Below are 72,089 nucleotides of genomic sequence, written 5' to 3'. Positions count from 1 at the left end.
ATTTTGGAACCTCTTATTAAGTAAATTGCAGCTTGACATTTGAAACTATCTAAATTTTACACAGTATCATACAAATGTGAAAGAATGTTGTTGAGTGAAGATGTACAGGGTAGGTTATGGTGACAGGGTGTAATGTTAAAATCGTCAAACTGAGCAACACTGAATCCATGTTGTTGGTATATGATGAGCCAGTTTTGTAGCACGGGGGTACATCAGGGTGTATCTACACAGCCCACATCTGTAGATGGTACTTCAGCATGTTGTTTTTGGTCTTTTGTTCCAATAATATAGCAGCAAACAATTATTTTCTATGCAAAGATATAGTGGCTTAATGGTGTCCTGAGCAGAGAAGAAAGTCACACCCCATTATGTGCTGTAATGTGAGTTGCTCTGTTCCTTGTTTTGGTATCTGGTCTTGCAGTGTGTGTATGTTTGTACATGTACATTTGTGTGTTAGTGCATGTGAGTCCCTCCTGTTAAACCGTTAGTCCTCCCCATGTATATAAACACACAGGGGCCGCCCACACATGAGCTGGCACAGTGCAGTACGCAGCGTTCAGGTGAAAGGGACTAGAATTTATAGAATTTTCTCCACTGAAGAAACCATGTTTTAGTCTAAAAAGGCCTACAACAAAGACAGAGATATGACCAGAGCCCAGGCGAACTGGCCATGGGGACTACCAACTCAAAATTAATTTGGCTGGTGACACTCGAAACATCCATAAAGTTTTTTAAGTTTATACCAGCTTTGTCATTTGTGTGGATAGGTTCCAGCGGATAAGTCAAAGGCTGAATTTCTTTCCCAGTCCGACCATGAAGCCAATACTGGTCTGACTTTAACGAGATGGAGAACCCTATGAGCTTCTAAAGGGCCTTAGCTTAACTCCTCAATGTCTAAGTAACTAGATGGCTACATAATGCTACATGTCTGTTTTCATTAGTGACCGGCTATAGTAGTCATGATAATGTTAGCTAACTTGTTGTTACCCTTATTATGAATGTGTTTGGCAAATGTTGCTATCACTAGCTGGCTTAATGCTAGTATTGCTGTGGAGCATATCAAGACGATGCTGGCGTGGGCTAATGGTTGTGGCTAGATTGACTTTATTAAGTTGTGCTTCTGGTTGTGTGGTTATTGATGATTGTTTTGGTCTGAGATGCTGGTGGTCTGGTGCGACATCTAGTGGCAGTGATGATTGCCTATAGAGCCTTTAAATAATGCAAAAATATTCAGTACTAATAGTATTAAATGAGTTTAAGCTATGCTCACATGCATTTCTTACACAACCTATAGTAATTATGTTACCTAGGATTTACTGAGTCTGTCTATGGCCAAAAGAAAAAAACAATTGCAAAAAGAAAAGAAACCCAAGCAAACTAAGCAACAAAGACATAGATGTAATTGACTGAAACTAAGAATGAAGCCATATCTGTCCACAAGCCCAGTCTCATGTCTGTATCTGAATGTCACTTGTTAACACTTTGAACTAATGTGGCTCTTTCAACAACACCAAAAATCTCTTTGAAATCCTTCCAGCCATAATGTATCTCCAAGTTGCAAGTTTTACTGTCATGAAAAGCCAGCTGCTATGTCAGTTCTGAATGTTAACAAATGCTTCAGATTACAGGCAGAGAGGGTTTTGTCTCTTTTTAATATCAACCAGGAGTGGAGTAGGGTGGGGGTTCAGAAACAAATCATTGAAGTGCTGCTTATTACAAACAGTAAGGAAGGCAATTTTAACTCAGGTGGTGAGGAGAGATGGACTGAGGGACTTAAAAAAGATGTGGGGTAGAGAAGAGGGTCATGTGTTGAGGAAATTGGGAAGAAAATTGAAGAGCAAAAGCCGTGAGGTAGATTCAAAGAAATGTTGAGAGATGGTCTGATATACTCTGCTGACAGAAAAGTCTGCTTCCTAGAGAAGAGGGAAGCAGAGTGGCATTGTGGTGAGGGACATCAAGTTTTAACTGGAAGAGTTTGAATGTGAGAGTGAAGGTTTGGTTTAAACCCCATGACAACAAGTATCACTGACCAAAACACTGAAACCCAGCTAGCTCCAGGGTTGATGTTATTGTTGAGAAGAGGGAGAATTAATTTTTCCTTCAAGGGCTCAGCAGAGTATCACAAACAAAATTCCTGCTCGTTTTCCAATTTTCAGTAATTTCCTGTGTGGCAGAATGCTTGGTTAAAATAATGAAGGTATTCACATTGTGTTCGAGAAAAAGTTTCCTGTCCAAATAGTGTGCACAGATGTATAGCCAGCTGGCAGGGACTGTGTACAGAATCTACTGACGGTAGAAAAATCAAAGAGGAGTTGCAAAAAAACTTTTAGTAAAAAAAAAAACAAACTGTATATTATATTTCACAACAACCCCAGACCAACAGCAGTCACCCACACCTCAGTGACTCAACTAAAAAACATGCCTCACAATCTAGGGACAATACACCTCCATTAGCAGGTGTTTACTTTTAGAAGACCATATGTGACATTGCTCTCAGGTAGCTAAGCTTTCTTTGAGCAACAATCGCAAGAGGGCTAAAACATCTTAGTACGTGATATTTAACAGATTAAAAGCCAAAACAAATGTGACCGGTGGTATTAAGTTTAGAGGCGGAGAAGCTGCAGACCTTTCTTCACATTTTTCTTTTTGGTTATTACACTCATCTTATGTACTTCTCTTGATGAATCATACTGCTGCCACTTCTACAGCCAGACAACTTCAGAATGTGTTTTTTTTTTTTACAGATCACACTGTGATAATATACCTGGTCATGTTATTAGGTTTCTATAGAACAATGTTTTCTATGAGCTCCAGTCTGTGCTGTTGGTCCACTCTCAAGGATGCACATGATGTCACATTTCTAGCCATGCTAGCAGAGTGGCTCTAGGCATGACAGTGTCAGTGTGTTGGTGCGCCACTTCAGGTCATCCTCAAATATTTATGACTATTGAAATGGATTCCAATAAAATGTACAAACATTCATTTTCCTTTTTAATCTAGTGGCAGCATGAGATTGACATTTTTTGATTTTAGTGACGTATCTCAACAACTATGATGGACTGCCATGAAATACTGCACAGACATTCACGGAATGAATTGCACTTTGGGAATCTCATCGACCAACAGAAGAAATTGGAGGGACGTATTAATCAATTGACAAAAAGATATTTGCTCATTATGAGTCTATGAGACTCAAAGCTACTGTGGCCAGTGTGTCTGCAGGTCTAGGTCTGATGGTGTCAACTGAAACTCTAAAAACAGGATTAAGCAGTCATGTAGCTCAATCCACTGTCGTACTAGCCTCAATTGTAGTTTGTCTTCTGTCAGCGCACAGCAACATGCAGCATACTGCCGTGTCTTCAGAAGAAATATTTAAAATCTTTGTAAGTTAAATTGTAAGATGTTTTAAGACTGTTCAAGGCTTTTTTTCAGGAAACTGAATTCAGTGCTATTTAAGACTTTTCAAGACCTACAGATACCCTACATCTGCATGTTGGCATTGTAATTATGATCATGTTGCGATGCTGATGTGAGCATTTAACTGTGCAACACGGATGTGCCAAAGTACAGCCTCACAGAACTCCGAGCATGGCGGTAGTCAAGAGGACAAAAGGTTGAGATTTCCACTCTGCTTTGCCACTGGGCTGAAGGATAATACACGAGTCAAACGTCCTTGCAATCAGCTGTGGTCCACTAAGAAAGCTCTTGTTGTGACAAACTGATCAGGCTGCACTGCAGAAAAGCGCACTTTTTTGTTTTTAGCTTACTATGGAAAGGACATTAACACATTGTACCCTGTTGCATCATTCAGTGGCTAAAAGCTGACAGCTTTTGCAAAGCGTTTATCTTGTTAGTTTTGGCTTCAGCATGGTGGTGCTTTCAGGGAGATAGAGCAGTGTGAAATGCTTCATTTCAGGGTGGATGTCCGCTTTCTCTTCACAAGCCTAATTACCTCAAAATGAATAGCTACCCATTCCACAGGTCACTGTTGCCAGGGTGAGCTCAGTAAAACATTTTGTGCAACCCTCTGCCTCCTGGAATCCACTGTGTTTGACCATAAAAAAACCTTAACCTTTAGCTTTTAAAAAGATACTTTCTTGCTTGGATGAAAAATGACCCATGGGAAATGAGTGTGACAAGAATTAATGCGGCTAAAATGAACATATTTTTTTTAATCAGGATGTCAGTCTTTGCAAAAACACTGACTATATGTTAAGTAACAAAGATGATGCAAAGTTTATATTTGTTGTTAGCTCTTACCAGACAGCAGATGTAGGGTATTACAAGGATCATTCTATCCACCAGATGTTTTTTCCTAAGACAAATCCTTCATTATATGTTATAAAACCTACCACAGCCATTAGCACCATCCTCACCTCCATCCAAATACTGTTTACAGTGCTTTCAAAAAAACATTAATTCCTCAATTGATTTGCACTGATTTATCAAAATCTTATTTGAAAGGTATCTCATACATAACATACAGTATATGTTTTTAACACACAAAGGCAATAAAAGCCCTGCATAAGCACAAAATATTTGCATGTCTAAAACTATATTAATATTTGAAAAGAGTCTTGCTTCATGTGGAAAACCACAAGTCGATGGATTGTGCTGTATATCAGCAAACATCCAAACAAACATTTTTATAAGTCTGGGGTCTGACTCGGGTCTATATTTGCATAATGAAATTCTTTGTTTATTATAAACTTGCACATTCATTTCACAAAGGACCATTAAACTAGCACAAAGTAGTTAAAAAATGTGGAAGCTATGGCGTGGAATACAAAATTAAAATGCAAATGTGGCTCAATCCTGATCCTCCATGGACCGATATAACACCAGCCAAACAGGTAGTGTGTACTTGAGCTGTGGTGTTTCTCCACAGCGACAGTGAGGGAGCAGAGGACCCAGAGGAGCAGAGCCAAAACAAGATGCGGATGATGACACTTGATTTCCTTTCATGAACGAGACTCAGGTGGGCACTGAAGAGCGCGTTGAGGGAGGCATCGGAGAGGATGAGGAGGAAGGGGGCGGTATTAACATGTGGAAGATCAGATCAGCACTACTGTGTCATTACTAACTTCCTGCACAGATATTTTTGAACAGCTACTTGTTAACTTGTTGTGAACACAGACAAACAGGCAAAATTAAAGGTCACATCGCTGAGGATTTGCTTGTTCGCTCTGCATACATATTTATCAGATTGTGTGTGTTGTTGTGTGTGTGCCGCATGATTTAATGCACATACACAGACAAGGAATGTGTTCATTCTCACCATTTGCAATGCACCTGTCACCTCCCTGCTCTGCTCATTCATTGAGACCCAGAAGAATAATGTTATAAATCAGTGACTGTGTTTCCTATCAGAAGAGTCTTATAGAGTGTGATAAGCCTGAATTTGTGGGAGAATTATCTTTCCCCAGCTACATGGTGATGTACTGTTGTTTCTGGGCAAGTTGCCAAGACAACGTGACTGGAGTTGAAGTGTAAGGCAAGCTTACATAACCACAAATCTGCGTCTGAGCTGTGTCAATAACCCCAGAAGCAAGACTTGAGCCAAAATTGAACTACTGTCCCTTTTATCTTTTCCCTGCTGTGTTATTGAAGGCTCACTTCATATTGATGAGTTTTTTTGATGAGTTTGATAGAAGATGAAAATACTGTAAGTCAGACGGTGAACAGGTGAAGAAAATTTGACTGAGAAGTGAAGCTTGTAGGTGCCAAAAGTGACAATTAATAATTGGATTACATTTGTAATGATATGTCTATTATTGCAAAACTCCTTTCTTAAATAGTTTTGTCTAGTGTAGTGCATGTGCAGTTAGTTAGATAACTCATTTTGTTTCCAGACAGGCAGAAACAGTGATGTTAAAAGTGAAAAAACAATCAAATGTTCTTTGCTGAATGAATCTCAGAGGTATTTGCACTTTTTGGATGTAAATTGAAGAATTGAATGGATGTGGAGAACATTAATAAACTGTCATACTGACTTGATCTCAGCCCTCAAGAGTCATGAGTTGTCAACAATAACAAGTTGTGTGATTCATTAAAGTCACAAGAATAAACAGTTTAAATTGGTGTAAGTTTAGTTGAGAAGGGCAGACAGAATAAATTTGTGAGTAGCTGATAGCCTAAATGTGCTAGTGCTCTGTGAGGATGTACTTAGACACAGCATTGCTTTGAGCCACTGTAAATACTAATGTCAGAACATGCCAACATGCTCACCTGTTTAGGAGTTATAATGTTTGCCATGTTCAACAGCTCATGTTCACGTCGCACAGATGGTAGAGATGGGAAAGTTTAGTGTTAATGACTTGCTAGCATTCATGTCATCCAGACGATTGTCTGATTAGAGAGGAAGGTGAAGGTGAAGTTTAAAATACTAAGTATTTACGATATAACAGTATTCGTTACATTTGGGTTTAATTACATTGAACAACTTTTTTTTTTTAACATTTTGTTTTTTTTAAGTGCCAAGACATATAACAGAGCTGATTGGATAACTCTATTTTGATGGTTTTAGCTCCACTTCTGAAGTCTGAAGCTGCTACAGCTAACAGCCAGCCCCCTCTGTTGGACAAAACAAGCCCATTGCTAGATGTCTGTTTTTAATTACAAACGTTAAAACGGGGACCTTTCCGGGGTCAGCTCCAGCTGGAGACAGGCCACCAAAAACGGGGACTGTCCCCGCAAAATGGGGACATCTGGTCAACCTACTGTAATTACAACTTGCTGTGAACACTAGGAACACGGCATTAGTTTTGGGTGTTAGCGTGCTGACATTTGCTAATTAGCACTAAACACAAAGTACAGCTGAGGCTGATGGGAATGTCATTAGTTAGTACACTAAAAGGAGACAGGAATAAAAAAGGAAATCTTGACCTGCTGTTTGTGCTGGAAGAAAAGAAATGATCAAAGTCATATTGATTCATTGTCTCTGAACTGTGAATATGTTTATAAGGTTTCTTGCCTATTATCACAGGATAAGTGAAAGCTTTGATCTCCTGGTGGTGTTAGAGGAAAGGTCAGGGGATCACCACAGTCATCAGGATTCATTCTCTGGGCACAAAACTGTATGATAAGTCATCAAATTCTTGATCAGATCATTTCAGTCTTGGCGAAAGATCAATCAACATCACCATTCATTGAGTCAGGTGGCTAGCATGGCAACAAGAATGTAGGCTGTTGGTGCCTTGTGAATGTGACGTCAGCCTGACACTTCTGTTATAAAACCACCAATTCTCTGTCTAGAAGATGTAGATTTTGGTTGTCTGAGCTGTTTCTCATCCTGTAAGTGGGTGAACACTGCTAAGTCCTTGACCTGATGCGTTTTTGCACAGGGTTGTCTGGGTGAAGTGTTGTACACTCCTCACTGCACTCCATTGCATCTGTTGCTCTGTTGATGTTTAGGTATGTGGTCCTTTGGGTGAACTAAGTGTTGCCATAGTGCTTGCCAGGTTTGGAAAATACCAGTATGTTGTGGTTTGCACAAATCCTCTGATACTTTTCAAAGACAGTGGCCTCATATGGGATATTTGGGTTTTAACAGAGGCTCTCTACTCAGGGGAACTGCAGGCGCTCAAAGCATGTTGGAAGTGTTTCTCTTCCCTGGTGTTCACCTCAGTGTTTGTTATTTTCTATACTCAGTGGTGCAAGGGTCTGTCTCTGGTCCATTTATGCTCAAAGGGATGGGGAGAATCAAACACAAGGTTCCGGTCTGTGCAGATGGAGTTTTTTGTGAACCTCAGCTAACCCCCCCCTTTCATGGAGATGGTGCAGTCCATGAATGCCAATTTATTGTTATGCAAATCCACCTTTGTGAAACTGATGTTATCATTTGCTGTGTTGATGTGTTTTGTGAAAGGCACCAACTTGCAGATTTTGATTTTTTGCACCCAAGTGTCATCCACATAACTGAGCCAGTAGCTTGGAGCTTCTCGTACCTGTGCGTGTCCAAAGTCTTTCTTTTCACTTCTTATGTCCTGTGGGAAAAACTTGTGAGCCCATAGTGCAGCCAATACATCAGGCACTTTTGTATTTGTAGTATCTGGTGTTCAAATACAGTCCAGCATTTACCATGGTCATGCTATTTAGAGTTTGGTCCTACAGTAACTGTCACAACTTCTACTGCTTTGACCGCTTGTTGTTGTTGAAATACATATGAGGAGCAGTATGTAATTTTATGACACAGTGGTCTCATCAAGCGCTGAGGAAAAAATCCACAGAATTTTCTATGTTGTGCAAGCTAGAGTTTTTAGGACAATAGACTGATACTTAGCATAGCTATAGTGTATCAAATGAATACCACTGACAACTGGTTGGAGCAAAGACTTGTTTTTGTAGATTATTTGCAAGAAAAGTATTTTCTTTATGATTAAATGTTACACCTTAGTTTCTTTGGAGACTGTGAACAATCGATAATCTTACTCTGCAGTAACTGGTAGCAACTTTTTTTTTAAATTTTTTTTTTTAAAAATGTCATCATTAAGATGATCACTCACCCTATTGTGTTCATCTTGTATTTATCACCACTGTTGCTTTCTCCTTGTCCACAACCAGGATGGTTATTTCCAGGCCACTATCAAGTGCAACCAAAGCTGTCTTCTCCTGTGTTGTTAAGTTTGACAGGGGTGGTTTGAGGTTTATTATGTCTCCATTTTAGAGTTGTCACTTCTGTGTCAGAGATGTTTTCCTAAAAGTCTGATTCCTGCAGCTGTGATCAGTTCTCTTTCAGTAGTGTCGTACTAAAGCTGCTCATGCCACAGGGGGTATTCATTTTTAGACCTTCCACATTTATCCAGGACATTGAGACAAACCTTCATTTCCTCAGTTTGGTGAAGAAAGAGAAGGCATATTACTGACCTGTAACTGTGACAGGATACTCAGTCAAGGCCAAAGAGAAGGAGAAAATGAAAGAGTCTGTAAATAATTCCACTGCTTTGACATTTGGAGTCTGTGTTGCTCTGGACCGGACAACTCATCATCTTTTTAAATAAGAGCTGCTGCCGATAGTCTTATGCTGTACATATTTTGTATTTGGACAATATAAAACACACATCTTATGTCTGACTCTCCGCAGCAAGAATCATGTGTGGTAAAGCCAACAGATCAGAGAAGGAATTCAAATTTTATTTCCAAAGCGATTGCCACGGTGCAAATGCAACCCCCCCCCTCCACATTGTCATCTCCCCTCGAGCCCAACGAATCTGTTTCAAAATCCTCCCAAACATTGGACTCACAGTCCCCGGCACTGTTGCCATGGAGGCTACCTCAATATCAAGTTTCCCTCCTCCTAATATGGTTACAGGCCTTATGAACAGCACATTTCATTATGGCCCCCCAAACTAGATTAAAGCTGTTTTGCCCTGGAACAACTGCGGGCCTAAACCAGCTGTCATAGTTTATTAGAGGGCGGGGCTGGTACAAAAGCAGGCTTTGGATGTTCTGAGATGAGTCTTTATTGGACCATCATGTTTATCCAGCCTTTGTGAGCAGGGATACATATATTTTCATGTCTATGAAATTATACTTGCCGATATCCCTTCAGTGCTGAATATTAGCTCTTTATTTTTAGTTCTGCTCTGCTCCTGCTTTGTGTGAGCTGAAAACGTTGTTACTCATGTTTCTTTCATTAATAACAGCAGGTTCGTAAGCAGCAGCACTTACGGTTATAGGCTATTATCACCAGCGCAAACCATTACAAGCTGTCTATCGTGACTTTCCCCCGTCATGCTTACCATCCTCCTCTTGCTCACTTGTCTTGTTTCTGAGGAGCTTTTGCCTTAGCACACTAACACTAACAAACATAAAGCTCACAGAAACAAAAGCTTATCTGTCAAACACTGCCAAAATGAGCTCCCACACACTAAACAATGTCTCTGACTGTGTGTGCTGCACACTGCTATATGGCCAAATATGCTATACACGGGGCTGGCAATCCAGTAGGCGGGTAAAGTACAATATATTGTAGTAGGCGGCTCTTATGGAATTCAAATGTTTCATACCTCGAAGATTAAAGAGGGAGCTGATAATTCCAGTTTAGAGACAGAGGTTCAGATTAAGCCTCTCTCTCTTTCTCCCCGTGGCTCTGTGCTTTTTAGTGGGCAGCTGGAGCCTGCAGGAAAACACAGGGTGAAGAGAACTCAATTGCCACTAACAGGACTCATACTGCGTGTGAAAAAAAAAAAATTAATAACCGTTATTGTCTGAGTCTGAGACAGATCTCCCAATGGTTATAGAGCCTCTCATTTGATATTCCTTAGTCTGCAGAGACTTGCTAATCAATAAGCGTATCAAGCCTCTTATCTTTCAAGGTCACAGGCATCTCAAATAGACCATATTTGAAATCCTCCTCTTCCATTTTTCATCACCGTGATTTCAATGGCATTTCTTAAATCTTAAGGCGGTGAAGTTCACAGGACATAACGTGTAGATGTACATAATCTGTATTCCTATGGTACCCCTGAGTGCCAATGTAGATAGTTATCAAACATTTTCATACTTGCGGGTAAAACACTAAAACCCGGCCAATGAACCAGGGTCATTTATATTTTATTCAGATTTTAATGACTCGTGAGCTAGGGAATCCTCCTCTGAACGTTTTGATGAATATTCCATGTCAGCGGATACATCATTTCTCCCAGTAATGATTTCACCACAGCACCACATGAGAAAAAGAACATATATATCGTGCTGTTCTCCAAATTGTTGCTGAGTAATATCACCTGCTGCGGTAGCTTACACACCAGAGGAATTTTTTTTTTTTTTGTGAGAAAAACAGATTGATGTGAAAAAGGCGTGGAGTTAATGCAAAGTAAATGTAAAGCATCTCTGTTTTGATTTCTCTCTTTCATCCAGCAGCAGGGGGAGCTAGTAGGCCAGAAACAGAGTTGGAAAGTTGGTTCCTTGTGAACTCAGAGCAGGAGCCGAGGGTTTTCTCTTCAGATGTGGTGTATGAGCTCTTCAACAACACAAACACAGCTCCCGTTTTCTGCTGCTAAGTGCACACAGTGCACACAAAATACTCAAAAGCAGATTAAAAAAAGAGAAAAAAATCAATTCAACCGCATTCTCTTTCGCTTTGACAGAGAAAAGCGTGTGCTGGAGAGATTTGCCAGCGTGCCCACCTCTCTGTGCACTCACCAAATTTTGTGTCACAGTTTTAAATGCTGCTTGTTGTATATTGCATAAGGAATAAACCAAATAATAGGCTGCAATTCTGCCTTTGCTGTCACAAAACTGTGAATTCAGCAGCTGAACAATATAGCTGAACCGTCCATTTCAGAGTGATTTCAAAAATAAGTCACCGGCTGGAAGTATAAAGAACATTCTTCACTTTGCCAACAAAGATAAACACCTGACTCAAAAAAACAAGTGGCTTTGCATCTTCCATTGTTATGCTTGTCTTTCTAAAGGTTAGTGCAGTAGCTCTCACTACATGAAAGTGCTTCAGTACTAACGCACAGCTTACATTTAGTTTGATTCTCCACCTTTTTTCTGTATCTCCTTCTCTCTCTCTCTCATCACCTCACCCTATTCTCTAGATATCCGATGCAAAGAACTGTGTTCATGAAATAGTGATGTCTGTCACTGGATATACTCTACATTGTGCCATGCAAATTTAACAGTCTGAGTTTATCGTTCTTTCCTCTTTTCCGTCCTTGAGAACTTATCGACTATAAATTATGTGTAGCCTAATGTGTTTTTAATGTTTAGGGCAATCTGAGCCTTTTAAACATATTTTAAAGGAGTCTTTGGGGGAGCGTATGAATTCTGGTATCAAAAGTAGTTAAAATCTAGTGAGTTCAGTGAAAGGTTTTGGTTTACATAGTGCCACTTCTTAGGTTAATTGGTCCCTGCGAAGGTATCATTTTAAAGAAACATTAGATCTATGTAAAATAGTTGGGAAAAAAACAACTAATGCATTGTAAAATGAAAAATTACAAAATTATAAATATCAAAAAGTATTCAAATGTAACAGGCTGGGTTGTAAATTTAAACTATGCGGACCACTGATAACATGCCACTTTAAACCTGAAGCATAGTAACCTTTCACATGACAGAGGGGCTTCAAGGGTTACTCCAGGGATTTACTATTATACCTCCATAAAGTTGGGGGACACACAAGAGAACTTTAGTCTTTAATATGGGTCAAACTCCAGAAATTCTGTATCCTACATTGCCCATAATGCAACCGAGGTGCCAAGGCCTTTCGTTAGCCCCTTCCTGCTTCCTAAATGTCTCAAATAACCCTGATGACATCACTATGACTGGGATATTTTTCAAACTTTGTATGTAAATCAGTGACATGCTCCTTTCTTTCAAAACATTCTGTCTGTTGCAAATTAATAGTATATTAACATGTTTTCTAGGGGACAGTGTTGCGAACCCATTCTGGACTTCAGGTAAGTTGTTTAATGGACCTGCTATATGCCAGTACATGGTAGTGTCACAAAGGATTTGTGATATAAAGAGGCTTGTTAATCAGTCCAAAATATGGCCTGCTTTGACTAAAAAAGCTACAAACTGACTGTCATCACTTTGTTTTGGTGGTGATGTTTAAACTCACAGTGGGTGAATGCACTCTGGGCTTTGACCATCTGGATCTTAAGCACCAGCATGCTCCTTAGTGGCTTTGGATTCCATCGCTGAACTGTCCCTGAGCAGCTATTGACACCCGAGAATGGCAGCTTTATGAGCCAGGAAGTTTGTTCCTTTCTTCTCATTGGAGGTAAAGAGAAAAGAATAGATATCATTATGAGACGTGCCTCATTAAAAAGGGGGCTAATGGCTGCTCTTTAACGCCGAGCCTGGGTTGCCTCTGCAGACATCAGTGCTCTACACTGATTGCCACTGCAGCCTCAGCGTCACTTAACTTCACATTAAATCGGCCTGTGCTCTGTCTGCTTTGAACTCTGCACGAAGGAGAAGCCAGTCAGCAGATTAATGATGGCAAAACGACCTATTCTCTTTCCCTTTCGTTAGTGAGAAGCAATGAGAGACACTGACGCCTGGAGAATAGAGACTGAGCTCTTGGAGGCTTTTGTGGAGAGAATTGAGAAAGCAAAAGGGAAGGAATTACTTTCACCCAAGAACCTCATGACTTCATGATTTCTCCCATAGCGGCTTTTTCTCTTTAAACTATTACGGCTTTGTCGAACATTTCTTTATAAATCAGGAAGGATATGCCATTAAGTCAGGTTTCATATTGATATTTATGTGACGAATGCCTATTTTTCCCCATAGATAGTTCTAACAGCATGTGTGTCACTGTGTAAACTGCATACATAAACCTTCTTAAAACATCTATTTGGAGACAACAGGCTCACAAAATGCTAATATGCCCTGAATTTTAACTCAGGCTCAAATCAAACTTCTTAACTGAGGGCAACAAATGCAAAATGAGCCTCGGAATCAATTTAAAGACTCTGCAGTCAAAATGAAGTTAATGCATAACTTATTCTCTGAGAAGATGGTGATATTTATTCTGGGAAATGCTCCAGCGGTGCTCGGGCCGTTATTCAAGCACCGACAGAACAAAAGGAAAGAATACTGAGCCACTTTTCTTATCCACGATTATTTTCTCACTCACCTTGGGGTAGATTTGACAGGAATGGAGGAGCTCACACGATGATTGTAACGGAATCCTTCCAGACACTATTGTCTGTCTCAGTCAGGCAGATAGCCATGATCTCAATATTGCTTAGTGTAATAGCAATGTTTTTATCAAGACTGGTCTGCTCATTGTGTATGTTTTTTTCTGCATGTGGTGATGGTCTGTGTAAGATGCTGCTATTCCACTGTTTCTAGGTTTCACACATTATTCTGCTTTCGTCAAATAAAAATCTCTTAAGGACACGAGTATGTATATACCTGTGTACAAACAGACAAGTACAGAAATTCATGGCTGCAACCACAAAGAGTGAACAGATCTAAAGCTGTGCTTTCTCTCTGACATTTAATGTTTTGCTTACAGCAGACCCAGAGATCTTTCTGAATGCCCTTGAGCATGACGGCAGGCATTACAAACACCTCCATCACACAGCAGTGTTTGGTTCATGCCCAATGTAAAGGACAGAGGAGTTACTGTATTGCCGTGCACAACCCCTATATTGTCTTGTGACCTCCTACAGGGAGATGCTGAGGAGCCAGTGTTCATCTACTGCATATCAATGTTGAGGACGTCACTGAAACAAAGCCAGGAAACAAATACTTGACAACACAAAGAACTATGACAAATTAAGCAAGTGTCATTGTGACAAATGCCCATTTCTCAAAAGTGCGTGTTGAAAGCAATTATATTCAAATGAACCTTTCATCTGCAGCTGGGGAGATTATCACCGTACAGTAGCTTGTTCCTGTTTCACATGGCTTTCCACACTTTTTAGCCTTTTAATACTGTTGTTCGTTACATTGTGTGAAATAAGCTGCTATGGTTGGTTTTGATGATTTTGATTTTGAGAGTTCCAACTGGTTTCAGATCAAGTCACCACACGGTGCCCCACAAAGGTCAATATTAGGCCCGCTGGTGTTTACTGTATACATAAATAAAATGTATTTTTCAACCGAATATTGCAATGTCAATTTTTAAACTGATGATATATATGTGTAAGCAAGATTGTTTGATGACCTCCAGACCCATTTTAATCATTCAAAGCTTGTGCTAAAATCCAAAAGGATCAAATGTATGTTCCCTCTCTGAAATATCTCATACAATACAACATTATAAAGACTATTATTAGCAGACCGTCCTACAAGACACATTAGTTGGATTCTTAAACCAGAACAGAACAGAAAAAAACATTATATGATCCACTGTACTATCTTCTGAATTTTTCGAGATGTCTTATATGCTCATGCTGTCTCAGACCACTGAATACCATACTAAATAGCAAATTGTTGTGATGTAGTATTTTTTTTTCTCAGGTATTTCTTGAAGAAGTTGTGGTCTCAGAAAGACTTTGAATAAAGCCTAAAACATGAACATAAGTGGCTGCATTAAAGTAAATCAACTCAAATGTAGTGCTGTAATAAAGTTCTGCAAAAATATTGTGCATGAGAGGTCAGAAAGTAAAAAGGACTTTATCCATGCTAATTTGCTTTACACAGTAGCATGTAAAACTTCCTAAAGTGTTCACAGTAGTGAAACTGTTAAACCATGGCTCAGCTGTCACAGGATTTGTGGAATCTGAGTTGCTTTGATGTCGTGCACAATGACGCTGACATAAGGAAATAGTATAAAGAACCAAACAAACACATGCAGACACCCACACAGCTGTGGTTACACAAGTGATATGAAACTGTTTATGACCATACATAAATATGCAGAGGGAAAGAGCGAGGCGGTGAGAGAGAAACCAAATGGCGGGGCAGGAGGAGGGTAGGAAAGGAAATGCAGGAGTGAAGGAGAGAGAGAGAGATATGGAGGGACACAGCCTGCGGGAATGTGTTTTTTCGTTTGCAGTCAAACCGTCTTTACATGCAATTTTTTTTTTTACATTATTCCACCAATTGTTATCAAGCATGTCCTGGGGCAACACACTGGGTTGGTTAACTACCCAATATAGGGCATAGTATGTACACTGACAGCACAATGCTTTTGCTTTAACAATGCTGCAACAATGAATATGCTAACAGCTCCCTTTCTGGAAACAACAACAACAAAAAAAAACTTGTTCAACTGAAAAGGCTATTCTTCAGGCTGGTATGGTGTGAATGGCCCGGGCTGCGTGTGATAATCTGCCCTTTTAAAAGAAAGCAATTTCTCAACAGTTTCTTTAACCAACATGTCCATAGGTTGTACACCTCCTGACCCTCCTATACCAACAAGAGCATTAATATCAATTTGTGTCACTTCATTACAGTCTGTCATTATTTAACATCAGGACCGCAAATTCTTGATGGTCCCTTTGCCATGAGCCCAAGATTAAAGCTCTAACGACCACTCCCTCCTCTCATTAGAAAGCTCGCCCAGATCCACTTTTCATCTGAGCCTGTCACACACTCAGACTCGCCTGTCAGCCAAATGAAGATAGAAGAACCCTCAGAAAGGCTTTGCCTCCCCCCCTCAGTATTTGGGTTGTTTTCTTTCCTCATCATCATCATAGGCCTCATTCAGTTTCTCACAAATTTGAGTATGTATTTGTGTGTGTTGGCATGTGTGTGAAAGTGTGAGGGAATTGATACATACTCATCACAGCCAGAGGCCACGCCGATGCAAATAATTGGTGACACGACCTTTTGGCAGTTGTATCCTTTTACCCAGGATATAACATATGAAATAAGCCAGTTTCATTATAATGGGAAGATGGCCAGGGCTAATCAAGTCACTATAGAATCTGTCCCTCAATAACTCTTACCCTGCTAATGGCTAAGTCCACAATAAACGTGGGGACATTGTATTTTTTTTTTTTACTGCTAACAGTCTCTCCTTTTCTTAGGTTTTGATGGCCTTATATTTTAAACTCTAATCAGATTGCTCTGCAGCGCTAAGCACCACGAACTCAAAAACAAACATCTCTCAGAGGCGTCAGCTGTGTGGGTTTTCCGGATAATGATCAGAGTTTTTAAGCTGCGAGTGCTGAGTTACTCTGTCCAAGTGCATTATCTTCCTGAGGAAAATGTGTGTATTTATGGCATCTCCACTGACACGGTTTTTAATAATTCAGTGATTGCCATATGTAAATGATTCCATGGAACCCGTTCTTCTCAACAGGAGGAGCAATTTGAAAGATGAAACTGCTACAGGCATTTTTAAGATGAACAACAATTTCAGTGCAAGAACAATATACAGAGGTGTTAAAATATTCAGCATCCCCCTCAAACAGTCTTTGCCACTCTCTGCCTTATTGTGCACTGATGGAATATATGATAATATGCAGTTGATATTGGTAAAGGAGCTGCATAATGCTAAGTACTTGAACATAATGTCTTCACATGAAATACTTTTATTGTCCAGTAACTACCAGTGTGCGTTGATATACTTTTGTAAAGAACAACTGGGGGTGTAATGTCTCAGTATTTTTTAAATGAAAGCGCAGAACAAATATTTATTTATTTTTTTAGAAATAAAAGGAATCATGGAATCTTAAATCCCAAATTTAATCGAAGTTTTTGACTCATCCAGCAGACGAACACACTCGTGCCGTTCTTTCTCCAATGGGAATTAACCGTTGTTCAGAAAGTTTGTCCCAACACTGTAGCAGAAGTTCCCATGAATGTGTTGTACTTGCAGACTGCTTTGCTTTCAACTTCTGTCTGGTTCATCCCACAACACCTCCCTGGGGTTTAAGTCTGGACACTGTGCTGCTCTTCCATCATGTGAATCTTTTTTTCTCATTTTTTGGTTCATTATCTTGCTGTAGGATGAACCCCGGACAAACCAGTCTGTCTTCCTTTGTTACTTTCCTTTTTCTCTACATTGTTATTCTGCAATGTACAGCACTACTTCTTGCAGTACAGTACTGTCCTAATAATGCATCAGAGGGTGTACTAACACAGTCTTTTCCAACTCAGCCTTTGTACAGACAGAGGGGTTTCTAAGTCATCAGCAAAAGTTGCATCACCTGTAGGAAGTGTTTACATTAACTTTCATGGCTTCATTTACTTCCATTGCTGCAGGGAATCTCTCAGTTGATCAAAGTCTTTATCCCTGAAAAAAAGGTTTTCTATTAAATTTACCCAATTTTTCAGTTTTTGGTGACCTTTTCATTTTTGGTTATTCGCTGGACTTGAACTGCTGAAATTTCAATAAACTGGAAAAATTACGTTGCACTAAAACTTTTGACTAGTGGTGAACAGTATATACCCCATATCCCCACAAATTTCCCAATACAAGAGGGTGTTTTAGTTCTCTATTTTGCTTTGCTGGGTTTTGTAATAAATCACAATTCAGAGACCTCTGCCTTGAATCAATACAAAGCGCCACGCCAGCACTATCTCTGCCTTATTACAATATGGTTAGAGTCATTGGAAATGAGTTCCCAGCAAGTGTCCCACTAGTTCTTTAAAAATGCATAGGATTAAGAGGGAATAGTGTGCTGCAGTGTCAATCAAGCTCAACCAAGTGAGTAAAAAAAATAAAAAAATTGATGCTTGACAGTTTCTACAGACAGTGCTTTAGGGATACTGGGTGCACTTACACTTTCCTTCTTATAGATGTAGGCCCACGGTCAATGTTTGCGGATTGGTGATAATAGTCAGCGGGTGGCAAGGTCATTATTTATTGCTATTAGAACAGAATATCCTGTTGTAATTTGACCAAGTGTGAGCTGAAATGTGATACATGTAGAAATGAAAACTAATGATTTTGGCTCGATTGAGAACATTGAGACATCACTGTAGGGGAGGTGTTCTCGTTTTATATCATGTATAAAAAGAATTTAAATTCAGCTTAATCTGTTTACCTGACAAACAAAGGGTTGTGTGCTTTTCAGCATGGTTGCAGTTTCTTAGTTTGTTTGTTTTTTTTCACGCTGTCAGTGCACTTTACTTGGACAGTGGCTGTGACAGCACAGCTACTCGTGATGAAAGGAAATCCCTGGTCGATTCATGTCAGTGATGTGAAAATGCTCGAATGTGCTTCCTGTGTTATCTGCAGTACCAGCTGACACCCAGCACATAAAACATGACCATGTATCCCTTCAGAATCAGGGTTTGTATCTGAGCAAAGAAAAAAACAGCAATCAAAAAGCTTATGACTACAAACGTGTGGATAACTTCCATGGATTTAGACTCTGAGGGCAGAGCAACAGATGAAAATATTCACTTTGGATTGTTGATCAAGTTAGGTTATTTCTAGAATGTACCCTGTAGGTTTGTGCATAACTACCAGAAGGGTTGAAACAGCATAAAGATGACTGATGCAGCTGAGAGAATTGTAGAGCAAAAGAGAACTGAAATGATAGTTAGTTTATTTTGTGGTAAACCCTCAGTTCAAATTCTCATTCACAAAGTGAATATGTCTGCAGTGATGTACCATAATATTTTATGTTCTCAGCTATGTTATATTTTTCAAGGCTGTTATCCAACTTCTCTGAAATGTAAAAATCCACCATTTCGTGGTGAGAGACCTGGAAGTAAATATTTTCTGACTAAGATATCTCAACAATGAGCGACAGATTTCCGTGAAATTTCATACAGTCAGTCATGGTCCCCTGAGGATAAATCCTAATGACTTTGGTGATCCCCTGACTTCCTGTGGTGCCATCAGCAGATTGATAGTTTTGGTTTTGAGTGTACTGCCCTAACAGCTTTTGGGTGGATTGCTATGAAATTTCATTCACACATTCATGCTCCCTCGGGATGAACTGTTATCAGTTAGGACAAAATACCTGCAAAGCTAATGTCATTCCCATCAACCTCAGCTGTACTTTGTGTTTTGAGCTAATTAGTAAATGTTCACATGTGAATGCACTAAACTAAGATGATTAACATGGCAAACAACATCCCTGATGACTTGGTGACTTTTTAGACCAGTTAAGCAAATTTTTTTTCTCTTTCTTTCAAAAAAAGCACATAGTGACAGATTTAGTCACGTTTTGGACAGTCCATAACTTATTTCTCAGTGAATGTGCTCTCAATGTGCACTGTGTGCAGCAAAACATTCAGGCAACCAGTAAGCAGCCAGATGGAAATGAATGAACTGTGAATGTGTGTACGTAACGATTCCCGAGCACACGAGTGTGGCAGTAAAGACTCTTTGTCGTGTTAGAAGATTCAACTTTTCACTGCTAACTTTTGAAAGTAGGATGATACAGTTCATGATATTTAAATGGCATAGGTTCCAAGTCTCATGAAATACAAATGTCTGACAGAAGCTTTCACAAGGCAGTGCTGTCAGTGGCCCATCTACCACTTTGTTTTTATGTACCTTCCACAGTTTTAAGGCAAATATATCTTCCTGTCTCATTTATTCAGCTGGGATTCCCTGTGAATAATCTTGACATTTTCCTAAAGGTTAGAGCAGTGGAGCCCTAACTTTACAGGATTTAAAGACTTTGTGCCCACTTGTGTCCATCTGCCTTTTAAAAGAGATCCAGGAGTGCGACAAGAAGAAAAGATAAAAAGAAAGGTCCATTAGAAATTTATTTTTATTCACACTTTCCATTCAGCTTCACCTCACTTCTGTAACGACAGAATCTAATCAGAATGAATTGCTACACAGTTAATGTCATGTGCAAAGATAAAAATGTAATAAAATGATGAATAATGACTTGGTGATGTAAATGCTTGAGTTGGTGGACAGATTGCTATCTGTTACACAGGAAGAACATGCTTATATCACCACCTGGATGGGGGGGATCTTGAAACGATGGTAATGATGATATGAGCACCGTATCTAATCTCTTACTGCAATATGAAGATGTTGCAAAATTCTTACACTTATGTTAATTTCTCTTTTTGTACTGGATGACTAACCAACTATGGTGAAAGTATGTTGTGTAAATGGGCAACACTTGCATGACCACTGTCATCTGTGAAAGGTTGACTGAGTCAGTGGCGCCGGCAGGACTACATTTCATAGTGCGCACAAGAACTGCCTGTCTGCTATGTTTAGGTTTCCCCATACACGCACATATGTCCACTCATCGAACGAGTGAGCGAGCAAGAGAGAGAGACATTGATTCAAGTATTTAGATGCTAAAGTTATGACACGACACCACAATAAAACTCTGATTAGCCTACCACATGCATTTAAAAGACCAACCAACAGGCCTGAAAAACAACAACAGCCAGCTAAATAATAGGCTACAATATACTATATTGAATATCCCTGAGAAACGTGCAGTAAAAGTCAGCACGAAGCAATGGATTCCCTTATTTAGCCTCATCATCATCATACGATAAGTTGTCTAACTCACTGCTAAAGATAGTAACAATACGCAACAGCAAGACCAAACCAGCGGCTTCCACATTAATTCCAATATCATGATAGTTGTTCATCAGTGCTCTACATCTGCAGTGTCAACACGAGGCATCAAAGCATCATCCTCCTCCTTCATCTCCTGCTCTCCTCTTGAATCTAGACTCATAACATCTGTGAGTGGATGCAGCCAAAAAAATAAGAAAAAATAACTCCTGTTGCCTCCGTCCTATTTTCAAGATGTTAAAAAAACTAAAAGAAATATGTGTTTACCCTTATCATGCATCTTACTTTGACTCCCACCGCTCAGAGCTGTACAGTCCAGCCACTTTCATTTACTTTTGGCCCCAGACTCCGCAACTGTGAAGAAGGTGCATGTTCAGTTGCTAGTGGGTTATTCAGTTATATTGAGAGCAACCTTTTGGTAATTTATGTATCTCCAACACAGTGTTTTTTTGTTTTTTTCCACAAGTTTGATGGTCTGGTTTGAGAATGTACAATGACTAATTAATACAATTAATATAAAATAATAGGTAATCATTTTGAACCCAAGATACAAAAAGAGCTTCATGATAAAGAGAATAAAATACTGAGCAGACAACTTTAATCAGTACAACAGAAGGACAGTGACTCAGTACAGTGATAATAAATACTTAAATTAAAAATAAAGCAGAATTTAAAAGTTGGTTCTGGGCAAAAAGCTTCAACAGATGGGACGATTAACAAGTCAGGCTGAAGGAATAAAAAAGGAAATGGCAACAAGGATGAAATCCTTAAATTTTCTAACAAAAGAAGAGCCAGAGATTATAATAAATAGGCCAGAAGATAACTGAGTATGTGTTAAATATGCGCTGATTAAATATTTATAGCTAGCTACTCCATTCTGTTTTGTTCTCCACTGCAAACTTTGATTTAAAATCTTTTTGTTCAGAAACTTAGAATGTGATACCAAACAGATACCCAAAAGTAAATGTAAATTCCACACTATAATAGACAAATTCACATATTTCACATCAGTAAATTATTCAATCTACATTGTAGCTGAAGGGAACAGTTTGAAACAGAGACAGGCAAAACCTAAAGTAATATAACACCTTAAAAAATTCTGTCTTTCAGCTCCTATCAGCACATCTCAGCCTATCAGTCTATTAGTTTCCTCCACTATTTCTTCTTCCAGGCTATATTTAATTTCCCATAAAGTGCAAGCAGTAACTCATGTTCCCTGGGACTGAATAGTAGTAATAAAAAAAAAATGTTCTCTCACACAAAGTAGGTTTGTGAAGCAAAGTTTGGATCCTATTTGGGATTGAGTTCTCTGTGGCTCAGTGGAAAGAGTAAGTATTGTTCCAAATCACTTCAGGTATGTATGAGTGAGCCACGAACCTCAAACTTTCACTTTCATTCACTACAAAATCCATTTGGTGACTGTGGAGCAGCCAAGCAGCCTATTTATAGCTCCCACTGCACTGGCCTCTAGCGGTGGAATCAGACAACTCCTCACTGCTTCACTCTAACAGGATGACTTGTTTGTGTGTGTGTGTGGTTGTGTGTGTGTGTGTGTGTGTGTGTTTAACAGGCATGAAAAACAGCTCACAAATGGAGGCAAGCCATGACTACTAATGCACTGAACAAAGTTAAAAACTAGTGAATTATTTGGCGGCTGAGCATAACTAATATCTCATGCAGGGGAAACAGCAGAGGAACACTGGAGGTTTCTAAGTCAGAGAGGCCGACGTCTCCTGATGCAGTGGAAATAAAGTCACGTGCAAATAACGAGAAATAAAAAGCCACCATCATGAGACAGATTTGTCCCTTGAATTTGGTTTTAGTGTAACTGATGAAGAAGTTACCTGTTTATTGTGGTTTTGGCTACTGAAGCAAATTACACCTAAGAGTGTTTTTGCATTGCTGTGATCAGAGTTTGAATCTTTGTATTAGACGAGCCTCACGTTCACATTTTTCTACGGGGCAATGTGTGCTTGAGTGTCAGCCGAGACAGCAGAGCACTGCTACTCTCCGTCTCTGTAAACTGATTTTCATACTTGATGCCTACAGTGCGTCAGGATGGAAAACAGTGCCACAGAAAAGGAAGGAGGGATAATTTCTTCTCTCAGTCCCGTCTGGCAAGATTTTATTTCCAGCTATGGGGATTTGAAAAGTCAAAGCTCACCAGAGATGCTGGAGATTCAGGCTTTTAATGCAGTTTACAGTTTATTTGCCTAACTGCCAAACAAATCCCACAAACCCCTGCCATCCTCATCGGGGGAACTACTAAAGGATGGGTTAGCATCACACCTTCCACTTCTGCACATGGAATTTGATCAAAAACATTCTTTTTTTTTAAGGCAATATTGGATAAATTGTTATCTGCACTCACATCAAACACATTCATTTTGAAACTCTGTAGTCCAAGATGCATGTGATGTGATAAATAATACAAATATTTCTCCTGTCTTTAATTTCCTGTCCCTATGGTTCATTTGCTTGCTTACAATAGACAGCATTAGTCAGAGAAATGCTTTTTCTCTACAGCTCTGAGTTTCTCAGACTCGGGCAGCTGGAGTTCATGAACTCAGATGCACGGTGAAATGCAAAAATATCCTTATACTTGAACTGATAACTCTGCTCTCTGCTCTCAAACACGTTTGCAGCTCCTGACATCTTTCTGTCACTGCACAGGTTTGGCTTCTAAAAATAAGAAAACTTCACTGATTCATTCTGTCAGAAAAAGCCTCTCGACATGGGTTTGAGCATCTTTACTGGTCAGCCTGTTATGCCTCCCAACGCAAAACAAAGACTGTCAATGGATAACAGGGCCTCAATGCATGCACTGTAAAGCCACTAGTTTACACCACATTGCTGTAATGATATGTGACACATAAATGCCTGTGGGGTCTGTTTGCTACCAGGCTGCATCGTGCCAATAGGAAATACCCACACTGTTTTGGCGCATTGAGATGAAGAGGATTTTTGGTGCATTTTGTGTTTGCGCACGCGTGTTTGTCCGTGTCGTGTGAATGCGCTGGAGGATGAGAGCAGCCGCATGAATGAATAGCTATGAGGAATGTATGATTGACAGTGAGTGTTTAAGACAGTGGACCATCTGTATCACTCTGGCTCAGACCAATCCTCCATGCTTGTATGGTACTGAACTTGACCTCTATTGGTTCTGGTGTGATTGGGCTTTTCATTGAGCCGGCAGCTGTGCAACCCACCAGCGTTCAGACCGTAACAGGAACAAATGACTAACCACATAATGAAACCTCATCTTCATGCCACTTAGACAGCGTCTGCTCTTACACTCCGCAGTAAAGAAATGTAGTGTGTGTGTGACGTATATGGGGGACTGCACTAACTCATTGGTTCCTGAACATCTTTGACTTAATTTCTTTTATGAATTTCATGGGAAGAAATCAATAAATTTATTTCAGATATTTCTGCAAAGATTAGTTAAATATCTGAAAGAGCATAAAATGAATGATTTTGACTTTGACTTTTTCCATCTTGATTTGGTGGCAAAGGATATAACTATTTCCTGCAGTGCAGTGGTGATACCAAATATAAACTCATTACTCTCACTACTCATTAAACTGATCATCTAATTATTATTATAAGTATATGCTTATTAGTTTTTTTGTTGAGAGAGTTAGATAATAAATTGATACCACTGTCAACATGCAGCTTGAACCAGGATAGTGTTAGCTTAGCTCAGCATAAAGACAGGAGGCAGAGCCTGGCTGTGTCAGATGAGTTTGCTTTGCAACACCGCCAGAGCTGACAATTTATCACAATTAACACCTTGCTTGTTTAATTTTCACAGAGATAAAACGTCAAGTGTGGTTTTACAGGAAGAAATTCTTAGTGAGGTCTTTTGGAGTCTGGAGGGTTTTTTCCATTTAAGTTTTTGGACAGAGCCCAGTGAGCTGTCTCAATCATCCTCCAGTCTTTATGCTAAGCTAAGCTAAGCAGCTTTATTTAGCGCACAGACATGAGAGTGGTGGTGATCCTTTGATCAAACTCTGAGCAAAGTAAGCAAATGAGCAGATTGTCCAAATTATTAAACTGTTCTTTTAAAATAAAAAAAACATAAAATATTCAAATGTATGAGGCAATAACGTCAATTCTTTTCATAAAATGTCACATTTCTAACTTTGCCTTCATTAACACATTACTGGATTTGCAAAACCAAAAAAGCGCATTTGTTATGCAAGTCTGCCGAAATTAGTGAAGCAACAAAACCACTAGATGCTTGATAACAGTAATTATTACAACAAGAATGCCAACAAAGGAAATTTCATACTGCTTTGGATGAATAAACAGCATATAATTGGATTTTAAAGAAGCTTGGAGTTATATAGTACAAACTAGGGACATGTCCTGGACATATTTGTAGGTCATGCATCCATAATCTCCCTTTGTTTTTTTTTGTTTTTTTTTGCACAGCTCCTCCCTCCTATTACCTGAAATCAGCAAATTAGCTGATAAATACAGAGACATTGTCAGCTACAGATTCTGGCCGAATGATTGCATTTGCAGCTGTTATCTTTAAGTTCAATAAAGCATCGACAAGAAGTTTTCCATGAGTTATCTAGGGAGAGGCAGCATAGCACAACAGGGGACATCAAGAATGACAATGTTCATCCCAGGTTTTCATTAAGATCTCTGCAGAAAAGCTGTGCTTTGCATGGAATATGAGTTGCCTCCCCCTCGTCCTATCATGTACTGAAGCGCACGCCTCCCACTGCTTTTAGATTAACTTTGTACTCCCTCTTTCACTGTTGAAGCAAGGCTTCATATCATCCCACCTGGCATGTCGTTAACTCCTTCAGCTGATAAATGCAATTCACAGCTTCCAGTCTTCCTAATTCAGCAATGCTGCACAAGCTACGCCAAGTGAATAAATTAGATTCTGTATCACAACGTTGTAGAGAAGAAGAGAAACTTGAGAGCAGAGGTATGTGAAATAGACTTCGATCAGCGCTTATCTCATCTTGGATTCTCCTCACTATGTTCTGTTTCACTATTTCTAAAAGATCTGGGTTTCACAGAGACTTCCATTATTCTCCTTTCTTTGCTTTTTAAATGGCAGTTGTGACAGGTAGACTTTTTTTTTTAACAGAACTCTTGATGATACTGTTTTATCTACATGACTCATATATTGGTACTTGCCTCTTGTGCTGTACTTCCTGTACTGGGAATGAACCCCTACATGATCTAAAATATGGAAATGACTAGGCTTGGATAACAATGAGGACCGGAGTGAATCATCATAAAAGTGGACAAATTAAAGAGAAACAAAAGAAACATTTTCCCTTTAAGGGAATCATAGAAACTGGATGCAGTTCCTTTCAAATGAAATGTCAAGTTTAATGTCCAACATGGACACTCCCAGGACACATTTCCAATAAAAAAAGGTGGAATGTTTTTAATGTTGCCATCAGTCTGCATCTTCAGGACTGTTTGACACCACAATGATGGAGGATATCCATCTACAGTATGTGATTCTCTATTAAATGTCATTTTCCATTAAAAGTGTGCCACTGAACATTATGGCTCCCTCATCCCATTTATGCCCTCATCCTTCTGCCTTTTCATCACTTAAAGGCCGAGGATGATTTTCCTATATTAACACTTAACGCACAAACTATTAGAGGGCTTTTACATTAAGACCTCCTGCTTGCTGAGGTGAAGGAGGGACGGTTCTTTATGCGCTGTCATTTGTTCAAGCGGGTAAAGTCCGCTGTCACTGATAATTAGACCTCAGAGAGCCGTATAAAGACCTGCGAAAGGGAGTGATTGAACAGATTGCCAAGTGTTTGTGTGACACCAGAGGGATGTGTGTGTGAGAGACACTGGAAGAGAAGAAGCAGACAGACGGGAGACGGGAAAAGCGGGAAGAGAGGAAGCCATTATCCAACATGAATTTCCATTTTTCTCCTGCCAGCCTTCTGTCCGTATTCCACTCCAATGAATATCCCACTGATAAAACAATTAGACTGAGAGACAAAACACTGGTTTCAAAGACATTACTCATGGTTGGCAGTTACATATTTTCCACTGTTTCACTGCATATTTCATATAGGCAAAGTCTTTAATTACGTACTTACACAGTTCACATGAAGCATTTATAAGTTACACTAAATTATACTGATAGTACTGTAACTACAGATGCCATATTGTTACAGTAGTCAAAACATCAGAAGAAGTAAGTTCTCTGAGAAATTGTATTAAAACCTGTTGTCTCAGCATGGTTGCTCTGGTCAATGGAAGCCTTTCAGTCGTGCTCAGCTGGGCATTTATGTCTATTTCCTTCTAATGGCAGCAGCCAGAGGCTGTTCCAGGCAGACTGGCCCCAGTGACACAGGATGTGATGTGAGACTCCTGTTGCATTTGTAGACAGGTCTTATTTGTCTCAGGAAAGGGCATCAGAAATGGCTGGACCAGTGATCTATCCAGACTCATTTTCCCCGCTGGATGTCCTTTCACTTGTCAGCTGGAGATATGGCAAACATCAGATCACTATTAGCACTAAACCTACAGCTGCTTTTCTCCGAAGCTGTCGACTGTAGATACAGACCAAGTGACGAAAGCTTTTCTACTAATTATATCTAGGTACCAGGTAATTTTTTTTCATATTTAAAATCATCAATTCACAAAACAAGACTCTCTTCATATTTTTATGAGCTCAGGCCGTGATTATGAACTGTTTTATGATCCAGACAGAATTACATTTCTATAAGAAAGAAATTATCTCTGCATAAATGCCAATTATTAACATATAAAAAGAAAAACGAAAGGAGGAAGTCTGCTGGGGAAAACCAGTGCGAGGCCAAGAGTTTGCGATCTTCATCACAACAGCACAGAGGTGCATGTAAACAGGCTGCTGTGGGAAGCACGATGTGAAACGCTGGAAAAGTAATTTCCATCTTCTGTCCCTTCTACCAGGAGTGCCACCACAGCTCCGAGAGCCCCCTGGCACATTGATTCTAAGATGAAGGGGAGCTTCGGCAGCAGCATGATCCTAAACGCGATGACACAGGACTCTGTGGCTGATTCTTTGGACAGGTGCATGCTGGGTGATTTATGTGCGCGTCCTCTCGCAGGTCCCCAGGAGCAAATATTGACTGTTTATTTCTCCAAGCTCAAGGCAACAGGGAGGCAGCAATTTCTTTATTTTTGGGCCTGAGATAAATTGAACCCCGCAAGATGCAAACGCACCTGACAGGGAGCAATTTTTTTTAACGGACCCACCCCCACCCCCCACCTTTGCAAATGGAGAGGGAAAAAGAGCAACTTAATAGCTAGCATTATTGATTTGTCATTCCTCTTCTTAGACATCTATACACAACAGGGACATTTCAATTACATAGGGGCTTCCCACTTGCTTCTCCATTCAGCTCCTCACCAGGACAGGCTACCTGCTGGTGATCAATGATGGACACACACCAATATCTCTGTATGTTATTGCATTTATATAGATTCTTGGTATTGTCCACTTACAGGTCCATGAAATCAACAACTTAGTCCACAAGGGACAAGGGCAGGATGAGGATAAGTGGATCCAACCAAATTTAGCATTTTTCAATATATTATTGAAAAATAATATACAGTATGTACATTTAATTCAAATTCTGTATGAAGTCTGACAGAAGGACATCGTGAAGGTTAAGCTGCATTTAGGTCATCAATGCCATAATAGCAGACAAATGTAAAACAGAGCTTAATTGAAAATATATCCTTCAATTGCCCTCTAAGGATAAATATATATATATATATATATATATATATAAACAGTATATTCAATAATCTAACATGCTGAACACACCATGTTCCATCTGGAGGGTCCTGTTCTTCTCTCTTTAATTTGCCCTTTACTGAGAAACGGACTGTACAGGTTTTTCTCAGCAAAGTCCGCTCCTGGGGGAAATTGTGTTTAGTGTTATCGGTGGGAGATACACGGGCTCAGTCAGCCAGAACAAACAATTATTGTACAGAGGGCAGAGCCGGGCTGTCCGGATGGAACCGGCCCACATTCTTAGATTACTGAATCCAAAAGTAATAGAATGAAGACTATACATTATCGAATAATGAGGATCAGAGAGAATTGGTCTTCACTCAATGTTGTGTATTAATATCTACCCCCCCTCTTCTCACCCATGCGTGTGTCATCCTCTCTTTTGCTTCAGCGGTTTTTATATTTTTGGATATATAGATGTCCGATGGCAGAAATACTATAACTAAAAAAACTGAGTAACTGAACACAGCTGTGTGTTTCTCCTCTGGCTCTGAGAACATGTGATTCTTACCCACTGCACTGGGGTCAGAGAAAAACGGTGGATGGACTTGCATTGTTCATTTAGTGGTCTGAAAACTTACTTTGATTTAGCAAATGGCTGCATTATGTTATTTTGGTACAAATCTTCCCATGAATCCATTTACTTACTCGAGAAGAAGAGGATTTTCACAAGTGTGAATGACAAAAATGCATCAAATTACACTTGTCAGGTTTCCTTTTATCAATAATTTTGTTTTCTTGGAATATGACTTGGTTTTTCTTCTTTTCAAAGTTTTTTTTTCTTGGTTAACATTCATTTTGTTAATCAACAGAGTAACAACAGGCTAAGTTATACTGCTCTTGATCATTAATATTCTTTGGTGAAGTCCATATAGACAAGGCTGTGTGCTAGATCTCTGAAAATTACTTAATCAAAACCTGTTTTCTGTGTCAAAAGTCCTGGAAATCTTTTGCCTAGACTGAAATAATGATCATCACACCTACATGGGGACAGTCTGTTAAGAAAAAAACTATGTTCCTACACTGGGTATACATAACTTCTAGTGAAAAAATGTAAATCTTGTATAAGATACATGTTGGTGCGTGGATGTTTTCATTTGAGCGACGCATACTATGAATTAATTTAGTATTTTTGATCACACCTGAATTTCATTCATCGTATGAAAATTTGAGTCCATGGCATGAAACTTAGAAAGATGTGGCGACACTTTATTTCAACCCACCCATATTATTTAGCATGTATAAGCACTATTAAGTACTCAATTAATGTATCTGTCAAAAATTATATTTCTTACCGTGAGGCATTTGTAACTGGTGTTTGATTTATATATAGTTTATAATGAATAATGAATAATGAATAATGGATACACAGAATAACATAGATAACTACATTAGAGTGTGTGATTATATAGCAAGCCACTGATTAGGTGTTCATACTCTGCTTATTAATGCTAAATAGGAGTGTTAAACTAATGTTACACAATTACTGCAAATATACGGCTAACAGTAAATGATTCAACCACTATATATCTTTAGATGGTTCAGAATGTGGCACTGTTGCTATTAACCAGCACTAAACACCTCTAGTGCATTTCACTTCAGTCCTGGCTGTGTTATTGCCTTCCAGTACCTTTTAGAATCCTTTTAATTATATTTAAAACCTTTAATGGTAACTGCCTAATATATCTCCTGCTCTTTTGACCCCATCCACAGCACAGGCATTTCTCAGAGTCCCTTACCAAGATACATTAAATGGTCTGCAGTCTTGTTTATATCCTGCTTTTATTCTATTTTGTGGTGTGTATTTGAAAAGCACTTTGTAACTGTGGTTTAAGTGCCCTATAAATAGTTTCTACCATTTTATATTAAGACTTAAATTAATTATCATTCAGTTCCAAAAAAACATAAACAGAATGTTTTGGAAAGCTTTGTGTCTATTTTCCAGGAACAGGCCTATTTGACAGAGGAGGATGCTGCTGACTTAACAGATACACACAGCCAACCACTGCGGAGAGATCGCTCGCAGGAATACACGACAGTGACAGATACCGTCTGGCCTACAGGGAACATACAATGCACAGACACAACCTCCTACAGAGTACCTGCCTCATGTCCTCCTCTTTCTCCATGTCTCATCCCATCAACTTATGTGGCTTCTGAGGAGGCAATATCAACAACCTGCATGATTCATGATAGTACAGCGTTAGAAGTGGGTTTTAAAAATACACACTCAGGGATCCTGTTGGCCGTCTCTCATCTGTCTGAGTTGTACTGTCTCTCATTTCTGTGGGTGAATCTTCAGTCGTTAAGAAGATTTTTTTTTACATTGACTTATTGACTAAGTATCACATCTCAGCAATAGGCTATATCACAATGAACTGCAGCTAATTAAAGGTACACTCTCATTGAGATGTAAAAACTACAATACCAACCACTCTTAAGGGTTTTCTGCTTCCAACTTGTTGAATTGTTGAATTACAGTGGCAGAGACAGAAAATTCAGCACATGCAGCCACTTTGGCAAGTTGTTTGAGTGGTTTGAGGAATGGGACCGTTTAGTTATAATGTTATAGTGATCTCCTGCACTTGATGCCCCACCTGTAGAAAGCTGCTGTGCAGTCAGCCAAACTGCTCTGGTTTGGGAATGATGGTATGCACAGCTGGTTGAGCTGTTTTTTGAACCATCTGTACAGTTTACCTTTAGAGATTTTGTATCCCGCTTCATTCACATAATCTAAAAATATTTTTGCCTCACAGCTAAACTGAAAACTGCTGTTATAGCATGAAAAGTAGGCTAACTGGAAGAAAGTGATACAGGTGAAAAGTTGATCCAGTTTACTGTGGGAAGGACAATAAGGTCTGGAGTCTCAACATCCTTATTTAAATACATGTAATATTCTTCAATATTTGGACATGCATATTGCATAATTTCTGACTTTAAAAACATGTTCATTTTCTTCTTCCAGCTGAAATCTGGGACATTAACTTACATGCTGATTTGGGATTTCTGCCACAAATATCAGGGAACGCCCACAGGTTTTTTTTCTCCCAGGAAATGGGACCAGATTTTGGTGTCAATTCCAGGGAAATACCATGATGATTCCTGATATTCAACCCTAGTCACTATGTCATATGGCAGTGGTTCCCATTTGAAACAAGATGATTAATAGGGTAGCAAAAACATGTAAATTCTTATTCTGCTACACGAAACAATATTATTTCTTCTGAAATACTGACTAGTTTTATCCCTCTAGATTTCTAATAATCTTTCAAATTAAACAGGGGACATCACTCTACATTCCACAAACTTATGATAATGGGTCACAAGGTGAACCACTGGCATACAGCGTGTTCATAAAACATCGAAATTTCAAAACACATTAATACAATAAGTAAGCAATAAGTTATAAAAAAAAACAGTGGATTTCCCATCAACTGTTTTAATACATGAATGGAATTTAATATTTTCCATTCTTTTTATAGTTTTACCTTTGCCATTTGCCTTTAATGTAACAATAAAGATAGACAGGAAATGCAGTGCAGACAGAGGGGGTGACATGCAGCAAACAACCGTAACAAAGCTTGTATTCCAATTCACTTCAATTCAAGTTTATTTGTATCGCGCCAATCCCAACATTATCTCAAGGCACTCTACAGGGTGAGGTCAAGACCTAAGTGGGAGTGATGAAAAGAAAAGAGAGAGACCAGGAACAGTTGTATATAATGTTGATTGATAATCGTTATAATAATAACAGCAGCAATGAAAGTGGTGCTAATTAATAATTTAAATATCTGATCTGGATCCTGCAGCTCCAAAGTCAGAGATATCTGCAGTTAATGACGTGCAGCAGTATGATATAAATTCATGGGGATTCCATACTGCATTCTGTTTTCAAAATCCCACAATCACATGTATAACTCATAACTCATGCGAGAGCAAGAGATAGATAACAAACTGTGCTGTTGCCATGGTCAAACCCTTACTTTGTGTATTGAAACATAAAACTTGTGTGTGAAACAGCAGATTGTCCCCCGGTGGCTTCCTGAGAGTCAAGGAGAGCTGAAGTAGATAAGCCTAATGACTCCCACACTTCAAAGCAGACTAATTTAAATATTAAATTATACCACTTCATTAATTTAAAAAAAGTGAGGAATTGCATGGGGATAGTTTTCACCAGCAGATGTTAAAGATGACAGTGAATGCAAGGCCACGGAGAGAGAGACACAAACACATAAAGGGAAGGAATGAGAGCTGGAGAGAGGGTAGGAAAAACATAAACACGATAAACACTAATTAGCTACTCTAATTGAAGTGTACCCTTAAAGTAATTACTAGGCAGAGGAAGCAGTATTTACATTCATAAATAATCCTGACAGCATGGGGAGCCATTGCTGGAGGAGAGGCCTTCTTTTTTCCTTTGGGTCTGGGGGAAGGTGGGCTTCCCACTCTATAAATCTGTCAGTCATCAGCAATATCAGTTCCAGTATACTGCTAATGACTTTGTACAACAGTTGATTTGTAAGCATTAAATCGGTGAGTGGTTGCCCTGAAAAACAAACGCTGTGGGTATATAGAAAAAATCTTTATCCTGCAGTACACAAGCAGTTATTGGAATATGGATCAATGTCGTCTCAAAAGCATCCTCTGAGAAAATCATATATCCTCCTGGAATAATCTCTTTGTTATACAGTAATTGGAACCTTATTCTTGTGCAAGACCCAAACAACTCTGACGCCTCTTTTACAAGGCATCGTAGGCTGCTTCCCACTACGGCTTTTCGCTAGTGTCTTATTACTTTTTAATAAAATAAAGCTCTAAAGCTTTGGTTCCGTGGCCCAGAAGGCAGGGGAAATGTATTAAACGCATGTTTCTGTCTTCTTCTAATGAGCCCATTCATTTACACTGTGCAATCATAATATATAGCCCCAAAGGAGAAAAATTAAATTTTTTTTATTTAATGTTGTCCACTTTAGAAAAATGTTCTTTAAGAGCAAATATGTTAAGGTTACATGATTCAACATTGTTCTCGGCCTGAAATAAGAAAATGCAAAGATGAAAAGTGTAAACCATTCCGGTCTGGTACGTCAGACTGCACACAATGACAGCAGCTCCCACCACAGACAGACAGCGAGACAGAGAGAGAGAAAGACACAGACCTAAACCTAACCTTTCTCCTAGAAACATGATTTCACATACCCAATGTCCAGTTTGGACGGAAATTATTACTGTTAAATGAGGAGAGCCAGAAAAGCTGGAGATGACACATCAATCAAATGGCAGCGCAGAGTCTTTGTCTCACACATCTTCCTGTCAGTTAGTCAGCCCACCAAGACCCTGTGGATCTCAAAGTGCTCCCTCCGTAAAGGAATATCTTTTTATGTGCTACACATGGTGGAGAGAAATGGCTATTTTGACTTTTGGATTGCTATTATTTGATAGTAGCTGAAACAAGCCACTGACTGCCACACATTATCAAGAAACATTGCTGTGTTTTTGGTAGTGACCTTTTCAGGATCGCTAACCATTTAGTGGCAAAGAGAATCAAATGAGAACGCTGTATTCATTCTGTTCATATTTTGTAACAGAGGACCAGTGCCAACTACATTTTGTTAGTGTAATAACAAACACACAAACTCCTTCTTTTCAGAAGCGTGTCAGAAATCAAACATCATAACATCACATATTCAACTGAATTAATTATGTCTATTACGTAAATTTGTAATCATGCGTAGTAACCCGTGTTGGCAGAAAAATTGTAAAATGTCATTAAATGCACATTTAGTAATTGTTACATAATATATCGTTGTTGTTGTTATTGTCATTCTTCTTCTTCTTCTTCTTCTTCTTATTATTATTATCATATATTATAAGTATCAAGGTAATGAGACAGGAAATAATCCAGAAAATGGGTAATATGTAACCCAGCAAGAGCTGATTTCATTTACCAGGTTGGGTCAAATGAACAACCGAGCATTCTGGGTTAAATGATAGAACCCAGTGCGTGTTCTGTCCCATAGCAGCAGTGAAGTTAAGGTTAAAACCCAGCAGTTTTTTGAATGCATATTGCGATTTAAGTATTAGTTATGAGCAAGACTAAAAGCCGTGCTGGCACCTTCTCAAAGCTGTAACATACTTTGAGCTAAATGTTAACATCAGCATGCTAACATGCTCACAATGATAATGCTGCATATACAGCTTATGTGTGATGTTTAGCAGGTTTACCATGTTAGGTTCAGAGATGTATAATCATCCCTAGGAGGCACTTACCTCTTTTTCAGGCTTCCATCTTTTAGGGACCACGGAGCATGCACACTGTAGTCCTCTGACTTCCTGTTGGCTCCCTGCACACATGGACGACATGAAATTTGTTAATGATGTGGCATTTCTAGACTTTCCAAATCTAAGTGGACTGAATACATGTTAATGTTTGCTTAGTAGCAGTAAACACAAGTTGGGGCTGTTGGGGATGTTACTAGTTTTGCAGATATTAGGCGTAACCCAAAGTATTGGACATATTAACAGACTGATAATGCAGGGTGAGAGATAAGGGGAAAGCCAAGCAGCAAAAAGTCCGACTGACTAGGAGTCAAACCAGTTTGAGCCCATGTGGTATGCTGCGCCCTATTCATTCGGCCATCAGGTCGCCTCGGATATATTAATATTTTGACCTGACAGATGAAATGTTAAGGGATCACCAAAGTTATTACAATTCATCCATAAGGACAAGAGGAATGTCGGCACTAAACTTCATAGCAATTCATCTGATAACTACTGAGATATTTCAGTCTGGACCAACCAAGTGACGTCAACATACATGCAGTTGTCATGTAGACTTCTCTTAAACCCTGAGGAAAGAATTAAAAAACTAGTGACAGTGCGTTTAAGACAGCCTGCATGGTCTCCATGTTGATTGGCAGTTGACTAAGCATATGTGACCTTCATGATTTGTTGAAAGACTTTGTTTGTCTTGACGTACGAATTAATGAACTGGTTGTCAAGTTGAAAAAAAAGCTGCAGATTTTCAGTTAAAGTGATTTGCAAACTCTGGCTGTCTGCCATCCCTCAGTTGATTTGTGTTTGCTCTCTTACTGATACGTATGAACAAATTAAATTGTCTAATTGGAATTGTTCTCATAGCTCCAGCAAACAGCACAATGTCTCCTCAGTACGGTTGGGCCTAAAAGAAATAGCCTTCTATTAAGTTGTCACTTATCAGCCAGCAGGATTTGGAGGGGCCGGAAAGTTTTTTTTAATGAAAAAAATGTATGTATCTGTTGTCACACACAGAGGAAAAACACAAGGAAGATGATGTCCCACTCAGGATCTATGTAGGAGTCTGAGACGTGCCATTAAACATTCCTGGTTGTACTCACACTGAATTGTAAAACAAAAGCAACTGAATTCATACGCTTTCTCCGATCCCATCAATCATTCAGGAGACACAAGCTCTGGATGACCCTGCCAATATATTAAATTAAAAAAGCACCCACATTTTGAGCATAAAGTTAATTTAATTTGGAAATATAAAGTACATTAATTGATAAACTGAAGAGATATCTACCAGTTTCCTTCTTATTAGTCTCATAAAGACGAAGTTACTCAGTGTTCACCAATCTGAGTTAATATTTAACACGCTCCGAGTCTTCAAATGGTTTCTAATTAGCTCTTCCAGAAAGGCAGCGATAGAAAAAGAATCAAGTGTAACAGATTTTAAAGCACCGTGAGGATGAGTTGAGATAATGACTGGTAAGGGATTCTTCAGATGTCTGAGGAGGAAATGAATCTGACTCGGTGGCAACTTGAACTCTGATGCTACACTTGGGTGTGCGGAAAGACCACAGAGGGAGTGAGAGGAGAATTAACCTGCAGTCAGGTAACACTGACAGATTGTGACCCACGCACATTATATCTAAAGTATACACCGAGGCTTAGTTAAGCACAGAGGAGAGAGGGAGCAATTCTCAGGCTACTAACAGGGATTTGGGTGCTGGTGCTAAAAGTTTTATGAAGCATGAATTTAATTTTCTAATCTATTTGAATTATGACCCCCTGTAGATCTCTGTGAATATGTGCACTGTGTGCTGGTGTTTGTTATTTTAGCACATTTACTACACCATCTGTTTTGGACTCACAGGTTTCAGGTTGATTAAGAGTTTCTTCTTTTGCTTTTAAGGGAGCCATTGGTTTCAGTTCATTTTAACAGGATGCTATTAGCAACAGACAGTTGACCCTTGCTTGAGACAGTCTCATGTTAACTCTTCCCAGTGTTTCATGAACTTCACATTGCTTCTTGCACTTATATGGGAATAAATTGTTGATGCAAAATGTGTCCTCCCAAGAAGAAGAACAGGAACAGACCTCCAGCCAGCTCTGGTGGATTCACAGGTGAGAGTTAGGTTCAGCTTTGACTGTGCTGACATGAGCAGTTGGCCGATAGAAACGCTGTTGGCACTGTGTTTGAAAATCTAAAAGTCATTGTTCTAGCATGAGGGCAGTAATAGGTGGACGGCGATCGGGATCTGGACCTAGATGCTGTCCTATCCGCATCCATACGTATAACCTATAAGCTATTGAGAATGATTAAATTGTTGCTATTTTAACCAACACAGTTTTTCTAGCCTTTGGTCACCTGACGCTAACCGGCCATTCATTGCGACTTGAGTCTGTCAGTGAGATGCACATAGGAGAGATAGTGTCAGAGAAATGAGTGGGGAAAGTGGGATGGAAGAGGGAAAGAAAGAGAAAAGGACGTGTTAAAGCTGTTCAGTTGTTAAGATATTGAGATTGTTTATTGTAAAAATATCTGAGACTGTTAGAGTAAACAAGAAAGAAGAAAAATGGCTTGCTGTGCTACACTTTTTTTTCACTTTCTGCCTGTGTTTTCATTTACACATTTTTAAAAAAGATCTTTAAATATTACAGAGGGTGAATCTTGGTTGATTCATTCTGGTAAGATAACTTTCTCAGTCTGTACAATACCATCACATTTTATGCATTTAATGTTTGTAATGTCTACACTAGTGGTTATATCAAATCTGAATATCCTTTGATACATATAGTACATATTTACATTCTGATATAACAGAATGAATATGAATATGACTTTCGGAATAACAGTATGCTAAGAAATGTAAACAGAGAAGAAATTAAATTAATAATGTGAACACGCAATGTTCTGTCAGCACGCAGCGTCTAACAAGGCACGTTCACAGATCTCAACATCTGACAACTTAAACATAATAGAGGAAGGAAATAATACAGGATCTCTACTACGGAATACAATTCCTTACTTTTTCTTTTCATCTTATTGCAATTTGGTGTCTGAACCAGAGGAAATGTGCTCAAAACAGTAAGTGAAAGTTTCACTCAGATGAAAAAAGAAAAAACTGCTTTTAGCCAATACACTCCACTGATGAAGCAGCACTGACTCTGTTTATTTACAAAAATACTTTTTAAAATTACTTTTCTTTAAAAAAAAAAAAAAAAAAAAAACCTTATTTAGGACATCATTCCTTGGTTATAAAGACATTTTATTCCCCAGCCTTATTTCTGATTTATGGGGATATAGCGACTTTGCAGCTTTTCAACAGAAGAAGAGCTAAGACGAGAGATCAGTCAGATTTTAAATCACTTATTGAGAATTGAAAAATGGGAGAACATTAAGTTACTACCCAAACCGTCCACTGCAAACTATAACTTTTTTTTTTTTGAGCAATTTCCTAGTTCGAAGTTGACCGATGCATGAGTGGAGATTTGGTGTCTATAGTACACCGAGCTCAGCACTGAGGAGATTGGGGAATGAGAATTATTAAATCCACTTAGAATACTTAAAACTAAAATTTTCAATGTCAGGGCTGGGCACCAGGCAATTTGTGGCCATTGCCTAACAAAGCACCTACAACTACTGCAGAGACTGTAAATAGATAAATTTAAACCCTGTATGCACCTGATTTGCAGTAACAGGCTTATGTACGGAATAGATGCTATTTTAATTACGCAGATTAACACAAAAATTCACAGCCTGGAGTTCATCTTCTAGATAAGCAACCGATGACCGATGGTTTGGGTATAAGAACGCTCAAGATACGTGAAGAAGAGGCCAAACTATTCCGTTCCGGGCTCGAGTCCCGGCTCGGCCGTGGGATCTTTCTGTGTGGAGTTTGCATGTTCTCCCCGTGCCAGTGTGGGTTCTCTCCGGGTACTCCGGCTTCCTTCCACAGTCCAAAGACATGCAAAAATGGGGACTAGGCTAATCGGATACTCTAAATTGACCATAGGTGTGAATGGTTGTCTGTCTCTATGTGTTTGCCCTGCGATGGACTGGCGACCTGTCCAGGGTGTACCCCGCCTCTCGCCCGAAAAGATGCTGGGATAGGCTCCAGCCCCCCCGCGACCCTACTAGAGGATAAGCAGTAGAAAATGGATGGATGGATGGGCTTCTGCTCCAAAGGCAATGAATCCTTCACTTCCCATGATGCAACTCAATATTGTCTTTTGTTAGATTGTTCGCAGTGTGTAATGCAGGCTTTCTCTCTAAAGGCGTATAAATTGATGTCAGTTATCCTAAGTGAAGTTGAGATTATTTTGTCACATTTGGTGATCAGCAGATTTCAGGTATAAAATTCAACATGCCAAAAAACAATCTTTACAAAACAGACATTCAGAAGCCAAGACTTCACTCACAAGCAGATCTGTGGGAGAGACATAAAGCAGCAGCATCGGCAGTCTGATAGCTACACATATCAGAAAGCACACAAACATAGCGTGGTTTGTGGAGAGAAGAACCTCAAGGATTACCAGGATGAGGACAATAAGAAGCCTACCCTTCTGCGCTCACTGACAGCATGTATTGTATATATCACAATGACAGATATGCAGTATGTAGCCTGTATACAACAATTCTTTTATTCAATATACCATTAAACTCTTCACTGATTTTGAGTCTGTGAATTTCCTACTTTAAGATGCTGGTTCTGTGCAAATTTGTTTTATTGGGAGCTGTTTTGTGTCTTGATTTATTCCACTGTATTATTCAGACTGACAAGACCGTAGGTTGTCTGAGCAAGAAGTTTATTATGACCCCTAGTTATGTTCTACTGTGATGTGACCTCCAACGGCAATAGCAATTATGATGGGAGCAAAGGAGGATGTCAAGTGATGTAGTATAAAGAGAAAGAGAAGAGGGCTGGATCGACAAAAACACTGGAGTTTGACACAGGAGACTATGGTTCATTTCCAGTTTGAAACCAATAAACATTTCACGTTTCTTTAAACCGTGACTGTTCCACAGCCTCAACTACCATGACGACGAAGGTCCAGTACGCCTGCCGCTACGCTATTGGGATGCTTAGTCAGGGAACGCTCCTGTGGGTTGTATTAAAGCATAGGGACAAACAACTCATATGGCCGTTCAGGTTGGGGGACTCAGGTATTATCATGGTTCGTATTACTCAATGACCTTGTCAGATAACAAACCACCTGTCTAACCAACCACTCATTTAGTTTCCTCATGCGCTCAGTGACAAAACTGTATCACATCATCAGTTTTACTGCACTGAAACGGTGCTCAGAGTAAATGCTTCCCTCAAGCGGTAAACTGAATTCTAAATACTGAACAAAAGAAAGAGCTCAGGCAAATCTAAACACTGATGCTTTTAGTGTATTTTTGCATGTAGTGAGAAATTGTGAAATCACAGATATTTTTCAAATTTCAAATCAATTTGTCCATAAGCAATCAAAGCAATAGAAATGACATCAAAGGTAATGTAGTGTAGGTCACGTCTTGGAGGTAAAAGGTAAAGTGGTTACATCATTGTTACCAAAGTGTATGATGAAGAATAAACAGTATGTTAAGTGTCAAAAAGTGTGATGTGTTTGGTGTTAAAGAGTGAGCAAGAACACTATATCTATCTATATATATATATATATATATATATATATATACACACACACACACAAGTTGTTTCTATTAGTTTAGTTTAGTTTAATCTGACGAGGGGGAAGAAGGAAAAAAGGACAGCGTTGTTTACTCATGAGAATGGCACCATATTTGCCTGCAGTTGCTCCCTTTGGTGTGCTGCCTGACTCAGCTAATATCGCTGTGTGCTGGCAGATGTGGATAAATACAGTAGTTTCAAACTCCATTTAAGTGCAACACGAGTTTGTGATGCTGCACAGAGAAGAGCTTTGCTGCTGCACTTAGCAGGCACCTGAGTCCAAGACGTTCCTTTTCACGCTTGATGACACAGTGGAAGATGGAGACTGTGAACTGGCATTAAACAGGTTGGATGCATATTTCACGCTTCAGAAAAGCATCCCCTACAAGAGACATGTGTTTAGACAAATAGAACAAGCACAAAGAGAGTCTATAGCAGATTAAGGAAACTTGCAGCTACGTGTGAGTTTGGCGATAGCAAAGACGATTTCATACATGACCAAGTTATTGAAAAATGCACTTCAAACTAACTGAATGACAGGCTGATGTGTGAAAAAGATTGGAAACTTGAAGGGCTCCAAGAAATTGGGAAGGCAACGGAAAACAGAAAAACAACAAGCTGCAACGATGGAGAAACTAACAGTCAATGCTGTGGAGAGAAGGTGTGTTAACGGGAGTGTCAGAATGGTAAGACCCAGATTCTCCACAACTCAGGATCATTCACCCAGTGCTGTGCAAAGCATAAGTATTGAGGTTGGAACACTACCTCTACTAGTCAACGACCAGCCAATCAAAATGTTGATAGGCTCTGGTGCTTCCTTTAACATTGTGAAGATATCTACATTTAAACAGCTAAAATCTAAAAGTGACATTAAACTAAAACCCATAGAGAAGAAGGTGGATCCATTCGATTCAACAAAAGCACATCCAGTGAAAGGCATTTTCACAGTTGATTTGAAGGCAGCTGAGGTATTAGAGCCTGTCACTTCAGAAATTCAAGTGATTGAAGAAGCACAGATCTGTGTGCTATAGAGAGAAAATGGGGCTTCTTCGCCCTATTGATCAGATGAACGCCATCCAACCGCAGGAAAGAGCTGATTTTGCAACTGAGTTCCAGGAGAAATGCAAAGACTGGTTTCAGGGCTCAGCCAAACTGAAATGTAAATGTAAAACCAGTGGCACAGCCTGTTTGCAGAGAACCTTTGAGTGTAAGAAAACAGGTGGGTGAGAAACTCAAACAACTTGAGGAAATGGACGTAATTGAGAAGGTAAACAGGCCAACACCATGGGTCTCACTGTTAGTGGTGGTACATGGTAAGAAAAAGCCAAGACCATGTGCGGACATACACAGATCAATTGAAGCCATAATGCGAGAATGTCATCGTCATTATAGATGTCATTACGATGTCATTATGATGTTTGAAATCTCATCTGCTCCTGAGATTTATCAGCACATTAATGTACTACAAGGCTTTCCAGCAGTTCATAACATCTCTGATGACATCATTGTCTCAGGAGAAACCATACAACAACATGAGAAGACTGGAAGAGAAGAAGTTGACACTCAATGGCAAAAAGTGTCAATTCTGGATAACGGAACTGGAGTTCATGGGCCATGTTCATGTCCAAAAATGGCATTGAAGCAGCTCAGTCAGAGATCGAGGCCGTGAAGAACACACGTCCAACAATTGCTGCTGAAGTGAGAAGTTTTTTGGGGCAAGTCAACTACTGTGGCAGAGTCATCCCTAATCTGGCCACTACTGAGGAGACTCACAAGACAAACCGGTATATGGCTGTGGGGATCAGAGCAGGAAAGGGCATTTGTAGAGCTGCAGAGACAGTTGGCCAGTTCCCGTGTAATGGCATACTTGATATCTGACGCTAGTCCGGTCGGATTACGAGCAATAATGAGCAATAATGAGATTGAAAGGTGAGCATTAAGGCTGCAGCCCTGCTGTTTTAAAGTTGTGCATAGGCCAGGGCCACAGAATGCTGCTGATTCGCTGTCACGCCTTACAGTTACCTCCTGCAGATCACATTTACCTTGTGACTCCACATGCAAAGGCACATGCTTTCACACCACAACAACTGGAGAACTTGTCAGCAGACGATCCTACTCTGTGTGCACAAAGATATCTGTGTGTTTCAGATGATCAGATTGTCAAAACTGAGCTCTCCCCTTTTGGGAATGCATGTAGAGGCTCCCACGTTGTCAATCCATATTCAGGGGATACTGAAGACAAAATGAAGACTGGGGACAAAAGTATGGTGGACTGGAAATGATCAGGAAGCAGAGGAGTTAGCTAAGTCATGTTATGCTTGTTAACTCAACAGCTTGACTTCACAGGAAGTTCCTGCTACAAGGATAGAGCTCCCAGCTAAGCCATGGCAGACACTTGCTCTCGACATATGTGGACAATTCCCATCAGGAGACCACCTACTGGTACTGGCTGACTATTATTCAAGTTAGGGGACTGTCGATATCCTCAAGAACCCCACCTCAGCAAACATAATTAAATGTGTGAGACATTTGTTTGCAGCCCATGGTGTCCCAGAGTGCATGGTGACCGACCGTGGCACTGTGTCCTACAAAGGAATTAAAAAAATATCACCAAGAAAATGGCATTACTCACTGCCATGTCACGCCATATTGGCCACATGCACAAGCTGTTCGGCTAACTGATGCTGCAAGAGGGAAAAGGGACGTGTGAATGCAGACAGATTTAAAAGTCCTTCTCCACCAGCTCAAGCAAAACAAACTCTCAACCCCACTTGAACGAGGCCCATACACTTTGTGTGAACTGGAAAGGAAATCCAGTCATTACTGAAAAGGATGGCAGTGGCGGTCATGTGTCATTTGTGACGCTGTGGATTCAGCCAGAACAAGAGACAGTGCCGATCAGCGTAGATGGAGAGAGGTTGAACACCTAACTTACTGACATGCAGCCACCGCAGGAGTTTCCTCAGCAGGAAAGTTGACCTCAGAGAGCCAGGTGATAGTCAGCCCATCTCATAGACTATATCACTTATGTTCAGGTAATGTCAACAACATGTAAAAATGAAAAAATGTGGAAATCCTATAAAAGTAAAAATATTGCTGTTTTTTATGAACATAGAATTATCTCCTAACTTGTGACTGTCCTACCTGCCCAGATTTATTCATCGATGCAAATAACTCAAGCTCAAACTCGTTATACACCAGTAGGGTATGCATTTAACTGAACTGTTCCCTGTGCACACACTGTGTTGGGAAATACAGCTTAATCTTCTCTAAGGCTGTAGTGTACCCCACCAGTCATCTTGGCCCCCATGCAGGGCATGTGATTGAACTCTCCTGGGCGCATGTGAGGTGCAATAGGCATGGAGTGCCAAGGTCCAGAAGCCACCCTGCGGCCTCCAGACAAGCAGGGCGCAGGTTAATGAAAACATCAAACAACTCCCCGTGGAGCCCAGATGAATAGAAAGCTGCCAGGACGATCGCGGCCCCCTCAGGACCAGGCCTAAAAAATGATCCAAACAAACAATAATCGGCTATTCAAGTAAACACAAACAGCACATTTGTAGAGGACAGAGAGCACACCACACTTCATCTTCTTTATGCTCTAACAACAAAATGGAAATCTAACTAATGACATTATTTCCCACCTAGCTTTTAAAGATAAAAGATTTCTTTCTCCCTTAGAGGAAGAAATGTCTGGTGGGTTTTTCATGCAAATGTCTGTTGAAAAAAAAAAAAAAAAAAAGCCTCACCATTCTGACTTTTCAGTCCATTATCCTCAGCATCTCATTTTCAAGAGGGAGGCTGCATTTGTACAGATATCCCTGAAGTTAAGATGAAAGAAAATATATTTGTGTTTTTTTTCTGTGCTGTTAGTGTATATTACATAAAGCATTTCACAAATGTAATCTCATGAATAAGACCTGGTGAATGTCCTCCCACAATATCTGCCCCACTTAATGTGAGTGTATCATCAAAGCATACAGCTACAGTCATTTGCACTACTTATACTAAGCATGTTGAGGAACATTACTTGATGTGCAGTATGTGCTTTATAATATATAAGAGTGTTGTGTGAGGAGTACACGTAGGCAGTTTTATGTGTTTCTCAACGTAAGATTCTTTCTTGATAAAACAATTAACAAATCAGAAGAAATTAGGCCTTTCACTCAAGGATTGCTTTTGTGTTTAACATCACACTGTCATTAAAATAATATCTAAATTGCTAAATCTCTTGAACACAATAATTGCTGAAATGTTCCCTAATGTTAGACATCATATAGGATAAGTGGATTCACACAAACACATACACACACAGTCACTCGATACCTTGGCCTTAATAATTCTTATTTTGCCTTTGATCCAACAAGCCTTCATCAAAGCATACAGGGTACACTTCATCATAAAACTACTCACAGCTAACAACAAGAAATATGTGTAGCATTATATGTATGAGACCTATAACCAAAGCAACATTCAAAGCAAAGTTCCCTAAATCTGGCATCTAAAGACTTATATTAAGAAGAAAGAAAAAAAAAAGAAGAAAACTTCATCATGTCATCAGCTGTAATAAAGGAATGAAGACTGACTGTTTAAGGGTCCTGACATTGTTCATGCTGGCTCACTGTCATGACTTTGTGGAGGTGTGCCTCCAACCACCTGTTCAATTTGCACATAAAAAACTGAGTGGAAATGCCATTAAAAAAAAAAAAAAAATGAAATAAATAAATAAAAAACTTAAATCTCACACTTGGCTGAGGTGGAAAAGTCGGAAAAAAACTGAGTTTCCAAAAAAATTGTGATAGGGCAAGTGACTTAAATATCTGTTGAAGCCTCAGCTCAACTCAAGACATTGAAATTAGCTGCAGACGAAAACATCAGATCTGTGTTGAGTGATGAGGAGACTGTAACGTTTCTCAAATCGATATATGGAACAAACACATATGCCATATTTCCATCATGTTTTCAACACGGTTTACACCCCCTGAGGTTTGACTAGTGCTCTTTTAATTATGTCATCTTATTGTGATGTCCTCTTCTTCTGCAAAGCTTTAATAGCAGCCACCCAGAAAATTAGCACTACCAGCCGTTTATCTCATTATTCGCACAAAGGCAGTGGATAGAAAAATGCATTAATCTGAATTTTCTCTTGCTGATGTTCTTGAAATGTGGTGAAGAATTTGTGATATATTTGGATGGAAACTAGGGCGGTGCCATATCATACCGCCCATGATAACACCGGTATAAATTTTTACGTGATAAAAAAGTATCATCTTGAGATATCAATGATACAGCACGCACACCAACAACACAAGCCCAAACATGTCTGAGAGCAAGAGCAGTGTGTCAGCCTCCGATAACTTTTTAGTACCTAAAAGGGAGTCACCACTATAAATATACTATATACTAAATAGTATGGAAGTGGTTTAGCTACTAGAGGTCAGACCTCCAACAAAAGCACAATACTTAGGCAACATGCAAGAAAACTGTTACCGCTAAAGGTGGAAACACAACAAACTTGTTTCACCACTTGAAGCAAAAACACACCATCTAGTTCAACCAGGCTATGAAGGCACGCGAGGAGGAGATACTAGCAGCTGGTGATGTACGGCCCAAAAGTAAACAAATAATTCAACCGAGCATCGCTGGGGCATGACAGGAAGAGCAAACGGTGGATATTACTGATGTGGTAACATATTGTTTGGCCAAGTATATGATGCCAATCCAAACGGTGGAAAAGAGGACTTTAAGCAATTGGTTAAAAAGACACAACATCCCAGGTAGGAAATATTTTTCAAAGACATTGTTACCCGAGATTTATGAAGCATACCGCGACAAACTAGCAGCGACACTATCATCGGTGGAGTTTTTTTGCCTCAACCACGGACATGTGGATTGCTGCTGTTTGTTTACATTTGTACTTAAAATTTGAGGTCGAGTTCATTAGGTGACAATATTGTGCAGGCTCCTGAAGAGTTACAAGGTTAAGTTACTTTAGTTATTGTTATTGTTAAACTAAAGTGTTAAGCAGTTATGCTTTAGATTTCCTTTATTTTGTTTGCCTTAATAAATGCTGCTGCTTTCAAGCTGCAATCACCGATAAAACGTTGTTCAGTATTTTTCTTTTTCTATAACGTCATAAATATCATTATCGAAAATTTCCTTGAAATATCGTGATATAATCTTGAGGCTGTATTGCCCACCCCTAATGGAAACCTACTTTGGGACACTGGAATAGAACAGGGACATGGGGTTATTGGTGATTGGTAAAAAAAAAGAATCATTAATGTAGGTTTTGTTGATTTGTTTTAAAAAATCCATATTGACTATATGGTCTTTTTCTTGACTTCTTCTTTTCAAGTACTGATGTCTGTTCTTTACTTGTGCTTTTATGATATAACGAGGTATACAGAATTTTGAATGTGAGTATCCTGTGGAAATTCTTTCGCAGATGTCTTGTTTTCAGTGATGTGTTTAGTTAGTATGATACACTAGAATGTACTATTGCATTTTGATGAAAGGTGTTTATTGTATATCTTCAACACACGTGGGGATGATTTCATAAAAAATGAAGAGGCTGGTCCAGGCAGGTTATTTTTTGTCTTTGAGAGTGATGCTATCCTGGATGAAATGTATGTTTTTTCAGTGAGGAATTTGGTATCCTATCTTATCCCTAGTGAGGGGTGGCATAAAATCTGAGATCGCTCTATGCTCTAAATTGTCAGATTAAGTATAAAGACAGATATATTCAAATTTACACATCCCACTCACTTTTTGACAGTTAATATTAAATGCGTCCTCCATTGATATGCAACTCACATTTTCTTCCTGCTGCATTTTCAAAGAGCTCTTCAACTGTCTGGTGATATTCTCTCTATAAACATTCAAAGAAGGACTGATTATTTCTGTGACGATAATATCATTTTTATCTCTATTTTTCCGCTTACTTTTTATGCCATCCCACGCCGTTCCAGACAAGGTCACTTAGCAAGACTGTTGCGAAACATACTCTGCAGAGGCACAGAAAGATGTTCACTGGGAGCAGACATTATTAAAGTGTGGATTATCACTTTCACCTTGTGGCTGTACCTTGGGGACAATTTTCCACTGCCCTCTGTGGTTATTGGTCACTCTAAATTGTATCACTTCATTCGACTAAGTGGAAGTCAGTCAGGAACGTTTACTTCAGACCCCTCTGCTGCAGAAGAATGGGGGAGTTATGTGCGCACAAAAATTCCTCCGTAACACATTAATCAACCCTGCAACACTCTTGCAAGACACGTTGCTTTTTCTTAATTATTCCCATTAGCAGCTGAAGCATCTGAAGCATGTATCACTGTCTTTGGAATCGACTCAGTGGATTGACCAGGATGTGAGGAGTGACTTCTAATTGTGCATGGAGAGTGTTATCAGGCTCGTGCAAGAGAAGGAAAATAAATGAGTTCATTCATGTTTTCTCCTGCTAACAAGAACCTTAGCAGTAAGAGAATTAAGAGCAGTTTGCTCTGGAAGGGTAATCAGTAGATGTATTCAAGAGCCTAGGGTTAAGGTTTGTCAATAATAACCAGTTAGTTAATACAAACAAACCAGATGCACCAGATACAACCTTAGAGATTGTTCTCTTTTTATGGCTGGAGGAAAAGAAGTGCATGACATCTCTTTCTCCCATGGCTGGTCAATGATCCCTACTCATGGAGCATGGCAATCAATAAGAACACAGAAGCTTCAATTTCCAGTAGTGCAGAACTGACTGCAAGATTTATTTGGTTAATTAACCGGAAGAAACAAAACAATAAAAGATGCAATCACCCTGTCCTCGTTCTCTTTCTCCTCCTCACATTGTCTCTCCATTACATCAGAGGCTTAATAATTGCCTGACCCTTTCTGTGTGGGGAATACAGGGGAACACTGATAACGATGATAAAAGATATGAAAAGAAGTCTATCTCCTTAACAGCTGAAAGATGTAATTTTGATTGTTTATTTAATATAATGATTATGATAAAAATCGTCCTATTAAATGATGACGTTACTAAAGCTATATTGGTAATACCTTGAGTAATGTCATGGTGCGGATAGCAGTGTTTGCCTGTGAATAGACATGACTGGAACATTTTTTGTAGCTGGACAGAGAAGCCAGTACAGTACTGGTGTGTACAGTGACTGCTATCTGTACTGTAATTTTAAAACTCTAAATTTTGGTTTTGGAATCTTATAATTGTCAGCAAGTATTTCATGTTTGTGGAAAGGATTAATTTATCTTTTTTTTTTTCATATACAAATATGGTCACTGGAGCTGACACTGAAAGTTTTAGGATCCTCTTTTACATGAGATGCCTGTTAATCCCTCTTAGCTGATTAATCATAATGCAAATAAATAGAATAAGCCTACATTTACTAGGAAAGCTGACTTGTCTAAAAAAAAAAATACAAGTGCTAAATTGATTAACATAAAATCATATCTTTTGCATAATAAACCAGTGAGTTTCCAACTAAACTGTATAAATATATATATATATATATATATATATGGCACAGTTATTGCAATGGCCACTACAAGACTGCTATAAAACACTGCTGTTGCAGTAAATTATTATTATTTTTTTATGAACTGTTTCTTTGTTGCCATTTGGAAAATGAATGTTCTATTTAAAATAGCATTAACACTTCTATCAGCAGCATGAAATCCCTAACACAACATTGACATATTATCACCTTAAAAAGCTGCGTGCATTCAAAGGAGACAGAACAAGCCAACATGTATTAGTAGTTGATATCATCTCTAATTATGGCCCTGTTTTTGGTCTCCAACAATTTCTTAAAGTATATTTTTTTGGGGCTTTTATGCCTTTAATGGACAGCACAGTGGAGAGTGACAGGAAACAGAGAGAGGGGGAATGACATGCAGCGAAAGGCCGTCCGATGCGGGATTCGAACCGGGGCCAGCTGCAGCGAGGACTGTAGCCTCTACACATGGGGCGCCTGCTTAAACCACTACGCTACACGACGCCCCTTTCCAACTTAAGGAAATATCTGAAGCTTTAGCTACTCAGTGATAATATTAGCTAGCTAGGTGCTAATTTTGTTTGACTGTTATTTGGTGCTGGGTAGGTAGTGTAAATTGACTTTTCTGCTAAAAAAAAAAAGCTACCTGCAGCTATAACAAGGATGTTCTGTACATTTAGCAGTGAGACTGAAAAAGTAATTGGTCAAACACTTGAAAACACTTGAAAAAACCTTGTGTTTACCTTTTCCTGTCAAGCGCCCTCTAGTGGCCGTGCAAATGATGACTTTTGTCTCTCAGAAGCACAACATGACATTATCATAAAATCACAGAACCTCTTAGGGAGGAGGTCAGGGTGGACTGCGAGGCAAAAATAAGTTTCACTTTGACACCAGAGATCACTGTTTGCATCCTTTCTCCTTCCAACACTAAACATTGGTTCCTTTTGACAATGATCACAATCATCATTCAACGTTAATCAAGATATTTTATTTGGCCAAACCTAAATCACAGAGGTGGCCGATCAGAAATACCTCATACTGCTCAACAACAATTTAGTTTAGAGCATCGTTGCATTGCGCATATAAGATACAGCTGGAAGCTTATTAAGTCCAAGTTAGCTACACTCACATTTCATCTTAAACTTAAATATGGCAGTTGGATTAACTGGTGTTTGGATAGTCCCTTGGTAAACAGGATTTTCACAGCCAGTATCCCGGGCTTGTTTTGATCAGCCTGACTGCAGTGGCACACATCTCTACATCATGACAGGCCTCTCTGGAGCAGTGTTTGCATCTCTTATAGCACCAAGGTGACTTCTGCTGTGTGCTGCTATGCTAAATGCAACCCTGTGATAAGATAAGAGAAGGGCATAGAGTTACTGCCCCAGAGATACAAGCTAAAGAGGAACAAGCTTAGTAAGCACAGCACTTAGGTCCTATCTAATGCCTGTGTGAGAATTTACTGTGGTGTCAGTCTATTCATAGGTTTGAGACAGTTTCACCAGGTCTATCTGGGAATTGCATCAACAACAAAAAAAAAAAAGCAGCAGGATAATGCAATGTCAGTCAAAAGTGTAGGGTTGGTTGGAAATCTTATATATTCAAATTTTTAGCTAAAGCTTTACACAGATTTGCACTCAGTCAATTAATTCAGATACAAAAATATGTGTTGAAGATACACTGTAGAATATCTGAGATGGTGGTTTATGTATGGCTACAAAGTGCTGCTAGGCTAGACATATAAGAGTGAGATTGACTCAAACCTTTTTTATGTCACTCGAGATGAAGGTCAGTGATGGATTGCACAAAATTATTAGAGTGGCGACAGTGGAATGAACCTTTTTTCATTTGAAAATAATCCCTCCGCAGTGTTTGTTGTCTATTATTTATTTATTTATTTATTTATTTATTATTATAATATTTAGGACCTCTCGTTGACTTGGAAAAAAACCCTGCAGCCCTATACCTCCAAATACCTCAAAATTATAACTGTATATTAATTTAATGCTTTTTAAAATGTTGCACTCCACTTTAAACATCAGTATATTTATGATATAATACAGAGTACAGACAGCAGCTCTGTTGTGTAATCTACTATATTTGTGTTCAAGTACATCAACTATTTGATGTGTTTTGCAAAGTACCACTCACTAATTCAGCAACTACTTTCACTGGGACTGAGACAGTGTGGTTTACTGGGGCTTGATGTGATACTGATGATGTAACACATCTGGACTGAGGGAATGTTTTATACTGAAGATGGTTTGTTGCTCACCAATTTGCTATGTAACAGAAATCACTGCTTCAAACCACAAGCTAGTGAGACAGCGAGAACCCAGTTTAATCCACGAACAATAAACCAGGGAGGTTTGATGTCTCATCGTCTCTCGTCTCCTCCCACAGTTTTCACTTTTGTATTCTGAATTTACAACAAGAATAGGAAATGCCAAAAGCAAGAGTAACAATGTTGTTGCTAGGCCTTTACAGTAGTGCACTACTCAGAAAGTAGAATTTGAATTATGACAGGACCAAAGGGGGTTTCATCTATAGACCCACTGGGTACTCCTGAAATCAAAGCTGAAGGAACACTCGCTCGCTCACATTATTGTCATTGTACCAAGGGGCAGCATTCCTCACTGTACAGTTTGATTCTGTGCCTGCAATGGCTGGATGTAATTTTCAGCCACACAGCAGGAAATGACTGGTACAGTGGCTGCTGTCAGACAGGACATGTTAGCCTCTGCCAGACAGCAAGAATATTGCTCAAAATTACCAGCAGTATAGCACAACTGTGTCAGAGGGTACGGTGCAGTGCGGCTGCAGTCAATAAGCCATCTGTCTATCGGACCAAACCAGAACATCCTTTTATGATGGAACATTTTGTTCTTGTTGTGAACACTGTGTTTGGGATGGAAAAAAAAAATCAGTTTGTACTAGTTGGAGACGAGTGCTGGCTTGGTCTGTATAAGTGTGGATTCGTATTGACGTAAGATTGCACTGACAGCCTATTTATTAAATTAATCACATGAAAAGCAGGGCACTCGGGTTTAATGTAATTTGATCATCTTTGAAGGGCTTGTTGAAATTTCACCCACCACAGAACCCTGAGAATTTCATGGCCAGTGTATAACCTATGTTTTGACCATTTTGAGCAACAAAAAAAAATGGTTATAGCAGAAAAACAAATAAATAAATAAATAAAAAATAAATAAAAAACTGTAATTATCTGTCAGTCAAGGTTATGTCTCATACTGTAAGAAAAATTAACATATTGCGAAAAAAAGTTCCCTGTTTCGCTGTAATGAGTGACTGAAATTGCCTGTAGATGGTGTAGACAGTGCTGTCTACACTTCTTTAACTTCTTAATGCAACTCTGAAGTAATGACTGCCTCGGCTTGCAGCTGTTTGTTCGCTGCCTGTCTGACAGAGGTGTTGTATCTCAGATATTTTTAAGATTGGACCTTGAGAACATGATGCATCTCCTCACTGCTTTCTGGCATTTTGAACATTACAATGATGAACCCGAGGAAGCCGTTTTTACAGGTATTATGCGAGGTGACATATTTGGTAGTGTTAGCTCCAGAAGGGCTGTGCATCAGTCATGAGGGATGACATGTTTACCTTCTCCTTCGTCATCTTGGCAGAACAGTGTTTGGAGAGCAAAGGGAGCGGGAAGGAAACTGTGCTGACAAGCTTTAGGCAAAAATCTTAGGTGAACTTACAGTGCGACATCTTTTCTTGTCAACCCTGCACTGTTTCTACCGGCTCAGAGTTTAGTATTCAGTTTGATTGGAAATCTGCAGTGTTATTTGAAAGAGAATTTTGATCTTGTCCTTCATCGTTCATCGCACATCTTAGGGTGGGCAGCTTGGGCACAAATTAAAACATTCTCAATTTGTGATGCCTTTTCTTTAAAAACAGGAAAATATATGTGTATGCATGTCAAATACATAAGATACACGGATATAATGCAGTAATAAGTCCAGCATCCCACAACGGTACTTGAGTGGTTTAGATTATACAAATCAACAAAGCCAGTACACCCTCAAACACAATCAACATTCACACCACATAATGAAAGATTACATAGCTTGTGCTTCAGAAAACTACTTGAAAGAGTAATAATGACAGGCCTGTTGACTTACGAGTGGATTTCATGTAGTAGGTTTGCCATGTCAGAAAATCAGTTACCTATCTTTATCTCCTCCCACTGAGCAAACAAACACCATGAAAGCAAAACCTTGATGTCGAGATTCTGTTTATGCAATGTGGCGTGTGAATAATTTCTACAGTGATCAACCTCTTATTTACACAAACAAGTCAGACTCACACAGCTGCACAGCTGCAGAGCCTTTGTAAATCAACAAGTTGAATACTGTATTAGGATATTAGTTTTATTGTTTCTCATAGCGGATTCATTTTGGTATGCCCAGGTGCTTTTACAAAATGATGCTGTTTTGCAGCCATGATGAATAAATGAATTGTTGAGCTGTTTCACTTGCTTTATCTATATTAAATATCTTTCATGTACACATTTAGAGGATCTATGTGCATTTACTAGACACCAAAGAGTCAGCGGCTGGCAGCCACATTCACTTTCAGTAGCAATACTCACTAATTTTGCTTGGCCAGTACGGTAAAACTGTTGTAGACCTCATGTACACATGTACAGACTCCTGCAAGCGCTGACCCACACAACCCACTTGGCTCAAATTCCCTTTCCTTTGACTCAACCAAATCATACAACATGTGCATCAAATCAAAGATCAAACCTAAGTCTGTATCTGACTTACTTCACATTAAATGGTGTATTAATGCATCATATAGCACTTCACCCCACCGTGCTCTTAGCGACTATTCTCAGTTTCTCTAGTTAATTATTGATCTGAGCGGTGTTTAGAGCCGTGAATAATTAACATCTCAGTGTTGGCCTCTCAGAATGGTAGCGATCACAGCAACATGTCCAAACAATATTGACACAAGTCATAAATTATGTAGTGTTCGCTCATTCAGGTGTCCTCTCACCGGTTTCTGCTGCATCAGTAAAGAGCTTCAGGCAAATAGACAACACAACACCGGACATGCAGTCTTGCACTACAACATAACATAACAACAGATATACAGTATCATGTCGAAACTATATTCAGAGCGCCTTATATTATTCTATCTGAAAAACTCAGATGTTGAAACATTACTTTAAATTAATATACACATGCGGCTGTTATATATTAAAGGGTGTTCTTCGACCATGGCAAAAGAGTTTTCTGTCAGGCAAGCACAAGTTATGATGACACACTGATCTATCTCTAATGTCATGTACAAGCAGAACACTGAAGACTGACACTGATCATTTATATGAACATCAGCTGCTCTGTGTCTGCTGACACTATGCAGCTATCAGAATTGACAGTCTTGAGGAAGCTTTATCCTGAAATGGAAATCAAACAGCTCTGAGAGCCATCATCCTCCTGTTTGCCTCACTCCGCTCACAGACAACATATAATAACATTGCAAATGGTTCTTACTGTTAACTTTAAACACGTTTTAGAATTAAGGTAGTTACAAAACTTTTTTTTCCTGTATATTTTATACTTTGTAATTATGGTGAATAAGATGTTAACCTTACACAACATAATAGCTTTCCACAACACATTCATAGTCATAGATTTAAAAGTGATTTTATTTATTTTCCTTTTTAGAACTGTCTGTTATATTTCTGATTGGATGTTAAAATGTGTTATGTGTCTCTCAGTAAGAAATAATGAGTTTATTGAGTTTGGGAGTTAAAAAAAAAAACAAACAAGACGATTATCTAAACTTGTGTACAGACGACTCCTCCAGCAGTGGTTGATGCATCATGATTAATCAATGTTGCCTACACCAAATCCAGTAAACATACCTACACTGTTCCTGTCAGTTTGCTTAAGTGGTGTATCAGAGGGCAATTCTTTGGCATTTACTTTCTCCCACCACTTCCTTCCCCTGTGGTTAGTGCATTTGTCTTCGGCAGGACCTCTGAGTAGGTTGTGCAGTACAATGAAGTGGAAATGTAAGATCAGATTTCTTTTTTAGATATTTTCTATAAGCATCCCCATGATTCCCACGCAACTGAGGATTGTCTTTGCGGATAATTATTGCAGCAACTGTGTGCTGTGCTTCCTTCAAGAGACAATCATAGTTTAAATTTGACCTCTTGTTGCGTTAATCACTGGTTGTCTCCTTACACTCATGCAAATGAAATCCCCTCTTCCTGAAATACATTAAATGAGCTAGTGAAAGCTACTGTAGTAAGAAATCGAGAAAAGAAAAAAAAAATTGCAGAATTTGAAAAGATAGCTGCCCTCCTCTCACATGAGCAGAGAGCTAAACTATTAGCAACATCAACATAGCTGCTCATCGCCTGCTTTCATGGTTAATCTACCTACACAACCACCCACTACAACACATTTAGTTATTACAGGGAAATTAAGTTAGCTGCCTGGAGAGCAGGCCAGGAGAAGTACAACAAGTTCTCTCCATCTCTGAAATGCTTCACAGATGCTAACACATCTGAACGGACGTGCACACGCATCTGCATTTGTAGAACCACCGAGAGGAATGTTCTCTCTCTGAAAAGAGGTGTTATTGGCCAAAGTCTCCCTTCTCAGGTAACATTTTCTAAAGCCTGAAAATAGGTCCGAGAGGAGGTGCAGACGTGTAGTCAGTGTCGCCAGTGGCTTTGTTGCTTAATTCAACAACTTTTCAGAAACCTTTAGCAACATAAAAAAAGAGAGTTGCCAGTAGTGCCCCGTGAGCGTGAGGCACAGCATGTCTAATCTGTTCAGTGAGAGGCAGAGTAACTAATTCGGTCCGCACAGCAGCTGACACAGACGTGAATGAGCTGCACATGTGCAGGCTGTGCACTGTGTGAGAGAAAAAAAACAAGAAAGGTATTCTGTTGTTTCTAACTTTCTCTGTGTGAAGTAAATGTAGCAAAAATCACAGTCATTGTCTTTAAGTGATGTGTATGATGATTCTGTCAGATGATATCGCTGGTATAAAATCAGGATATTAGCAGAGCAGCAACTTGGAAATGGCTTGGAAGTGAGTGCTGGTTAACATGTACAGGGTTTCCCACACATGGACTTTATTTAAGTGGGCCGCCCGAGTATATAAACGGCTGCCCAAATATATTTGACATTTAATTTTTTATAAGACGTAATCCACGATCGATTAACTCTTCTTTACTCACTCCCTTGTACCGTTTCATTCTGCTAACGCATTAAGACAAACAGAGAGAGAGAAAGAGGGAGACGCATGGTATTACATTAAGAGGACGCAGACATATTGAACAGACAAGCCAGTTCTCAATTCCAGTCGGTGGTCAGTGAAGCTGCTGGCACGGGTAATGAGACAGCTGAGGGAGAGGCAGAAGCAGCAGGTCCCAGTGTGGCAAGAGCAATATGTCACTGCATCTTTGTCACTGAGGAATATCAAATGGATGCAAATGTTGTGTTAACGTTCACACATATTTGTTGTTGGTCAAACCAAGTCACTATGTTGTTAGCCCTGAACTCAGTTAGCATCCAGGACCAGCTTCCACACAGTGCAGAAATAAGACATGAGTACTATAGGTAGTTAGCTAGTCAGCCGCCCGCACATGCTTATGTTTGTAATTGACATTACAGCAGACAAACATTCTGTTTATGTTAATTTATTTATACACCTTTGCTCTCATGCTTGCAAATGTTGAAATGTTTCTCATAGCCGTTTCAGTATTTTAATGCCAGTTTTCTCTCAAGAAAAACAGCGGCAAAAGAGTGAGATAATCTATATATCCACTGTGTAGGCCTATGCTACATGCCCCAAGGATATATAAGATGCGGAATAAACACATGGTTCCCAGCGGTTTGCTGGGGCCGGGCCTGCTGGTTGTTGGCTGCACAGATGTTTGCAAGAGTGAGGGGAGCGGGAGAGAGGCAAAGAGACCATCAGCCCAACCACCTAACTGAACACACTGACATATGGACTGCCTGTCAATTGCAATTATTAATTTGATATTTCCCAGCCCCAGGAGCGTGGCACAACATGCTGCCCAGAGTCAGTATAATCAAATTACCGGAGCATAAGTAATGGCTGGCCATACACCACTGCTTCCCCTGACTCAACTTTTAATTTTACCATGCTGCCTCTGTGGGGAAAAATAGGATATATTTGAACTGATAACTGCAGACAGTCCTCCAGAAGGAGGACAGTGTTTATTGCATACTCAGTGGGAAGGATACACACATTGTTTTGGGTGAAGTAAACATTGCTTTAGGGATGGATTTTGCAGTTGAATAAAGTTTAGGGTACGAATGAAATTCCTAGATGGGTCCACTTCATTCTCTGGCCTTGCAATATCCAGGAAGAAATACACATCTGCAGCGTCTGTATTAGTTGTTTTTTTTTTTTCTTCATACTTTTCTATGACATCCTGCAGTTTAATAAAAACAAGAAATAAGATTCTTTACAAACTGCAAATATTGAGCATTAGAATAAAAAAATAAAAAAGAAACAAAAGAAGGGCTGAAGAAGAATAAAACAGGCAAATAAACAACTGGCTAAGTCTAGAATACCAATGGAGGAAGTTGTGTGCCCTATATAAGAGCAACGGTAAGGGTCTGTAGGCAGAGGTATTGGCACAGGATGTAAAAAACATTGGCAATAATAAAAAGAAATTAAACTGAATTCTCGCTGCATGTATAATTTTTTCTGGGGAATAATTTAAATGTTGATTCTCGCAGCTTAAGCTCCACAAACAGTACTTTTCTAAAGAAGATTAAAATGCCTCAATAAAAATATATCAAATAAATAAAGTAGAATGAAATACAATCACACTGTTATATGCATTTCTCTTGTATGTAAGCACTTACTGTGTCATAATCTAATGGAATACATATCTTAGCTTTTTGTCTTTAATAATTGAGTAGTGTTTTTCATTGTGACATGAGAGGCTAATAAATATTACAATGTGTGTTGTACTTCCAAATTAATTTCTTCATTTGATTTGTTTTTGTTATGGCATTTCAAATCTTGCATACTTTCAAAGGCATGGGTTTTGTACAGAAAAAGCCACATCACAACTGATTTATCCTTTAATTACCTTATTTGATTAGTGTTACACTCCTACAGGTGTTCATTTCATTCAGTGGTCAGCATCCCTGTGCTGGAAGTAGGACGATGACCATTACATAAATGAGTCACTGCAGAAATTCTCTTCACAGAACATCACCTAAGCTCTCACATGTTAGCCTTGTTCCGCTAGATTAATCCTAATCAATATTAATTAGTGCTAATCAATGTGTTGCAATCTTTTTCAGCCTCAGAGGAGTGGACCAAACTAATGAAATTAATGAAGTGCAGTGTTTGAGACTTCTGGTGTTGTACAACATCCGCTTAAAGAGTTTTTGGGTACAGTGCAGTAACCATACAGTGCAAAGCTGCGCTTGGGGGTGGAGTGATTTATGGTTCTCTTCCCCTTTGAGGGTATTTTCTCCTGACTAGAGGACAAATATTTCTGTATTAAGCCATATGCTTTTTGATGGAATTTAAATAAAGCCCAACAAGGAAGACCAATTGTCAGAGCCAACAGATTAGCAGGGGACTACAGCAAATACACTATACAGTTTCTTTGTGAATCGCTAATACACATTTGACTGCCAAGGACATTACATGCAGACCATCCTCGAGGGAAAACTCGCCCTTAGAAGTCTTGCCTGCCTCGAATTTCATTTTCCTGCAATAAGGTTTATCAATAATTTGTTCAAGCATGCCCTGCTCTGCAAATGGAGTGATGATTACTTGTGCAGACTTCTAATTGCCTTGTAAATGAGAGCAGAATTACCAATACATCAACTTGGATTCAATGAAATGTTTGTTTGTTCAAAACATTGAGTCTAGACAAAACAAATAAGAAGAACTTTTGCAAAAGGCCCAACTGCAAGGTTATGTAAAAGAAATCATATTTGGCAGACAGTAATTGGATCATAACAGTTCAATATCACTCTTGTCTTTTCTTGTCAGTAAAAATTTCCTTTGATGGGAATAGATCAATAACAGCCCAATATATTTCATCGGTAGCTCAGAACACATAGTCTGTAACATTATTTGTAACATATTGTTCGTCTGTGAGTGTGAATAGCACCCTGACAAGGTGCTAGACCCTCTTTTCAGCTTGTTTCTGTTCATATTGCCTGACATATTAGCATCTGTTGCCATCTGAGGTATTTTTGTTGTTCTCGTCAGACAGATAGACAGATAGACAGATAGATAGATAGATAGATAGATAGATAGATAGATAGATAGATAGATAGATAGATAGATAGATAGATAGATAGATAGATAGACAGATAGATAGATAGATAGATAGATTCTAAGTACATTCTTTTCCACTTTAGGGGCATGAAAACAGTAAGCACCTTCACCAGATTGCTTGTGGGTATCCTAAAAAAATGGCACTGGAAGATCTGAGGGTTCTAGCTGGAACATAAATTGAAAAGTAATCACAGATATAGGAAGGTGCTAGGCTTTATAGAGCATTATAAACACAGAAGATGACTCTAAAATCAGTTCTAAAAGACAGCCAGTGTAGTGTATAAGTAATGGGATGATGGGATCTCTTTTCCCGGTATTAGTCAAGATCCTGGCTGCAGCGCTCTGAATTCAATGTTGTTGTTGTTTCTTAGGGAATACAGTAAAGATAGAATTGTAGTTATCCAGGCCACTTATGATGCGGACAAGTATCAGCATTTCAGCACATATGCCAACTTTGGCAATGTCCTAAGATGAAATGCAAATTATTATCTGTCTAGATCAGTCAGCTATAAAACTTGTCTCATGGGCTTTTGTTTTATTCCAATTTTTTGAAGTGGTGACATTATTCATACTTCACTTGAGCTATTTTTTGCATGTGATGTATTCTTATTTTACAACTTTGCCTACAGCTTTAGTATTTCATCTTAAAGGTTACATATTTTAAACAATACAATAGTTGGAAGGTAGAAGTTGGAAATTATAGAAGTTGCATGTCATGTTTTATTACCAAACAAATTAATATATTAGTTGATTTTGTTCATTTCATTTCTTCATCTTGTCCCATAAAGATGTTTAATCTACTGAATTAAAGGCACACAGTAGAAGTTTTGACCACTAGGAGAGCTATAGAACAATGTTTTTATGTGTACATCCCGTTTTTGTTTGTACTGTGTCCACATCTGTCAAGGTAGGCATGCAAGCATACGATTGAGATCTTGTCATGAGCTTCACACTATTCTAAGAGGTGCAACAGTAGGCCAGCAAAGGCATTGAAGAAGATGACTGCTAGCAAATAAACATGGATGTATGTATAAAGAATGCACAATTAAAATATTGAAAAAAAATTTGGGAACAGAAATGCATTTAACATGTTTGTTAAAAGATGTACACAATGTGATTTGGTGAAACACTAAATGTAAACAAAACTTGTGTTTGCTTACGAGCAAACTCAACAGGGCACATTTAATTTTAAATATTATAATGAAGAGTAATAAAATGAAAATTGATTTTTATTTTTTTTTTTAAATCCTCCTTTATCTTTATACTTCTCATGAACACCTTACATTATTAAACATCAATGAGGCATGAAACCATTGACCATTGTACTTGTCTGTAGCAGATAATGAGTCAATGGTAAAGTGAGTCCCAAACAACAATCTCCTGTGTCAGGTCTTGGAAAAGCCCTGCACGAACAGCAGAGGCAGATACATGCTTTCATCCAAACAGCTATGAAGATGATGCTGCTGCCTCCCAGATTCGTGGCAAGTCCAAATCCATGTGACAGTTTACAGCATTTCAACACCTCCCACACAAAATAAGCAGTAAAAATAAACAGGAATGCAAGCTCCCTTAACATATCCTGTGAGGACTGAAATCTATTTGTATTAGCAGTCCTGAAAAAAATAGCTTTGCAGCAGCTGCAGGGCTCTCAAGTTTTACTCAAGTCATCCTTGTTTCTATTTGAACAGTGGGATTTGTGGTCCTACACACAGAACACTGCAAACAATGGCAGTAAACTCCAGCGTATGTGTATCTGCAATTCATTATTCTGCTGTGATTCATCCATCTAAGTCGGAGTAAAGCCCGATTTCCTGTCTTGCAAGCACCAGGGAAGGGGGTCTCTTTTTAATGGTGGTGACATTTGTCATCGGTTGATGTGATTGATTAAAGTGATGAGCTCTCATCGAACATTCCTCACCCATATGTGCCTCAATCTGGGTGCAGTTTCTTCCTGTTCTTCGTCAGAGAGGTAAAGTGCTGCACCTGCACCATCTGCTGTGCCGTACCAGGCCCTCTGCACAAGTGTGAGGGTTGAATTATTGAGATAGGGACATGTTGTTCTCTAGATACTGGTACCTGACAATAGTGTGCAATGTGAGCTTGAGTTGTAAACAACCCAAGCTCACATTGCATACTATTGTCAACAAGGCTCAGTGAGAGAGACAAAAATATAGACATATAGGCTGAAGTGATTCTGTTTTTGACTATGCTACTGTGTTTAAATTGCAAGTTTACAGCACTTTGTAATATAGGTTTTATTTTCTAGTGTTGGAAGGATAATACAAAATCAAAGCTTAATTATATCTTTTCTATGCTGCAAGTGAATTATCAATAGAATCTATTTTACTTACTGTTGAGACTTCACTTCTAAGACTGGTGTTTCCCTTTGGAGTGCCTGTAAATTGTTTCTCATGTAATTAATTCAGGTAAGATCTCCTCTCCCTGCTGATTTCCTTCTATGAAATCCACCTTTTAAACAACAGAGACATTTGAGCCCAGTGGGGACAGACAGGAGCAGGAGAGTGAAGGAGTCCATACTGGGATAGAAAAACACCTTTGTGAAATTTTGTCAGACAAGGGGACAACAAAAAGATTCATGGCACTTCTGACAGTAAATCCTGTTCAGGTAAAGGCTTGAAGTGGTTGCAGTCCAGGCCTCTGTTGCGAGTATCATCAAATTATCTGCTGCCAGGAAACCAGACTTCAGGGTTGTTTCTGCCTTCTTCCTTTGTGGTTTCATGAAATGAATGTCACAATTCATTTTAATTTTGCTTTGATAGTTTTCATTATACTAAGCATAGTGGCTTACCACAAAAGAAAAACAAGAAGATCCTCATGTGCATGTGGTGCGTGTGTGTATAGTACCAGTACAAACTGTAGTCATTGCCACTTGGTTTATACCGGTACCTCCAAAAGAGGTAACAAAAGTGTGTACACACACACCCTCTCTCTCTTTCTGGTAATACGATTGTATCTTTTGATTGGTCTCTGCTGGCAGCAGCTGCATTAGGAGCACAACATGGATTGTGTGCGACAAGCTTCTACAGATAGTAGAAGATAATGGACAACTCTGGAGAGGCTCAGGTGAGATCAGTGAAGTAGGAGCTCCGCGGGAGATGGAGCAAAAATACAGAAGATCCTTATTCTCACTCAGAATGTACAGTATGTACCTACAGGAAGCAGATGATTGATTCATCAAGCCTGCAAAATCAATAATAACCTGCTAGAGTTGCCACTCATCGCATCAAAGCAATAAAAGCTGCAAAACTCATTTGAGTCAGATATAAACAATGTAAATGTGAGGAAGATAGAATGGTAGGAATTGGGGTACATGTGGGAAAAATGAATAAAAAATATTACAAAATTAAAATAAAACAATGTTCCAGCCAAGTAAATCTTAAAGCTCACACGACATGCATTCGCTGCTGATTTGACAGAGCTTAACCACATTGCATTTGCATAGGCTGGGCTGATCAATTGCAGGTGCTACGACAAAACCCCTGAGCAATACATCACTCTGCACAAACTGATTAACTTCCCTCCTTTGAGTAACACACTCCACAGGAATGATGATGTAGAAGCAGTGTACTGTGTTGTATCCGAGCTGAAGAAACATATTCAGACCATTTCTACAGCTCAAAAAAAAACAAGAAGACAGAAAAGACTCCATATGAGGAGCTTTATGCCATTGTTTTGATTCATTAAGAGTGAAAGAATACTAAAGATAAAGAAGAAATCTGATCAATTTTACAACTCTCCATTCTGGTTATTATCATTGTTTCCTGCTGAAAAGAGACAGGCCCTATAAAAAAAAGAAAACAGTAATCCTAGCTAAAGGGGAATGATGAAGCAAAGTTAATCACCATCCATTGATTGTACTGACACGATCCAGTGCTACTAAGCCAGCTTTCCATTCGGATAGAAGAGAAGATCAATAAAAACACTGTCATACATGTGGTAAAAGTTTTGTAGCTTGCAATAAAGAAAAACATAAACTTTAAAGTGAATTTAAATGTGTTTGTGTTTGCGTCCATAATGTATATATATTACTAAACAATAACTACATGAACAGAGGAATTACGTTTTTCCCTATAGTATAGAGGGAGCCCCAAAGCAAAACTGCTCAGCGTTTGCCAGTTATTGCTGTGCTGTAAATTGTTTCCCTTTTGAAAAAACAAAGTGCTTTTTTATCTTCACAGCTTGGTAGACTGTGCAGATCGTCTCCTGGAGAAGAGACAAAGGGCAACATGTGAAGATGAATCGCTGCTGCTCAGTCTAAAGTCAGAGCAGGCCACCACTGAGGTCAAAGAAACGCCAGCTGCAACACTAAGTTGTCAGTTCCAAACCAGTAGAGCTATGGGGTACAACACAGCGTTTGTGACAGATACTCGTTTGAATGACGGGGATCCTGCTTTGGCTTTATGTTCAGTTCAGATGCCTGACGTTAACTGTTACCATAGCAACAGTGATACGATGAAAGGGATACTCTTTGAAAGTGTGAATAATTATTTTTGATATCAGTTCACATGCTCCGTCCCCACTTTTGTAACATGCGCGTATATACAGTATGTGTGCCTGCATACAATTCCCGCAGGAGCAATGTTTTATTCCTTTTATTGCTTTTAGTTTCTAATTAGTGCAAGAGTTAATGTTTGGGGAGAACTCGTTCCCACCACTCAGCAGGACGAGGTAAACTCCAGGCTTTTATTTTTCTCTCCACACAGCAGGTGGAAGAGCCTGATCAAACAAGAAAAGACATTTAAACACTTAAAGTCATACTGTGGCATTTTCAAATATTCCACCAAATTACCCCAAGATGATGGTTAATGGCAGATGATCCTTTGAAGTGGAACAAAAGATAAGCCGCTGATCCATGTCAAAGCTCCATCCACAAAAAGCTGAAATGTATTTTTTTTTTTTAGATATTGCTACTGGCTGCTTTAATGATAACTCCCTTTAATATATCATTTGTGGTCAGGTGTCGGTACAAACAACAAAGGGAGGAACTAGATACGAGATTTCTGTTGTCTCCTAATTCTAATCTAAGTCCAAATAAGGCTATTTAACCTCATCCAGTGACGTCAACTATTCTCATTCTTTCACATTTTCTTAGGCTTGCTGGTTATTTGTGTTCGCCCTGTTCTTCCCTAATTCCAATAAATGCATGCTGCAGTAATGAGGCAAAGTCAGAGCTCCCCTGTTTCCTTTCATTTGCTGAGAGATCACAAAGCCAATGCATCACACAGGGGTTTCTAGCGCCCTCCCAGCTGACCATGGCTAAATGGTGTTTTTGCTCTGCTGAACACTAATCCTTCTGTCAGATAAGGCCCATTATAGCAGGGGTGTAGCCAGCCCGCTTCGGTTTGAACAGACATTGAACCCATCTGTAGCAGACAGCATAGTCCTGCAGGAGATGGCAGTTCAATGGGGCTGCCGTGTTTGTGCGTTTATAATAACGCAGTGTGTTACTCTTGCAGCACAGTGGGTCGTTCCTCGCTCTCAATATTCAAAGCCGAGGACAGATTCATTAAGGAGCCTCAGTGGCAGAACAAAAAAACTGCTCAAAAGTAGGTTTGAAGTGGCTGCTGCTGCTCCACACCTGTCTACAACGATATGAAAGGTAGAATCAGATTCAATCACTCTTTATTATTTAATTTACCACAATGTGAAGTTGCTCACGTTTCTTAATAGATCAGCAGAATGAGGGAGTTTCTCATGCATCAACCGTGTTAGGCTGTTCTGACAGCGCATAGTGTACTATTCTCTACCTGTGCATTAGATATAATTGCAAAAATGACGTCTGCGCTCATGAAACTCATTTGGAAGTCAGCAGATCTATCATCGGCTCTCCCAGACCTAGACAGCTGCATGGAAATGAGGAGCCAAAACAGATGCACTTTATTTGTGCGAGAGCATAGAGGCATTGTTATTTTTCTCTCTCTGAAAATGAGGAGCTGGGGCTGGACGTTCACAGCCTGAGGGGATGGAAATTTAACTTAGAAATGGCTCATATATTGAAGCCCACAATCATTGGTATTCTTAGTAGTGTGTTTTAACGACATACATCAGCCATCTCAGTATTATGGTCGGCAATAGAGCATGTGTGATGCCATTAGATGATATTTTGTTAATAAAATCTCCCAACTACTAAATCCTCAGAAAGGAAACAACAGATTTGTCTTTTTTATTGCATTGGACTTAATGGAAAAGTAACTGCCTCCTCACTAGTCTTGTTTTGTTTTTTTTCTTTTGAGTGTGTTCAAGAAGGTTGTAGACTCATCTATGATTGGTTGTTCACCAATTGTTCCCTTGCAACACCTACATGACACGCAGTAACAGCCCGCTCACAGATTGACCACCTGGGGCACTGTGGGAACACAAACATCAGGAGAGAAATTGGTTTCCTATCTTCCTCCTGCTGTTGTGTCTGCTCTGCAGCTGCAGAGTCCTTATTAATGTCATCAAGGGTCTATTCTGTTGATCTTTCAAAGAGGTAACATCTTTCACATAAAGCGCAGAGGAATCTTGGGAGTATAATGTCAAGGGAATAGGCTGGGGGATTGTGGGGAGCACTCATAAGACTCCTCTGCCTGCTCCCTCTCAACATCACACACATGCTCATGCAGCGACTCTGCCCCTCCTATCGCCTGTATGCCAGCACTTCTATTTTGGTATGTTTGTGTACAGTCTGATGGGGATGTCATTATGGGAGGCGTTCACACCAACGAGGTTTTGGGGAATGTAAATGCATTAATTAATCTGCTTCTTTACATTGGAAGTGCAGTAAGACAGGAGTTCAGGAAGTGTCATTTTATTTACATTTTGTGTCCCATGGACTTGAGTTGTGGGAAAATGTTATGCTTTATGATTGTTTTAGGTGTCTACAATAGCCTCAATGACTATATAAGCTTGTCCCTTCCCTCTGATACAACACATAGGAGCATCTCCTGGAATAGCTCCCCTAAGGCGGCAGGCATTCTGAAACTTTGTCATCATGGTTACATTAATAATCACGCACTTAGGCTTTCAGGGCCAGGACCAACTCCTACGCAATATGGAACTACTATGCAGAGCATGTGATAGTCATGAACGGAGCTCTTTAAATATCATTTGCAACCCAATAAAATAATGATGTATAAATCGCCCCTGGCTATGTGCACTGGGTGAATATTTTAATGAACACATCCTGTTTAAATATCAACACCTCAAACAAATGACAGATACAATCAAAGGTACTTTCATCCAACTTTATCTATCTCCTGGTGCCTTGACATAACACCGCAACCTTCTCCTTGATAGAGAATAGGATGTCAGCTTTGGATAATCCATTCAACTCATCTCTCCTCCTTTTGAAAAAAAGAAAGCAATGCCTTAATCTCCTTATGGTGCATATAAGTAAGGTGACTAAACTAAAAATGTAAAAAAAAAAAAAAAAAAAAAAAAATGGTTAAGGATAACTTATAATTCAATAAAATACTATGCAAAGTTGTACCAAAGTTTTTGCAAACAAGCATCTAGACTGACAGTTTTTCAAATTAGAGCTTAGAACACTACCTCTATTAAATGAAAATATACTTATTGATTGTTAATTGGTAATGACGTTCGCTTTTCATAAGAAAATTACTGAGAGCAGTAACACACAGTATAATCATCATCAGAATCGTTTTTAGCATGTAGTATTAACCAATTACCAAAATGACTACAAATTAAGCATACAACTGTGCTTTACAGGCAATTAAATTCTGAATTGCACTGATTTGACAGATCTTGATCTGACTGATTTGCGATTTTTTAAATTAAAGTTAAAAGACTGCTTCCTATCGTTTAACTTTATATAATGTAGCCTATTAGCTTTAAATTATACACATACTGCACATGGTAGAAAGTGGAATATTATATTCATGTGATTCATTTATCCAGTGCATCCCAGTTTTTGAAATTTTAGAGGCCAAAAATACAAGATTCAGATGTTTTCAGTTTACATCAAGGTTTTGACAGAGATGCAAGCACATGACAGAGCATGAATATTTACAGAAATATGAAGCAAGCTAATATTAATATTGAATTTATCGAATCATTTCTTCTTATTTAATAAGATGTTGAAGTACAAGTTACATCAATCATTGCGTCAAACCGAAATAGTCCACACAGCCTTAACGTGTTCGCTGAATCAGGCGTCGTTCTGCGCTGTGCTGAAGCTGAGGGCTGCTGTGGTTGCAAATTTATGTTTTACCCGTTATCTTGAGATCATGATTGAAGTATCTCATTATCTAGATGTCAAACATTTTTGCTCATGATCATGGTTTAATAGCCTCATTACTGTGATAACATTAAATGGTTTTCTCAAAAATCACTGCTTAATTAGGAAACTGATTGAGGTTGTATTTTCTGCACATGCACACCAAGTGTTTGTGTTCTAGTCGTGTTTGCATGGGTTTCCACCAGACAATCCAAAACCATGAAAGTGTGAATGTGACAAGCTTTCTCTATTTATGTTTCAGCTGTGCAAAAGGTCTGTCCGGGGTGTACCCTACTGTCTCGCAATATGAGCTGAGATATGCTCCATTCCCCACATGATGGATGATTTTCCTCATTTGTCCTCATGAAGGTGATAACAATAATAAAAAGTTGTGAAATCTTTTAACTTTTGTAAGACAAACATACATTGGTATGTCAGAGTAATGAGATAATTAAGCAGCCCCGTCTCCTAAAAATTACTAAACTAACTAAACTGCAACAATATGTTTTGTAGGAAGTATAATCACTGGCTGGATTATGTTCAGAGGCAACATATTTCTTTAATGAACAATGTGGAACATTTATTAACGGCAGTGGATTCGCTGGGAGGTGGTTGAAGTGACTGGATGGCATACAAAGCGCATAGCTGTCACATCAGAGAGGGTTTGCATCCAAAGTCCTGTCTGTGATTCGGCAACAACATAAACAAACAAAACATTTTGTCTTTAGTCACTGTGAACATATTTCTATTTTATACCACAACAACCATTTCTTTCTCTAACCTCAACCAAGTGTTTTGAGTGGCTAAACATAACCATCAAAAACTTTAATAATGCTATGGTCACTACAAATGGATATTGTAGGCTAACTGAAAGATCGGATATTTGTTATCACATCATAATGAGATAATTAAACCATAACAAAACAACAAAGGTTGATATACTGACATTAAAAGTAATAAATTTTTAATTTTTTAGACCTTAAAAGCAACTCGGGTGCAGCTCAGATACAATACATATAGAATGTTAAAGGACTCTGAAACGTTCAGCCCCCTTTTGATATTTTCATATTATTTGTGATAGAAATGCAGACGTACAGTAATGTTTTACCCACTGAAAGAGGGGAGAGGTTTCATATGGTCCTGATACAGTTCCTTGCCTTCTTCGGTTCAATATTTAAACTGTATATGCCTCACAGACTCTCTGAATGTTTTCTCCCTCTAATATATTCAAATATTACATATTGAGTATTAGACAACGATATTTGAAATTGAGTTGGGTAGAAAGGATTATTCTAACTTTGGAGAAACCACACTCTATGATATTTTAGGTAACCTGTTTCACCGAATTTAATCTCTTATCTGTGATGGTGAAATTATTCAGTGAAAGGGGATTATGAAGTTTAATCTTAACAGGGATTTTCACGGTAAAATAAATTATTTTCCTTCCTTAGTTCATCAATATAAAATGATGTGGGGGAAGGTTTTCGCCACCTCCGGATGAGACAGGTATGAATGTAGATCTTCAACATCCCTTGGAAACACAACGGAAATCCACACAGACGCTTCACTTCCCTTTCTCTGTTTGTATTATTACTGTGATTATATCCTGCTCTGTGGCTTTTTATCAGCTGTGCTAAGCTTAATCAGTCAAAGTGAAGCTGAATCCATTTCTATGAAAGCTACACATGGCCATTCATTTGGTTTATTATGTGGTCAGACTTAAGCTATCACTGTGGTGCTTTTTTGTCTTCCTCTGCATTAAATGAACAATTCTATAACACAGCCTCCATTGTGATGCTTAATAACTAATAGCAGAAATTGTGCAGATTTGCACTGGGAATGAAATGATGTTTTCGTCATATGAATGTGTAATGGTGTTAAATAATTTAGAGGCAGTAATAGAAAGGGGAAGCCTTCCTATAGCAGAATATGAAAATGTTCCACAGGATGATTGATCTGTTTTTAAGCCTCTAACAACACATAACAACCCAACAACTGAATAAATGTCTCAGCCATTACGTAGATTTGCTTTACTGCACTGGATTCGCAAAGTTGAGCCGATAACATGAGTTTCATATCAAAATTATTAGTTGAATTACTGATTCAGCTTTATGCGTTATCAGGCCACAGTGCCAGAGGTCAAAATCAATGCCGTTCTTTATCATTCCAACAGTGTTATCATATTCTTTTTCAGTACTGAGAAACAATCCAGCAATCAACCCACCATCCCAGTGCATCATAAATCACTTATATATCATGAGTTGTTGTTGTTGATGCTGAATGTTAAAATCCTCTTGGTCAAAGGCTCATCAAACCTCTCACGGTGCTGCAATGGCTGCGATCCATATCTGCAGCTGGCGCCCACAGGTTTGTCCCCAGCCCTGGCTGAATTTGAAACAATCTTCCTTGGGGAACATTGAGATTTTTCCATAAGCATGTAACCCCACCCTCCCCGAAAAGCAGCACAGTGGCTCTTTATGATGTTGAAAGATAACCTTGGACGCGAGAAGACTACACTTCACACTGTCCATGGTTGTATCTCCTGATCATGGCCTCCAGTATCAGATAACCAGGCTGCTTTAACTCCCAGCAGAGACAGGTTTTTTGCTAAAGTCACCTAGTCTGGACTTATCTCAGCTGAACCTGGGAATTTCTGGCCTTAATCTACAGGCAGAATCAGGACGGCCTCATGATCTCGGAGTCAGTCTCAACGTACAGTCAAAGAAACATTTTAAAGAGCCCCTGTTGGAGATTCAGCAGGTGGAAGTCCAGCTCCTAGATGGAAGGTGTTGCATTTGAATCAGTACTGTAACACTATAAGATACTATTGCTGCAATTTGAATTGTTCCAAGAATAGTAGCTAATGACAGACAGGAGAAAGATGGAGGGTGAGAAAAAGGGTTCATTTTTAGCGAGATGAAAAAGGGGCTGGGTTTGTTGATGAAGCTCTTTCTGAAGTAGACATCCTGCGATCTCTATCCGGATTTTCTCTATAATCCTGTCTTTCAATTTAGTGCCTCAATCCCATGTTCACTGAGGTAAACAACCTGGCCAGCTACAATTTCCTCTCTGTGGCTTGTTACGCCCACCCCTGTCATGTTCCAACACAGATGGATGCATGAGCAAATTGATGTGGTCTGTACAAAAATATCCCAAACTAAGTCAAAGCTGGAAACAATGTGTTAATTTTAAGATTGGTTGATTCTTTCTCTCTCTTTCAGAATAAATTATATTACTTATTACAGAGCTGGGCATTCATTTTTTAATCAGGGAATGTATTTTCAGATAACTGTGTGTCTGTTTCTTTTGCCCTTTTCTACAATATGACACATTTCTCATTATAACATTGTTTTTTTTTTCATCCAATTATATCATTGGGACAGACCAACCTCCACCTGCAGTATCCACACATCATCTTCTCTGGCATCACCCAGAGATGCAGGATGAAGGCTTGTGCCAATTCGGAGATGACTGACAAGGCTTGCAGGTTTGTGAAGAGTGTTATGGTCTCATATGTTCATCATTTCACTGGCAGCCAAGAATATCACCCTCACATGAGGTTTGACAGTCCTGGGCTATTTTTGTTCATTTCATAACGAGGAGAAATTATATTTTTAAATAAGAGCACACAGTCCCTTATGTGATGCGTGTTATTGTAGTTTATTTTAATGTAACACTTGATCATAACATTGTTCAGTCTTATCAGCTACACTCTTCCTTATTCTCTACACCTACACCCTCAACTATTCCCACGTCTTATTCCTTTACCACCCCATGATCTTTGCCCCTCTCTGCCCCCATGTTGGGGGCACTGGAGATTCAGCTACCTCTTTTTATTATTATACTTGTCTTGTGACAGTGAAGTTCACCTTTTCAATTGCAACACTACAGTATTTACTTCATCCATTTGTTACATTCTTTTATATATCTATCCAGTATCGTAAATTGTTGAAATGAAGGCAGTTTTTAATATGCAATAAAGTTATTAATGAAGCTCTTGCTTTAAGTTTGCTGATGGTTTTTATGGAGCATATCAGGTGTGAACTTTAACAATAGCAACATGCAAAGTATTATAATCATATAAGAATATTTTAATGGAGGCTTTTACAAACTTTGTGATTAATTACAAGGCTATTTTTATGTTTGCTTTAATCAACAAGAGAAATAATAGAAATGTTATTATATGTTAATGTCCTTGAATATTGACAATGAAGGCTCAAAAGATAGATATTATTATTCCTTATGTGTCTTGTGTATAATTTTAATGACACTGAAAGTACTAGTTATCCAACATGTCCCGTTATATTCATTAGGAGGCAGAGGGTAAATTTGGAAAAAACATTCTCTCAGTATAATTTAAATTACAGTGGATTTATTTATTAAACACATTTTTCAATTACAATAACTGTAGTTATGA

Source organism: Seriola lalandi, unplaced genomic scaffold, assembly GCF_002814215.2.
Source record: "Seriola lalandi dorsalis isolate HSWRI2012SDOR001 ecotype SW California unplaced genomic scaffold, Sedor1 jcf7180002054609, whole genome shotgun sequence".
NCBI lineage: Eukaryota > Metazoa > Chordata > Actinopteri > Carangiformes > Carangidae > Seriola > Seriola lalandi.
The sequence above is the reverse complement of the archived record's forward strand: the minus strand, read 5'-3'. Positions refer to the sequence as shown.